This window comes from Equus quagga, chromosome 2 (assembly GCF_021613505.1).
Source record: "Equus quagga isolate Etosha38 chromosome 2, UCLA_HA_Equagga_1.0, whole genome shotgun sequence".
In the NCBI taxonomy this organism is placed as follows: Eukaryota; Metazoa; Chordata; class Mammalia; order Perissodactyla; family Equidae; genus Equus; species Equus quagga.
The window spans coordinates 165,676,198-165,747,603 of record NC_060268.1 but is presented as its reverse complement, the minus strand read 5'-3'; the positions used below and the strand labels follow the sequence as shown (position 1 = coordinate 165,747,603).

At 42.4% G+C, this 71,406-nt stretch overlaps 1 protein-coding gene and 1 long non-coding RNA gene across 6 annotated transcripts in view; both read left to right on the top strand.

Moving 5' to 3' along the window:
• Nucleotides 1–1,582, top strand: part of LOC124234858 (uncharacterized) — a 5,591-nt gene extending 4,009 nt beyond the window's left edge. The window contains exons 2-3 of the long non-coding RNA XR_006887427.1: nt 104–278; nt 1,478–1,582. This is a non-coding gene — a long non-coding RNA (uncharacterized LOC124234858). The remainder of the gene's footprint in view (nt 1–103; nt 279–1,477) is intronic.
• A 23,044-nt stretch (nt 1,583–24,626) lies between these two features.
• On the top strand, nt 24,627–62,791 carry GPAM (glycerol-3-phosphate acyltransferase, mitochondrial). 5 transcript variants are annotated; one of them, XM_046654369.1, is made up of 21 exons: nt 24,627–24,651; nt 32,496–32,626; nt 33,807–33,929; nt 36,034–36,107; nt 38,366–38,479; nt 40,192–40,338; nt 40,947–41,043; nt 41,656–41,792; nt 44,643–44,742; nt 45,064–45,276; nt 47,009–47,122; nt 48,519–48,604; nt 49,309–49,424; nt 51,342–51,412; nt 52,200–52,464; nt 53,049–53,191; nt 54,634–54,711; nt 55,322–55,462; nt 56,826–57,015; nt 58,269–58,327; nt 58,996–62,791. In XM_046654369.1, the coding sequence occupies exons 1-21, from the start codon at nt 24,642–24,644 to the stop codon at nt 59,110–59,112; spliced, it is 2,526 nt and encodes an 841-aa protein (XP_046510325.1). In that variant the 5' UTR covers nt 24,627–24,641; the 3' UTR covers nt 59,113–62,791. The 5 variants fall into 5 exon arrangements, with proteins under 5 accessions (XP_046510325.1, XP_046510328.1, XP_046510326.1 ...); XM_046654370.1 differs by lacking the exon at nt 24,627–24,651 and adding an exon at nt 30,698–30,839; XM_046654371.1 differs by lacking the exon at nt 24,627–24,651 and adding an exon at nt 31,145–31,168.
• Nucleotides 62,792–71,406: the final 8,615 nt, after the last annotated feature.

The window sequence follows — 71,406 nt, the reverse complement described above, 5'->3', positions numbered from 1 at the left end:
CCAGAAGTGGATCTTGTAGATGGCTCAGAGATCTGAGGGGCCTGGAATTAGCTTGGGATGGCTTCCTACCCTTAGAGAGCTTTGCTAACTGACTTTCTCACAGTGATTTGCCTGGTATGTGCTGGATTTTGCAAGTAATGGGTCCAATGGGAACCAAATGAAGATGGCGTGATCTTGGTGCAATGAGTCAAGATCCAGGAACCACGAGATGCCTGGCTGGTTCCAGACCTCCAGTACTCCCACATCCCTGCTGCCCATTCTGTGATCCCTACTCCCAGGTGAGAAGCACTTTGTGCTGGAATCTCCACCTCAGAGGTGAGCTGTGGCCATGCCCATCACCTGTGCTCACCTGGCCTGCTTGGCCTCATCCCTCCCCATGGAGAGCTTTGCCTTCCTGCTTCCAGGAGGCTCTCCCTCAGGTGGTGCTCCACCAGGGCTGTGCTCTTAGGTTGGGGCTGGACAGGTGATGAGAAGCTGGGTGGACTCTCTAGCTCTGTCACCACACTTGCTATCCCCTGTTGATGTTTTTCCCACACCATTCCACCCAGAACATCTGTTCGTATTGTTTATCAAGTGACCTCAAGGGTCTGGATGAAACATTCCTGGCCATGGGACAAACTGGGAACTTGGCCAGCCTTTTGACCTGACTCTCCCCACGTTCTCTGTTTTCTCTCCTTCCCTTGTTCTCTTCAGAGCCATCTTTTCTCTGCATCTTCAGACTTTCGCATTCCCTAATCCCCTTGCATGCCCTCTGGCTATGGATGGCATCTTCCTTGCCCTGGCCTACCCTTACCTGCAGAGCCCCCTCCAAAGCTTCCTTTCCTCCCACCTGAACAACCAAGACCTCTGCTGCCCTCAGTTAAAGGTTAGGAAGAAAGCAAGCTGATCTGGTCTGAGTTTGGGAATCACGTATTTGCCCTTATGTTGTCAATGGCTGGTTTACTTGCTCTGTGCCTTTAGGTAAGATGCTTAATCTTTCTAAGCCTTCTCCCTGCAAATTTTCAAAATCCAGATAATGACAATTATTAGATGGCCTAATTGCCATTTTCTTCACAAATAATGATGGAGCTCCTTTTTACTTCTTTCTTCTTTTTTCTCCTTGAACTACACATCCTAGAAGCCAAGACTGAGCATGTACGAGAAGAATAAAGACCTGTTTTGTGTGTACACAGCTGAAGTAGAAAGAACATAGGACTTAATTCTGGCTTCAATTCTTGGCTGGGTGATTTTTGGCGAGTTACTCAAACTTTCGTATTCTTTATGATCTCATCTTTAAAATGGCAATAAAAATAATACCTCCCTCACGCCTAGGGCTGTGGGGAGGATTGTGATGAGAGGGAATGTGTGATGGTGCTCTATGCATCGTGAAAATCTGTGCAAATACCAGCCTCAGCCACTGCCATGAGAGTCTAATTTCTGGCTGGAGAGAAGCTCTTCAAAAGCCAGTTCTCTCACCTGCTTTGTTTCTCTGCTACAGGGCTGTGAATTTGTGGAAAAAAGGGAGTGGAGATTTGTACATGAATGTCCATAGCAGCTTTATTTGTAACAGCAAAGATGTGGAAACAGTCCAAACGTCCATCAATGGATGAATGGGTAAACAAATTGTGGTACATTCTTACAGTGGAATATTATTCAGCCACAAAGGGGAATGAAGTGACCCCTGGAAGCATTGTGCTAAGTTAAAGAAGTCAGTCACAAAGGCCTCATAGTATAGGATGCCATTTATACGAAATGTCCAGAAAAGGCAAGTCCATGGGAGACACAAAGTAGATTGGTGGTTGCCAGGGGCCGGCAGAGGTAGAGATAGGGAGAAGGATGCGGGATGACAGCTCATGGGAAGGGATTTCTTTTTGGGGTGATGAAATGTTTTAAAATTGATTTCACTAATGGTTGAATAACTGTGAATATGTACTAGAAATCATTGAATTATACACTTAAATGGGTGAACTGTATGATATGTGAATTATATCTTAATGAGGCTGTTACATATTTTTAAAAAGGAGTGGAGTGGAGATATAACTTTGCTTTCCTCTTTTTGCCCCTAGCAGGAGCCCTTCGGGGAGTTCCCTTGCAAAAGCTTTGGCTACACTTGGCCCTCTGACCTGAGTCCACTTCCGTCCACGTGTGCTGGTTTTCTCTTGTTCCCTTTGGACTGGACCAAACCCTCTGTGACAAGCCCCCTGCACTGGCCCCTGCCATTGACTCCACTCTACCAAGGACCTCTTTAATAAACTGTTTCCTGTGCTACAACATCATTTCACGAGGGCAGGAAACTCACCTTGGTGTCTTCCAGTGATTAATGCACTCTCTAATAGAGCAGATGAAAAATAACTATTTGTTGAATGGATGGATGGTTGTTGGGGGAGGTTAGGGTAGGGGTAAGGGGGAATGACTGCTAATGGGAAGGGGTTTCTTTTTGGGATGATAAAATGTCCCAAAGTTGATTCTGCTGATGGCCAAGTGTTATTCACATAATGAAGGGGTTCCCCTCAAGTTCCTTTAAATATTGAGCTCTAATATATTAACACCATTTGAGGGTTTGTTTACATCTCCTCAGGGCCCATAGAACCTTGTAGGGACCTGGCAGAGTTTTTCCATTTAATACTTGCAGCAACTTGGTGAGGAAGGGGCTGAGTGGCATGTTCAAAGTCATAGGTCTAGAAAGATGTAGGGCCATTATTCACTCCCAGGCCTGCTTAGCCCCCAGAACCCCCCACCCCGCTTCATGATACCTCTGTGGTCTAACAGAGCACTGATAGCCTTGCAAGGGGAGGGCAGCTGGGAGGGATGAAAAACACAGAGAAACTCAGTCACTGCCAATTAAGGACCCACAGGGAATGCGTGTAAAGCATCTCCAACACATGAGAGCAAGTCACTAGGGTCTCCACGACCTCTTCAGGGTCACAGTCAACGAGTTGCACATCTGGTGTCAAATATGCTCACCCCTTGGTGACCCAGCCCTGCTCAGCTCCACTCAAGCCTGGCTTCCCAGCAGCAGGGAGAACCTCTTGGTAATGTGGAAGCATCCAGGCTGAGAGCTGGATACCCCATGTGATCACTCAGGATACTCAGCTGCAGGCTCTGGGCCAGGTGCCTCCACTGAGAGTGAGATTCCTGAGCTCAGAGCTTCACTCCCTAGTTAGAAAATCCCCACCAGGCAAAGCCAAGAAGGCACCACCGGCAGCACCATTAAATTATAACAAGCCCTGAAACTCACTCCAGAAGCCTGGGTCTGTTTGTCCTTGAGATCGGAAGGAAGCACGTGATTGGCTGGCCGAACTCGGCCCTGCAGGCCTTATCTCTGGCTGGTTATTATTTGATTAAAGAGGCTTCCTCCTGTGGTGTTTCAAAACTGTGCTGGGAGACTTTGCTGCTGCCTGGGGACTGTTTCTGAGGTTACTATCAGGCACCCAAAGTCCTTCAGTCTCTGGCCATAGAAACGGGCACCCTGAGGAGCTTTTTATTCACCCCACACACAGGCTGGGGCTGTCTTCTCCAGAGTCCTGATCAGCTTTGCTAATCAACTGGTTGGAAATAATTCCTCAAACAACAGACTCAAGGACACAGGTATTAATTATTCTGTATGTGTGTGTCTAATTTCTTAGGATGTCATAACATTAGAATTGGGGTTTGGGTGGGGTGATGGGGCAGCAAAAGTGAAAAACAGAAGAGGCAGAGAAGGTAGAGTAAGGAAGTGGAAGGAAACAGAACTCAGAATCTTGTGATTCTATGAGAAGGCAAAGCCAAGGTGTGAGTTGTTTGCGGCAGAGAGAAGTGTGAGCATGATCCTGATGAAACTTTCACGTCTGCACGCTTTTGCTCCCCATGAAATCCTTCGTGAGGTCTAGCTACTCTCTTGGCCTCCTTGTTAATCTTCCCCCTGGCTCAGAACTCCACAGCCCTGAGACGGTTTTGGATATTTTATGAGAAGTCCAGTTGCTTTAGCTTGAAATATCATTAAATCTGATTTGCAAATGCTCTGCTTGATGACACCCATCCTTGTGATGTTGGCTATAGAGAAGGAAGAGTGGGGCCTAGCACCTCACTTATGAGAATTTGTCTCCCACTCTGTCTTAGGTCTGTGTTTGATGTGCATTGTCCGTTCTCATCCCCATCATATTCCCAATTCAGCAGTGTTTCCGAGCTCTGGTTGGGCTTTATAATGTCAAAGGACGGCCTCACTATGGATAAAGGCTGGGCTCCTTGTGGTGCTAGCAGGAATGAGAATAAAAGAATAGCCTCTATCTTCTCTAGTTGTTTGGTTTGGCTGAAAGTGGATGAAGTGGGGAGGATCTGATGCAAAAACAAGGAAAACGTTTTATTTTGGCACTAAGTGGAAAGAATGCGTTTATGGTAAAGTGGTATTAAAACTGATTTTTTTTTCACCTATGCATTTTAGATTAAGAAAGAACCGAGGCAACTGTATTTCCTTTTTCTAGTCTTGGTGGTTATCTTAATTCCCAAATGTTTCCATCTGTGTTGTCTGAATTCTCAAGTGTTTGCATCTGGGGCCTCCTTGCTTTGTTAGCCGCAGCGGGATGGTATCATGGCTTTGTCCCACAAACATTCCACAGGATGGAGGATGCTTTTTTCTTCTATTTTGTGGTTCCCTGGGAAGTTTTCTCTGCTGAGGCCCCATTGGATCTCCTGAGACTCTTCAGAATAATTGGTCTGAGAAGTTCCTCAAAATGAATCCTGCTTCCCCCTCGTAATTTTAAGGGAAATGCCAAGATGTGCCGGACAAGCCCAGAGCAGGGAGTTAGACTGCCTGGATCTGATTCTTCCGTGTTCTTTCAGGAGCATTTCCTCCCTTTACCATCCTCTGGATGGTCTGGGTCCTGCTTGCCTCTCTGGCCTCCTCCCTCGCCATTCTCCATCTCTGTCCTGCCACATAGACACTCGTCCTTTGCACGTCCCGTGGTCGACCTTATTGCTTCTTATCCTCTCTGCCTGGAGCACTCTCCACCCTGCCCTGCCCCCCATCTGGCCAAGTGAACAGATTGGTTTCTGGGTAAAGTTCCTCTGGTACTAGGTGAGGTCCCCTGGACTTCACCTTACCGGACCACTAAGCATATTGTTTTATGATTACTGATTTCCTCATTCATTGCATCCACTTGACCAGCAGCTCTCTTAAGGCGAGGACCTTGCTCCCAGCCAGGCCCCCAGAGCCTTGCGGTCTCTGACACCCAGTAGACTCTTACTAGTAATAACGGCTGACGTTGTGATGGAGTGCCTGCCACCTGCCCAGCACTGTTCTAAGTGCTTTACCTTCTTAACTTAATCCTTGCAACAAGCCTATGAGTGTCAACCCATTTAGCAGAGGAGGAAACTGTAGGTTAAGAAACAAGTTAACACACTAGATGGTGGACTTCAGAGTCCACGCTTTCTCTCCCATGCCACGTGGGGTGCCACTCTGGTGCTCAATGTGTTGATCAAAACCAAATGAATATCAAGCTAATGGTTGGAATGTGGCAGCTAGCTCTCCCACCTGCTCTGTTGGACCTGTTCACTCAGCTGAGGCTGCTGCACATGAACCGCAGTGCAGGTTGTGGACGAGGCTTTGAGGATACGGCGGTAAGCGGGCATGGACCCGGACCTGAGATGTTTGGGTTCTGAGCTCTGTCCTCTCTATAAAGATCTGCTTTCCCTGTCAGCCTCTTGCCTTACCTTTGTAGCCAGGTTTAACCACTGATGGACTCCCATCTAAAGACAGAGAGGGGTTCCAAATCGGGAATTTGGTCCAGCCTGGAAGGAAGTGTTTAAGGAGACTGACATCAGCTGGATGTTCGCCGTAGATCAGGCACTGTGCTAAGTGCTTTCCCTGGCATATCTCACTTATCCTCCTTGTGAGGTAAGGGGGTCAGCACCATCCTATGTTTCAGAGGAGCAAACTGAGGCTAAGAGAATATAACTAACCTGCCCAAGCTGGTAAGTGCAAGAGCGGAGACAATTTCCGACGTGTCCAGCCTCAAAGCCTGTGCCCTTCCCACTTGCCAGAGGCTTTTGCAGACCCTTAGCTTTGGGCTCACTGCCTCCTGGTGATTGGTCCCCTCTAACACTCCTGTCAGGCAGATATTCCTGTTTGCCTCCGCAGTTGCTGAGTGGGGCCCCTCACTGCTGTGTGGTCCTCAGCCTCATCTTCCCTGCCTGGTCCCTTGACCTAGAATGTGGCCTGGCAAGATGGAGCGCCTGCCTGGGCACTCGGGCTTTAAGCTGCCTCCAGTCTGGAGTGACCCCTAGCCTCTTCTGCTCTCTCAGGGAGTGGTCTTGGGGCATTTGGTTCTAGAACATCACAGCTGGAAAAGCCTAAACCAAGGCCCCCAGCTTAAGGGAATCCGCCAAGTCTGATAATCTTTGTTAGAAAAGAGTGCAGCCTGGGGACAGGCTCATCCAGGTCCACTGCTGCATTTGGCTTTCCCATTTGTTATTTAAATGGTCTGAACCCCACTTTTCTTGTCTGTAAAATGGGTGTTATACTTCTCTCATGGGGTTACTTTGAGAATAGAGATTCTGCATTCAGTAAATATTGGTATGTGCCTGCTGTGCGTGAATCACTGGGATGCAGTGGAGAATGAGGCAGAGAAAGTTCCCTGTCCCGTGGAAGTTACCGCAGAATGGGGCAAGGTGAAAGGCATTAAAAAAAAAAATAATAATCGCACAAATAAATGGGTCATTCCCATCTGTGATGAGAACAAGAATAAAGGACCCAATTTAGATGGGGAGCTAGTCAAGAAAGGCCTCTCTGATGAACCAACAGCACGTGAGCACCTAACACGCCACCTTGACCAGGACACAGTAGCTGCTTGGTACATGCCACCCTGGCCAAGTGCCTGCAACCCTCTGGGACCCAGAGTCTGTGAGTATAAAGTGAGCAGGTGGATGGAAAGATTCCTAAGACTGAGTTGCCTGTCTCTGGTGTTTATGGTTCTCTTGACTCATAGCAAGGTAGAGCCAGATTAAATGAAGGCCTCCTGACTCCCTGTCCAGTACTCTTCTTCCCCAGCTGTCTCTGCTGATGGGGAGAGGCTGGGCCCAAACTCAAGAAAGGCAACAGGAAGAACTGGCTGATTCTGTCTCTTAGAATCTCCATTCTCTAGCACCTCCTTCCTACTCCCCCAGCTGGATCCCAGCATCTTCCATCTCCTGGGGTCACTCCTTTCAGAGAAAGTCCCTGAGCCTCTTCCCAGGGATTGGGGACAGAAAACAAGTTCTATTCTGTGTCCTTTCCCCCCAAGTTCCTACATGTCCAGCCTGGATGATTAACCCACCTGCGGTGGTCATCTCTGGTGGTGAAATATTCTAAGCAAGGCAGGCTGGGTGGGGAGCAGGGAGCTGAGGAATTGGGGATGGGCTCGTCATCTTCCTTGGCTGCCCATGAGTACTCCCAAGGCTGCCCCCTTCCCACCCACTCGGCCTCCTCTCAGGAGCACCATGTTCCTTTTGCACTGCACACAGGGTCTTTTAGTAAGCTCTCTGGCCAGGCCATTAGTGACAGCTCCTGTAAAGAGCTGGTTAGCATTTTTTCCAGACAAAGCCAGAAGCTCTGGGAGGTGATGGGAAGCCTAAGCCTGCAGAGAGTGGTGAAAGGAAATGATCAGTCCCAGGCTCCTGAAAGAATGGTGATGTCAGCATCTTTAATTCTTTCCCACCTTCCCCGTGGGGGACCCTGCTCCCTTGACCTCTGGAGGCATATCAATTCTCTCTCCATCTCTTCTTCCCAACCTGGGGCTCACTCTTGCCTTGCTTTCAGCTATCTATTAGCCAATCCCCACCTATTGCTTGCTGGCCACAGGGCTTAGTGGGACCTCTCAGGGACATCAGTGTTTTAGCCAGTGACTCCTGAAGGGAGCAATCATGGTAGGAAGGTAGGCAGCAGGGTTGATACTTCAAGGCACACAACTGTCTTCACCTGAATTCAGGATTTGAAAACCCCTGTTTGGTGGGAGAGTCATGGAGGATTGGATGTTGAGACAGGAACAGAGAGGCCATTCAGTAAACAATATGCTAGACCAAGAGCAATTCCAACGAGACTTTGAATAACAAGTTGTACCCCAAGGCAAATTCCCCCTAATAGGTCATACGAGGAAAATGGCAGGATATTTGCAATGGGAAGCCCATCTTGACCATTCACTTCCCAGAACCCACAGCCTTGCTAATCCCACCAAGGTGGAGCCCGGTTCTCCAGCCATGAGCAGCATTTCAGATATATAATGGGGCTCCTAGTTGTCATGCTGAGCCAGCGCTAATGAAAACACCCCATCATTGCTCCTGGGCTCTCAAGCAGCAGGGGACAGGAGCGCTGCATGTCTCCCCCTCCCCCCCACCACCTCAGTGCACTTAGTGAGCTTTGCATTTGGCATTCACCCAGTGCCCCATGGGGCTGGTGGGAACTTTAGCTGAGGCTGGCTCTGTGTATTGGGCTTCAACATGCTGCCAGGAATCAAGCTGGCTAAAAAACCACCCAACATGAGTCTTGAAAGAAAGCAACATCCATTTTCCTGTGGGCTGGACTTTCTCTGCAGGGAAGGGGTGGTTGCTGTGGAGCTCAACCCTGGGGGCTGCTTGTGACAATGTGGCTGACCTTTTCTTTGAGTTAATTCCTAAAAGTGACTATAAGGAACAAGGGCCTGGGAAAGTTGAAAACCTTGGGACTGAGAGCTCTTCTGGGACTGGGCAATGGGAAATCCAGGGGCACGAAGCAGCAAGCAGGCAGGAGGCTGGCTGCTCTCCACCCAACCTTGCTCCTGTTCAGACAGCCACAGGGACAATGGGAGAGGAGATGGGCCTTTGCTTAGCAGTCCCCTGGCACCTCCCTGGGGAAGCAGCAGTCCTGACCCCCATCACGTAGGATGGAGGTGGAGCCCCCTCTACTATACCAGCCAGAAATGGCACACATGATTGGGTAACAGAAAATGTGCCTTCTAATCCTCAGATTGTTTGGGTCCATGAGGCAGCACTGTGTGTCCCTGGTGCTTTGCCATTGTTCCTTTGAATGCCCCCTTGCTATGCCACCAGCCCTCCCCCACATCTAATTAGCTCTGTGACTCAGGGCAACAAGGCACAGTTACTGCTCTCAAGGAACTCAAAGCCCAGTGGAAGAGACGGATAATTAAACAGGCAAGTTAGTGTAGCATTACAGCATAGAGAGTGCCACCAGAGAGCAGAGTGGCTGATTCTAAGGGCAACTCCTATCCCCCTAATTTTACCCCCTCACCCCTCCCTGTCCTTGCCCAAGAATACCTTCTCCATTCAAGCTGGGTCTCAAACCTAATTCTCCAGCTAACTCCAGTGGCTACTCATAGCACCCACATTCCTGATTGCAGATGGGTGCTGGTTTGCGCTGTTTCCTCCAGTCTAGGGTGATGTAAAAACTAAGGACAAAGCAGCAACTCTTTAATATAGCTGCAGTATTCAATTCGAGGAACTTCCTCTTGTTCTGAGAGTTTATCCCTTCTTCCTGTTGGGATGTTAAAACATTCCTTCTTTTATCAAATGATGGTGTTTGTAGATTTCCAATTTATGTTGAGTTTTACATTATGATTAGGCAGAATAAAAAAAAGTTAGCATTCCTTTGTTTACTGCACTGTCATAACTCAAAGCCTGGGAAGCATTGCCCCACAATCTGCTCATCACTGAGGTTAACACCCATGTCCAAATGCAAGAAGGAGGCCCTGGAGTGTCTTTCTTAGTGTCTGATTTCCCAGTCTGGAGCAGAGTGGCAGAGCTGATGTATTCAAATTCTACTCACTTCCCCAAGACACTTAGCTGGCTGTGGCAGCCAAACCGTTAAGTAGACACTACTGTTTTCTTGGCGTCCCAGGCTCCTGTATGTTTAATGCCTTGAGTATCCAGTTTCTGGGCCAAACTCATGAAAATCTAAAGGGGAATTATCCATCTCAAAAAGCAGTTGCAATGGAAATAAAAGCCCTTAGTACTCAGTGTTATCAAGATGTTTAATTTTTCATTGAAATTTCAAGATAAAAGTTGATCTTCAGTGTTGTGTTAACCCAGATCTCCAGCTTCCGCTGAGATCCAGTTTAGAGCCTGCTAGAAAAGATGCCAGTACCCTGGTTTGGGGTAACCTTTTAGGGGCTCTTCATCCACTTAAGTTAGGGGATTTTGGGGTTAAAGGATCTACTCTGGTTGAATGAAGTCCCATACTGCATCTGGTTATCCCGTCATTTTAGATATGGTCCAGAGCATTGGAAGTCCCCCATGTAGCTTGATGGATAGAAGAAAATGTCCATCAGGCAAACTAAGTCCCAAAATGTAAATGGTAAAGTCCAAGTTCTTGGTCTGTAGTTGAACGTTTCTGTGTTAAAAGTTGTTTAAAATAGTGAGTCACGCTAGGCTTAGATATTTAGCTGTAAGGAGAGCTTTGTTTTATCCATTTTGCAGTGTTGGCCTTGCTCTACGATGGCAATTGCAAAGGAGACTCTGTTTGGACTGAGTGTTTATCGAGGTCAAGGATATGCCTTGTGCATGACATTGGTGGACACACTCTTCTCCTTCTGCCCGTCTCTCCCCTGAGACCCAACACATCTCTTGGCACATAGGAGGCCAAAAAGTTGTCATTGGTGACAATGATAATGCAAATGACTAATATGTTTTGAAGAGAATAAATTTCTGTCGATTTCTACCTTGACCCAATATGACCACTTAATCATTAATATTTTTAACTTGCCTATTTAATTATTAAAAGAAAATTCTTTCTTTGACTTGCTAATTGCATTTTGGTTTGCAACCCTAAAAAAATGAAGGAGTGGGAGTGTGAAGCTGGTGGGCAGCAACGGCCTCCGAGGGAGCACTCTGTGTTCCAAGTCTGAGTCTCTTTGTTCTCTGGAACCTTCCCTGGCTGCTTATTCAGGGGATGATTCAGACTGAGGAGCAACTGGCTTGGTCCACTTGAACTTACATAACTATGTTTGGCTTGCCTGGGCTATTGGGCCAACACAGTCTTTCCCAATGAACCCATACCTCTCATAGCAGACAGCCCTCTGGCTGGTTAGCAGCTGGAGGTCTGGCAAGAACATTGTAGGAGGCTTCAGGGGATATTTCTCATCACAGCTTTGCCATCAACTGGTTATATGACCCTGGCCAAGTCTCTCAGTCTCACTGGGTCATGGTTTCCTCATCTGTAAAACATGTTGGATTGGATCAGAATTTCTCAACCTTGGCACTATTGACATTAAGGGTCAGATAATATTTTTTTGTGGTGGGGTTGTCCTGTGCATTGTAGGATGTTTAGCAACATCCTGGTCTCTACCCACTAGATGCCAGTAGTATTTCTCCCTTCTTTTTTGACAACCAAAAATATCTCCAGACATTTCCAAATGTCTTCCAGGGGGCAAAATCACTCCTAGTTGAGAACTACTGGATCAAACGATATTTACCTCAGTTTGAGAAACCACATTCAGAGTTGTTAATTCATCCTGTTTTATTTGAGTTCCTACTATATGCTAGGCACTATATTAGGTTTTGCAGCCTAAATATTTTTTACAGATATTCTTTTGAGAAAGTGTCATCTACTTCATGAAAATCTGAATTAGAAGTAGGATGGTGTCTACATAGGCATTGAAGTAGAGTGGAAAAAAGAAATGGAATCCCTGTTTAGATTCTTACTAGCCTCGTCTGTAAAACATCAACTTTACATCTTGACAAGACCTAATGCTCATTGTATATAAAAGCACCCACACCCTAGTAGACATTCAATAGTTAAACTCCCTCCCTTTTTCTCTTCCAACCCGGGAGGGTATCAGATATGTACAAACCATTAACTTTATGCCTTGCCCTGCTATCTCCAGGAGTCTACCCTTCTCCCACCATGTGTCCCCACTCTCCTCCCTGGTCAGGCCAGCACTGATATGTCCTCTTAAAAATCTCCAATTGTTTGTTTCAAGGAGAACCTTCAGACCTCTTGTATCACCAGATTGTTGACTTGGTGCATCCTTGAATGGGTTGCCTCTCGCTAGGAAAGAAAAAGATTCTTCAGTGACCAGAGATTTGCAGACACCATTTTTTCAAGTTTCCTTGTGCATGGAAATGACAATAACGGATGGAGGACAAGGGAATTCCTGCTATGTGAGTTATCAGCACTGGTCCTCCTGATTGGGCCATGGGTTTTATCAGCTCTCCAGGGTCCTAAGTGTCTCAAGGGCAAAGACTGCGCACTGGACATGCAAGGCAGCTCCTGCACCATCTCCTTCAGGGAAGACATCTTGGTATTTAGTAGCCTGACTTGGCGAGTGGCACCACGGTGCTGTAATAAGGAATTCAGGGCAAGGGAGTTTAAATCTGCATTTTCCTCTCAAGTCAGACCCTGACCAGGGGCTATAGGGCACATGAAGACAGTGCAGTTCTTGAAAAAAAAAAAGTAGCTTCAGGCTCAAATCCCAGCTTTGCCACTTACCCTCCCACCCTCTGTTTGGCCTTGGGAAATTATGTCACCTCCCTGAACCTCAGTTGTCATATCTATGAACTCTGTGATCATAAGGCTCCCTTCTCATAGGGAGGTTGGTGAGAATTAAGTAATAGAATGCATGGAAAGCATATGGCACAATCCTGGTAAATACAAAGTGCTCAATAGGGACTTTTTTTTTTTTTGCTGAGGAAGGTTAGCCCTGAGCTAACATCTGTGCTAGTCTTCCTCTACTTTATATGTGGGTAGCTGCCACAGCATGGCTGATGAGTGGTGTAGGTCCATGCCCAGGATCCCGGCCCATGAACCAGGCTGCCGAAGTAGAGTGCGCTGAACTTAACCATTAGGCCATGGGGCTGGCCCCAGAACTCACTTTTATTAATAATATGAATCATCTTTAATAGAAACTATAAACAATAATAAATAAACAGATATTAAACAGACAACAAAAAGATGGACATTGGGGTGGATGAAAAGTATGAGATTGACTTATCCTGTTATTGATAAGAAAACAGGCTCAGGAAGGGGACTCGAGGGGAAGGGGTGCCCAGGACCTCATTGCTGGTGAATGGCTGAGCTGGGATAGATCTGGCATCTCTAGATTCCCCTTCAGATGTTGCTTCTACCACGCTGGGATGCTTTCCTGTGTTAGAGGAAAAAAATATTCAACAACACTCGTTAAACAGGGTAAGGCAGACTTTATTCAGGACCACTGTGATAGCAATAGGGACCATCGCAATGTGGTTTTGCAGTGGAGGAGAGAGATTGGGCTCAACTCCGAATACAGCGTGGGCGAGTGGGAATTTCTATCCAGGGAGCAGGGTGAGGTGGGGGTCAGTGGATGATGGAAGATTACTAAGAGGAAACATCAGGAGTAAGGGAGATTCTGGCTAAGCTGACCTAACAAGATTCTTTGCTGAAGAAAGACTAGGGTCGTCAGATGTCACCTGGGAGATGGGTGGAGGATGAGGGACCCAATCAGATATGAAAGGTGGGGGTGCAGTTAAACTGATTTAGCAGAGTTCTTGCGCAAACTGGATTTTACAAGGAAGTGCACAGATCGGCCGAGGGGAAAGTTCAGGAGCCTGACAAAAGTTTGAATCTTTGTCACCTGCTCAAACATTGAAAGCCCTTGTTTAGAAAATTGCATACAAGTTGAGGAAAATGAGTCTATCGGTTTAAGAACCTCGTGCTGTTTACAAAGGGAATCTTTCCTGGAGGCTGTTTCCAGAGGGATTCTTTCTCCAGGGTACGAGAGAAATGAATATTTTGTCTAATGTGTTTCTGATGACCTAGGGCTGCCGAGTGCCTAGAGGAGGCCTCCCCGCTGGGCTCTGGCCCACACCAGCCTGCCGCTCATGCACAGACAAGCACTACAGAAGCCAGCGCCTTTGTCCCTCCATCTCCCACCTGCTTAAAGTTCAGTCCTTGCCTCCCCGCCCAGACCCCGGGGACTGGTGAGTTGGTCGTTTGTTTTAGTGCTGATACTCAGTCCCAAGAGCCACACGGAATGACTGAACGGCTGAGCACAAATAATGTTCATCTTCCCAGGGAGGCTGCGAGAGACTTCTCTGGGCTGGTTCAGACCTGAGATTCATATCTTGTCTTTCACCTCTTGCCAAGAACTCATATGTTTGCTGGAGAAGGAAAGACTAAAGTTTTCAGGCTCAACAGTTGAAAGAGGAAGAATTCTAACAGTCAGAGTGACTCAGTACGCTTTGTCCTTCGATTAGTTGGGGCCTGCTTGGGATGGAAGTTTATGTGGGTCTGTTCAGGTGTTGGCAGGTGAAACAGTGTATAATTACAATACGAATCGAACTTTGGTTAAATGGAATAAATTATTCGAATTAAACTTGACTGTAGTCTTAAGTGATGGTCATAATTCAGTCAATTTGCCTATTTTCCTTTTAACAACTGTTTATCCACCTGCTGTCTTATTCAAACAGAGCTCACTATGCACAAGCACACATTTTAATGCTTTTCTTTTACTCCCTTCCTCATTTTTTAACCTCCTTCTAGCATAGCATATATGGAATGATGATTTAAAGGAGGGATCTGCAAATTATGGCCCCTGAGCCAAATCCTGCCTAAGACTTGTTTTGTAAATAAAGTTTTATGGGCACACTGCCTCATCCATTTGTTTATGTATTATCTAGGGCCACTTTCAAACTACTACAATGATGAGTAGTTGCCACGGAGACCATATGGCCTGCAAAGGCTTAAATATTTACTATCTGGTCCTTCATGGAAAAAGTGTGCTGACCTGTGGATTTAGTGTGAGTGTGGGAGTCAAACATGCCTAGGTACAAATCAGGTCTCCATTACTTGCTAGCTTTGATGTTGGAAAAGCTGCATAACCTCTCTGAAACCTACTGTGGACCATGGGGATAATAGATAAATACCTCACTTGGAGGGTTGCTGTGAAAACTCTGAGACAGTATTTGTAAAAAACCTACAGCCCTGTGCCTGGCATGGAGTAAGTGCTCAATAAATGGTAGCTATTAGGATGATGGTTCATTCCTTTAGCCAACAAATGTTTATCTAGTGCTTTCTCTGTGCTAAGCCTGGGGGCTCCAACAGTGATCAAGACAGGTCCCCCGCTGTCATGGAGCTCACTTTCTAATGGGGAAGACAGACAATATAAAGAAAACAAGTCAACAGATTATTTTCAGATAGTGGTAAGTGCTCTAAAGAAACTAGGATGATATAAAAGAAAGTGACAAGGCAGGGGACAGAAGCTTGCTAATGGGCTAAGACCAAAACGTTAAGAATGAGTCAGCCATGCAGATACCTAGAGAGGGAATGTTCCTGGCAGAGGGGACAATGAATACAGAGGCCTTGAGCCAGGGAAGAGCTTGAGATGATCCAAGAACAGAGAGATGGCCTTGGGGACTGGGGCAGAGGGCAGGAGGGAGGGGGAGATGATAAAGGACAAGAGTGCAGAGGTCAGCAGGGGTAAGAGCTTGTCAACATTTGCAGACCCTGAGAAGGTGTTTGGCTTTTAGAGCCAGGGGTACAATATGAGACCATAATGGGGCAGAAGTGTAAGCGGGTCCTTGGTCTCATTCTATGACCTCTGTTGTAAACATATTATTCTTTCTCTCTGGCATTTGTACTATTGGAAGCAGGAGATGAGTAAGGACCTAATCGAAGTGGCAGCTTTTGGTTGTGGCAAGCCCATCACACCACCCCAGCTGGACACAGCCACCTCACTCAGGCTTTTCTCCTCAGAGTACCCCTGACTCACCCGAAAGATCTTGTCGCAGATGACATTACTTCTTGGAAATCGTTCCTTCTCAGGAGCCTTTAATGCTTCCCCAGGTGGAGCACTTAAGGTGAAAATCAGTTAACGTAATCTTAAAACCCTCTAATAAATTTCCAGCAACATAAGACCACCAGATAATCATTTTGTCCCCCGGGGTCACTCAGAATTCACAGCTTAGTTCCCATAATTAGCATTTCTTTTGTGTCTGAATCATTGAATGGGCGTGAAAAGACCCAGTGAAAATATTTTACCTCTTTGAGGCTTCAAAGAAAGCTTTGGATACAATCAGTTACTCAAACTGCCTCCAGAGGTCCTAATAATAACAGCCCCACAGGACTGCCCAGTTTCCAAGCTCTGCTGCATAGTCGGCTCAGCCAAAGGTAAAAGTATACTTTTAGTCTATCTACCTTTATCCATTTTGGAGGATGACTCCTCCTCCTCCTCTTGTCCTCCACTTCATCATCATCTCCATCTTCATCAAAACCCTTTATTGGAAAGTACTTAGCTGGCCAAAGTAATGCATACTTCCTTTACAATGTACAAATGTGTGTTTCTGTCTTCTCTTGCTTTAGACATTGTTAAAAGAACAAGATCCAAATGTGGCTATCTTCCAAGTCATGCTTTCAAACACTGATTCTTAATCTGGGGTCCGTGAATGACCTTGGAGGGAATTACGGACCCTCTGAAATTGAATACGAACTTCAACATGTACAGTTTTTCTTGGGAGAGTGTCTGGAGTTTCATCAGATTCTCAAAGTCTTCCCTGACTCCAAAAAGTTAGGAACTACTGCTTTAAAGACTTTACTGACTCAATCCATAGTGTAATTATCAAAGGAAAACACTACACAAATTTGTAACTGGAAAAAGAAAACTTGTTGGGATTGGAGCTAGGAAAGATTGTGATTCCCAAAGATCACATTTTTCAGGTGCAACCTCTGAAAGCAGGTGGGATCGATACCTGGGTCAAATGAGGCCTTCTTTTAGAGGATTAGTCATTTTCCTAGGAACTCTTAGGATAACTGCAAACATTACGTAGTGCCCACTATGTGCCGTGCACTGTCCCAGTGCTTTACATATTTTAACTCTTAATCCTCATGACAACTCTATAAAGTAGGAACTATTATTAGCCTTGTTTTACAGATGGGGAAAATGAGGCACAGATTAAAACCATAGATTGAGTTTACATTCAACATTCCAAGACCTTTCACAGTTCTGGATAATTTAGTTTGTCAAACTGTAATTAAGGACTCAGAATAATGATCATTTTGGATGTGTCTGAATGGCAGCCATGTTGTAATCTTAAAGCACATGCCTAATTGATAACATGATTTCTATAGGCACCACCTCTGGTTCTGTGAGCAAGAGCAGATTGCAGATCACACACAAAGGAGAGCCAGCTGACTATTCTGCTTAATTAGAATTTGGCAAAGAGTCGCTGTGGTTTATAAAATGGGGTTATGGACCAAGTAGATAATTTTATTATTGTAACTATTATCACCACTAAAAAATTCATGTTGTGTACATAAGGCATGCCATACTCTGTAGAGCTTAAAGTTAACTAAACCTTATCTCTGGGAGGTTAACATTTCATTCATTCCAGGATTTGATCAATTGATGAGACTTTAGATACAATTCCCCCTCTACCAAGATTATATTCATTCAACAGTTAATGAGCACGTGACCTGGGAATTTAGATGGACTACCGCCTAAGACCATTACTTATAAATAACCTAGAGAAAAACCAACATTATGGATGTGAAGGTTTGTTTACTCCTATCTATATCCGATGATGGTTACTAGGAATCCTACACTTGCATGTATGCTAAATTTACATATGTGTTCCAGTGATTTATGGAAGTGAAGTTGGAACCATGGACCAGCATTGAGAGCCTTTGAAAAAAAGTTAACTATAAAATAATTTGATAAAGGGGGAAAATGTTTTACTATTTTCTAAGCAGAACTGATTGTGCAACAGAAAGAGGCGAGGTATAAATCACCCTAAATGAGTGAAGGGTTGGACTTGATGACCTGCCTAGTCAGCAGTGTAACAAAGTGGGGCTAGAAGAGGGGACTGCATCCCATGACCCTGGATTATGAAAAGACTCTTCTCTAACATCTTACTTTCATGTGGGAGATCAGCATTGTAATAAATTCCAAATATTTTATGGAATAATATGGCAATGATTGTCAGTTAAGAAAGATTTGGTGAAAACCACAGTCAATTGTATTATGCTTATTCAGACTCTGCTTTATACCATGTAATTTAGATAACTGGAAACTGGGTTGAAAACACTCTTCGGAAAGGTTTTCTTTTGGGAAATCTGCAAATGAAGAGCTAAAGACAGTTCCCAGGAGTATGCTTAGAATACCCAAGAGAAGAAATTTTCCAAAAGAAAATCTTAGTGCTTCTATGTCCCCAAAAGGAATAAAACTAAATTTCTTTAGAAGTATTCTGAAAATGAGCCTTAGCTGAACTTAGATTGATCTTCCTCCCAATTCGACTTCAATGAGGTTCTAGCTTATTTTGGACTCATTAGAAAAAGAATAATCTAAATGCAAAGCAGTTCTGCTCCCCCTTGCTGTCTTCGTGAAATTTTTTTTCTGTTTTTGACAGAGACTGATTCTGAGGGAGATAAAAATAAGTATGTCTCCAGCCATTCCTAGCTTTCCCTTTCAACTATTTTCAAATTCCTTCCTCCAAGTGTACTGGGGACGTGTGTTTGCCTGCTAGCCTCTGCTTTGCCTTGTTCTCAATTGTGGCTTCTCTTCCATGGTGGGCCACCGCCCACTGTGTTGCCAGTTAACACTGGAGATCTGGGTCCCTATTCTCCCATGTAGTTATATTGTTCCCTCTACTCTGGCCCAAGGAGTGGCCTGAGGGGAGTAATGGAAAATCTGCTTTTTACCTCCCTATTAAGCTTGAATACACGCCTTCTCCAAGACCTGTAAAGTCCTGAGCCCACAAAACTATGGTTCATGGATCCCTCCTTGAATACTTCTATTCCTAGAGCTGTTGTTGTCCAGGACTGTTGACAATTCACACTCTCCCTTATTAATTCTAAGTTAATCGTGCCTTCTATTTAGACATTCAACAAATAGACTGTGAACATCTGTTTTGTGCAAGGCACTGTTAGGTGCTAGAAATACAGAGGAAGGGAATGGGAGAAGTCAAGAATGGCAATTAAGAGGGAGAAGCAGACATTAAATGACTAATTCTACAATTAAGCATTCAATGATAATTGTGATAAGTCCCATGGGGGGAAGCATATGACAAGGGGCCTGACTTAGTCTGAGGATCGATAAAGGTTTTTATGAGGAGTTGAGATTTGAGGCATGAGAAAAAGAGAAAATGGGGATTATGGGAAAGACCACTCCTGGCAGAGGAAGCAGTTTGTGCAAGGGAAGAGCTGAGCCTTTTGTAAGGAACTGAAATAAAGCCAGGGTGGCCAAAGTTGGAGAGAGAAAGGGCGAGTGGGGGGAGAAGAGGGTGGAGACATTAGCAAGGGGGGACCGTGCCAGGCATTAGAGGCTGTGTTAAAGACTTTAGTCTTTGTCCTAAAAACTATAAGGAATAATTGAAAAGATTTGAAGCAGGTGGAGTGGGGATCAGGAAGAGAAATGGGGGTGTTTCACATGGTCAGTGTTGCATTTTCAAATGTTCATTCTGGCTCACATGTGGGATGTTTGGGGGCGGGGGGATTGGTGAGTGGGAAGCAGACATGAAGTCCAGGTAGTAAGGTGTTATGTCTCCCAGGGAAGAAGGTGGTGGCCTGGATTAGGCCAGTGCAGGTAGAGAGGGAGGTAAATGGATGATGGGTTTAAAGCTATTTAGAGGGTCAAATTGCTAGAAGTTAAAGTTGGATTGGATGTGAGAAGTTAAGAATGACTCCTAGGTTCCTAGTCTGCTAAGGAGAGAGATAGGGTAAGAATGAAAGAGGGCTTTGAGCCAGCAAAAGATGCCAAGGAAAAACATTCAGGTGGGTGGAAAGAAATCCAGGAGAGCATGGGGTTGTGAAAGCCGAGAAAAGGTTTTGCTCCTTACACCAAGAGCTTGAAATTGCTCAACAAGCCGTCAGTACCCAACAATCTGACATCAGGTTATACAACAGTAGAAAAGTTCTAGGTAAGTCTGGGCAGGTAATATCTAGTCTGCTTTAGGATCCCTCTTCCAGAAGACAAGATGCTTTGTTTCCAGCCAGCTTCTCAGCTCCACAAACCACCTTAGACAGGATCTTCCAAGAACCAACAGTGATTTTCAGGGGAGAGATCTTAAGCAATATTTAGGAACAACAGTTTTTCCTAAAAGACATGTTGTCTTCAGAGATGCAACTCTGGGCATGACAAAAACAAACTTTCATGATATCACGTAGGGTAGTCTGGCCTGTTAGAAGGTCCTAAATGTCTTCATTCCGGATTGGGACCTTTGCTTTATCCAGCCCACCAGAAGGTTCACTGAGGTTGTTCTGATAGTCACTGGGGCTGTTCATAAATGTTTAGTTACCTTGTTTGTAATGGTAGGATTACAATTCTTCATCTACCTTGTCTATATGATACTTTGACTAATGAAATGGGAACAGAGGTAATGTGTGAATTCAGAGCCAGTGCATGGTTCCCCACACTCTTTCCCAGCCTCAGCAACCAAGGAAACAAGCTGGAGCCTTCCTCAGTGACCTTTATGAACAGAGCCTCTATAATACCCTGCAGTTTACATGTAGCACAGGCAAGAAAGACACCTTGTTGTCTTAAGACTATGAGACATTTGCTACTGTATCATAACCCAGCCCATCCTGACTGATACAGGGACACTCTGCCCAGAACAAAGTAACCTTAAGGGTTCATATGATTTCCAAAGATTTTAGGACAAATTCTTTGCTAGGATTCAAGCTCAAAAGAACAGGATCATTCTTTTGTCCCCAGAGTCTTTGCAAGAAGAGACTAATATCTATATGTATATAAGAAGAGACTAACATATACATAGCAACTATAATAATAGCTACCATTTAGTAAATCTTACCATGTGTCAGGCACCGTGCTAATTATCTTGTATACATTATTCGATTTTACCTCAAAATAATGCAATAAGTGGACATTAGCAAATCTACACCAAAGTGAGAGAAGTGGGGCTCAGAGAGGTTAAATAACTTGCCCAGTGTCACACAGCTAGTAAGTGGCAGAACCAAGACTGGAACCCAGGTTGTTTGGCTCCAAGGTCCTTGCAGAACTCTCAGACATCCTGCTAGAAGGACTCAGGGTTAGTCCACTGATGTCCCAATGAGCAGCTGAGTTCTTAAGCCAGCCCCATCTGAGTATCTTCATAGAGTGGGGTTTAACATTAAGGTATGCTTTCGGACCTGGGATCTGACTACCCTAACTACCAGCTTTCGCCTAAGCTGGCTGACAGATACATCAGTTACATTTTTGGGCGCTAGAATTAAGTAGATCTGAATTCAAATCAGGGTTCTGCCATGTACCAGATTCACCTAACTTCTCCCTATGCCTCAGTTTCCCCATATGAAAAATGGGGGGTAATAATAGTTCCTAGCTCATGGGCTATGGGGAGGATAGGCCCCTCTATTTGTATGTTTGCCCTCAGACCCACTCCCCATCCTTCCCAAGGACACTCTGCCTCTTGGCGGAGGCGGGGCGGGGGGTGGTGCCTGCAAACTCATTCCTTAGGCTCCCTTGCAGTTTGCTTCAGCCAATGGGAGAGCTTGGCAGGAGATGGGAGGGCAGAAAGAGGGAAAGGCCAGGGAGGGTGGCATCTCCAGCAGTGGCAGCTCTGTGGTTTTGGCTCCTCCTAGGCACCCTCTCTCTCCTTGGTCCCAGCTGTTGTCTAGGTGGCTCTGGCTCCTGGCTCTGTGTACACCTTGCTTTGTCACTCCTGCCCTAGGGAGGGTAGTGATCTTCCATTGTTGCTAATCTCTGGCCTGCCTCACTGTCCCTTTTCACCCTTTCAGCTCTTCCAAGTCTCTTCTAGGAAAAATTCTGTATGAAGTCCCACTCCAGGCTGTCTGGCATGGGCTCTGTTTTCCAGACAGTGCCATGACTGATACAGAGGATTGTTTGCGATATGAAGTACTTAGAACAGTGCTTGGCACATATTAAGTAGTCAATAAATGATATCTTACAACATGTACTAACTTTCCTTGTACCCAGATTCTCTGCTGCCAGTTTGCCCCAGGCAGGTCCCTGCCTACATTATAGCTCCTGAGTCCCTGGCCATTTCTCCTCCTTCCAGGTTGTCCGAGTCCATAGACCTGGACTTCTGTTTTGATTCATCCTTCTCTAATCTTTACCAAGTAATGGGTATGTGAATTCCTCCATGACACTGATGACCCATGTCACAATTTTATTTTTAATTTTCCAAACTTCTTACTATGGCTTAAAGAGCCCTGCTTTACCTGGCCCCTCTGGCTTCCCAACCCCTCCCTCTGCCACTTTTCCCCTTTGTCCACTCCAGCCCATACTGGCCCTTGATCAGTTCTCTCGGCCAAGCTCTGTCCTCCCTCTGGGCTTTGGCTGGTATCGTTACCTCTTCTTGGAAAGGTCTTTTCTGGGCTCCCTTCATGGCCAGGTCCTTCTCACACCCAGCCTCAGTGTAGCTGCCCCTCCCTTAGAGAGGCCCTCCATGACCCCCTTATCTAATGTCACTCACCTCGGATATTCTCTGTGACAGATGCTATATAGATCTTCATGGCACTCTTCACAATTGGTTGTGATCTTTATGCATTTACTTGTTTATTACTTTCTCCCTACTGTCTGCCTCCCAATGTGCCATAGGCCATTAGACTACTAATTCTACATGGAGAGGATCTAAGTGTGACATCCTCACCTGTGTATCCTCTGTGCCTAAAAAAGATGCTTGGCACAAAATGGGCTCTCAGTCACTGTGTTATGGATGAATGGATGTTGAATTAATCTTTCTCTAACTGCTCATACCAAGGGTCCCTAGAAGTCCAACGGTGATCATTTTTGGGATTGTCCTGCTCTCCCTCACCCTGGCACTTGCATTGGGCAGAAAGCCTGAAAGCAGAGGCCCTGGCTCGGTTCAGCCTGGTCTCCTTCACCATTGTTCCCTGCCCAGGCCCTGCGTGGTGCCTAAAGCTCCATTCTCTCCACAACACCCTCAGCCACTGGGACCTTCACTGAGCCTCCCAAGACGCTAGACGCACTCTTCACAGTCCTCCCACCTGCACCCTCCTTCTGAAGACTTGCCGCCTCAGATCTGAACCACAATCAGAACCCTAACCCTTAGCCCTGTCTCAGTACCTGGGCCATCCTAGCTTCTATCCCCTTCTCAGACAACCTCTCCTTCTCACATAACCCAGCTTGATTCTACAGGAAAAACAAAGGCCCGTTTAAGTTTTGTCTTCTTGGTGACCAACCCCAGTCAATAGTTTCTCATTTTTTGATTCTCTGTAACAAAAAGGCTGTTAATTGTAATTACTCAGCCTCCCTCGAAAGCTTAGGGAATGTCAGGATTTAAAGAGCCTGGCTATACTCCTGGGAGAAGGAAAAAAAATACCTTTCATTTCTTAAGAATGAACTAACAGTTGGGGGAAAAACCTGACTTAGGAGTTAGTTTCTTAATTACCCTGCTCTGCTAGTTATCCTATCCAGCGCCCCAGTTCTCTAGCACCGGTGCCCTGCCCTGAGGCACAGCTCGTGGCTGGAAGGCTGGAATCCAACCTAGTTCCTGCTGCCCTTCCCTCCTGAGGTGTGTGGGGCGTGGAACCTCCTCGTGTAGCCCATCAGGTAGGAGATGCCAGGAGGGATCTCCCAGAAGCCTGACTGCCTTTTGTTTGGCTTATTTGAAATTTTTAGCTTGATCTACTGATGAAGCAGTTTTCATTTTCAGTCAAGTCCTTATTTTGCCACGGATATGGTGAAAGTGAGTGAGAGGGGTTCCATTCTCTTCTGGCCTACTGGACTTTCTACATGGCTGGCTCTAAGGTCACTTCCATTGCCATCCCCCAGCGTGATTCACTGGCGGGGACTATTTCTCAACTCTCTCTCACTTTTCCCCCCATATGTTGAGTTATTCCAGCAGCCAGAACTGTGCTAAAAATTAAATATGAGTCAGGAATGCATTTGTCTGCAAGTAACTGAAAACAAGATTATGGTAGCTTAAACAGATTCAACAAAATCCAGACGTGTGCGATTGGTGGTGTTGGGTTTGGACATTAAGTTACGGAGAAAATGGGGGCGGGGGGAGTGAAAAAGCAGCAGTGCCAACTGTGTCTGTTCCCTTTTACTTGGAAAGAAAAGCCTCTCCAGAAATCCTCAATTTTGACTTTCTCTTAGGTCTCATTGCCCAGAACTGGGTCACGTGACCATCTTGCCTGCAGGGACAGTTAGAATATTAGAGGACAAGATGACAGCAATGAGCTTGGATCCCTTGATTCATTCTTTTCTCAGACCTGGGCAAGAGATCACCCTGAACAAAATCGGGCTTCTGACAGCCAGGATGTGGGAAAGAAGAAATAATGGGTAGGCAGGTGTCAGTACCTGCTCCAACTCAATTAGGCAAATTCTAGAAGCCAAAGGCTAATGAACTTGATGCCGATGTTTTGAAACTTTTTGGAAACAATTGTTAAAAAGGAGTTGTTTAAGTCTCCTAGACTGGAAGCTCTAAAAGAGGAGGTACTGAGCCATCTTGTTCATTGCTGTAACTACAAGAGGCGCATACAGTAGGTGTTTTATGAGTATTTACTGGATAAGTGAGCAAAAGGAATCTGGAGAAAAGTAGATGATGAGAGCAGCGTGGATTCCGTAAGGATAAGTTAGGCCAAACTTACTTTATTTCCTTTATTGATAGAATAATTGTTATCTTTGAGATTGGGGCACGTCATAGATATTTTATCATTAGATTTTGGCAATTCAGTTGACAATCTTCCTCATAGTAGTCTTTCAGAGAAATTCTTCTATACATAAGGGGATCCGTAGCAACTTGAACAAATGTACCCAGGTAAGTTTTGATCAGTGAATCTGGGTCAGTCTGGAGGGAAGCCTGTTGAACAGGGAGTAGTAGGAAGGTGGCAGGAGTTATTAGCAAGAAAATGAGTTTTAGTAAGAGAAAGGCTTAGGTTCAAATCTATTCTCTGCTACCTTCCATCTGGATGATTTTGGCAACTTCTTTAATTTCTCTGAGCTTCATTTTTCTTTTCTGTAAATTGAAGATTATAACACTTTGCAGAATCATTAGGGGAATGAGTCATGTTAAGACATTTGCAGGTATGCCAATGGGTAGGATGACAAAAAAAAAAAGTAAAACTATCTTGAAAGACTGAAAAGCGAAAAATGGACAAAACAAAATATAATGCAATGTGCACACAGATAGACCAGCATCACTTTTACAAATGCAGGATGGGGAAAGCCTGGCTTTTCTGAAGCTTCTTTGCTAGTACAATTGATGGAACCAGCTTTTTACAGAATCTAACCAGACACCCTCTATGGAGGCATGGACTCGAACATCTTGAAATACCACCCTGAAAACAAAAGGCAACTAGTCGGGTAATGGAAAGGCTGGATTACTGCATATGTAGAATCTGCAGTGATGTTACTTTTCTCATCCCAGATATCAATAATGTGTGTCGTCTTTTTCTTTTTTCCTTATCAATCTGCCTAGAGGCTTATCAATTTTATTGATCTCCACGAACCAACTTTCGGTTTCAATGATTTTCTCCATCATTTTTCTGTTTTCTATTTCATTGAGTTTTGTCCTTTATTATTTCTTGTTTTTTCTTTTTGTTGCTTACTTTGGGTTTAATTTGCTCTTTTTAAGGTTGAAGCTGAGATCAAGGATTTGAGACCTTTCTTCTTTTCCAATATAGATGTTTTACTGCTATAAATTTCTCACTAAGTACTGCTTTAGCTACATCCCTCAAATTATGACATATTGTTTTCATCATCATTCAGTTCAAAGTACTTTCTAATTTGCTTTCTTATTTCTCTTTTAAACCGTGTTTTTTTTCTTAGAAGTGTGTTAGTTTCCAAATATTTGGGGATTTTCCAGATTCTTTCAAGTTACTGATTTCTAGTTTCCATGGTCCTCAGAGTATGTATAATGTTGTTTATGATTTGAATACTTATAAATCTATTGGGACTTGATTTATGGCTCAGAATATGTTCTTTTTTGGTAATTGTTCTATATGCACTTGAAAAGAATTGATATTCTCCTGTTGCTGGGTGTAGCGTTCTTTAAGTAGTTAGGCCAAGTTGCTTGTGGTATTGTACAAGCCTTGTATTTCTTTACTGATTTTCTGCCTACTTGCTCTGACAGTTATTGAGAGGGGGGTGTTGAAATTGCTGTTTATAGTTGTGGATTTTTCTATTTCTCCTTGTAATTTTATCAATTTTTGATTGATATATTTGGAAACTCTGTATTAGATGCATCAATGTTTAGAATTGTTTTTCCTTTTGATAGATCGACTCCTTTATCATTATGAAATGATTGTCTTTATTTCTGGTAATATTTTTTGTATTGAAAATTACTTTGATATTAATATAATCACCTATATTTCTTTTGGTTAACTTTAGCATTACGTATATTGTTTTTCAATCTTTGACTTTTAACTTATTTAGCTTTACATTTAAAGTGTTTTTTTTTTTAAGAGGTGGCATATAGTTAGTTCTTGCTTTTTTCTCTAGTCTGACTCTCCTTGCCTTTTAATTGGGGTGATTACTTACATGCTCAGATTTAAATCGACCATCTTGCTCTGTGTTTTCTGTTTATCCTATGTCTTTTTTGTTTCCTTTCTCCTCAGTTACTGCTGCCTTTTGGATTCAGTGAGTGTTTTTTTTTTTTAATAATTCTACTTTATTTTCTTTTTTGCTGTCTTAGCTATAGTTCTTTGTTTTGCTTTTATAGTAGTTGCTTTGGGACTTAGCATAAACTTCTTTAACTTGTTACAGTTTACCTTCAAGTATATTAGACTATTTTATTGTTTGTATAAGAATATTACCACAGAAAACTTTCCCCTTTCTAGACATTGTGCTGTTGTTGTCATACATTTTATTTCTACATATGTAATACCCTCCCAAAATATTATTTTTATTTTTGCATTAAGCGATTATCTTTTAAAAGAGTTTTAAAAACAAGAAAAACTTTTATTTACCTACATATGATTTCTTGAGCTCTTAATTCCTTTGAGTAGATTGATTTCCATCTGATTATATTTTCTTTCTACCTCAAGGACTTTGTTTTAACATTTCTTGTCACAAGTAGTCTGCTGGTGATGAATTCTTTCAGCTTTACATGTCAGATCATGTCTTTATTTTATCTTCTTTTTGAAATATATATATTTGGGGGAGGAAGTCTAGATTGACAATTTTTTCTTTCAGTACTGCTGAAAGATGCTGCTTCACTGTCTTCTTGTTTGCAAATTTCTGATGCAAAGTCTGCTGCCAGTCTTATCTTTTTTTTTTGCTAAGGTAACATCTATTGCCAATCTCCCTCTTTTTTTTTTTTTCTTTTTGCTGGAGGACGATTAGCCCTGAGTTAACATCTGTGCCAGTCTTCCTCTATTTTGTATGTGGGTCATTGCTACAGCGTGGCTGACAAGTGGTGTAAGTCTGCATCTGGGATCCGAACCCATGAACCTGGGCTGCTGAAGTGAAGCATGCTGAACTAAACCGCTACTCCATCTTTGTTACTCTGCACACTAACGTCTTCTTTTTCTCTGATTAATTTTAAGATTTTCACTTTATCACTGGTTTTAAGCAATGTAACTGTGCTGTTCCTTGGTAAAGTTTCTTTCATGTTTCTACTTACAGTTGGTTGAGCTTCTGGGATTTGTGAATTTCTAGTTTTTATCAAATTTGGAAAGTTTTCAGCCAATATTTCTTCAAATATTTTTTTCTGTCCTCTCTGACCCCTCCTGACTCTCATGTTTCTCCTTTCCTTCAGGGACTTCAATTGCATGAATATTAAGGTCATCGATACTCTGTCCATTTTCATTCTCAGTCTTTCTATTCCCTCTGTTTCATTTTGGATAGTTTCTATTGCAATATTTTCAGTTTCTTTAACCTACTTTTTTAGTAATGTTTAATCCAATGTTAGTCCCATACAAGTGGGGTTTGTGTGTGTTAAAAACCTCAGACAATGGTTTTATAATCTCTGGATGTTTGGTTTGGGTCTGTTTAAGGATTTTCCATGTCTCTACTTAATATGTTCAATCTGTCTTCTATTTTCTTGAATATATACAATGCAGTTATAATTGTTTTTTAATATCCTTCTTTACTAATTCTATCATTTTGCAACTTTCAATTGATTGATTTTTCTCCTTATTATGAGTCATTCTTTCCTCCTTTTTTGCATGCCTGATAATTTTTGATTGGATGCTAGAAATTGTGAATTTCACCATGGGTGATGGATATTTTTGATTTCCTATAAGTATTCTTGTGCTTTGTTTTGGGACACTTGTTCTTAGAAACAGTTTGATCCTTTTGGGGCTGGCTTTTAAGACTTGTTAGGTAGGACCAGAGCAGCATTTACTCTAGAGTTAATTTTACCCCACTACTGAGGCAAGACCTTTTGAGGCATGAATTATGAGGTTTTCCAGTCTGGGTGCCAGGATCAGACCCTACTCCTGGTCCAGTATGATCACTCTGCACTTCCACTCTGTCTTATGTTTTCCTCTCTGGGTTGCGGAAACAGGAACAGTTCCCTGCTCTGTAAAAGCTTTGGTGTTTGTTCTCTCTGTGTAGGTAGTTCTTTCCCTGGGGTTGGGTGGCATTCTCTCACTGTGCTAATCAGCTGAAGACTGGAGCAAGACCTTCTGCAGGTCTCCAGAGCTCCCTCTTTCTCCACATAGGTCTCTCTTCTCCAGTTCTCTACTCCTGGCTCAAGCTGCTTTGGCCTTCCTGGTCTCCCAGTTCTGTCTCCTCAACTCAAGGAGTCTGCCTAGCTCCTCCTGGATTCCCCCTCTCTGCACTGCATCCTGGCAACCCTCTTTAGGCAGTAAGCTTAGGCAATCATAGCGCTCATTTCGTTTGTTTCCTCTCCCTTATGGACCACTGTCCTGCACTACTGTCTGTTTTATATATTTTGCCTGTTTTACTTACTTTTAGTTGTCTTAGCAGCAGAGTAAATTCAGTCCTTGTTGCTCTATCTCGGCTGGCTAGACTTGATTATCACAAATTATTGTGATTCTGTTGATAACATAGATTGCCAAGGGTTTCACTTGTTTCCAAAACAATTCCCATTAAGTAACCTGAAACAACTCACATTGCAATCCTCATTTCCATGCAAGTACACTAAACTCTTGTGCAATGAGTGTTACAGAAGAGTTGCCCAATAAGTGAACTTTACTAAGACAATCTAAATTTTCCCTCTGGCTTACACTTTAATTCCTGTGATGTTCTCTTCATTTCTCATTACTTTCTCTTCAGCAGTGACTTCAAACCCTGTGACTTCATTTTCTCTCCTCTTTCTTTTTCTTTATTCTTTTTGGTGACAGACCATTAATCTGTTCACAAAATTTCATGTTTTGGGATTAGAATTCATTTTATTCTAGTCATTGTAGGCCTTGAGTACTTAGGTGTGTCTTGGAGCTAAGGTATGTGTGGGCTTGAATAAAGACAGGGTCTTTGACTTCAAGGTTTTAAAATATGAATACCTACTCCTACTGTTTCGGATTGTTTTAAAAGAGGGACACGCTTGCATTTTGGGATGGATTTATAACAGAAGTAGAAAGTTCAAGGAAAGGAGTTCTTGTTTCACTTCTTGTTCCTCAGCTTCAACAAGTATGTACTGAGTACTCACTATAACAAAGTGTAGTGGCGTTGCTTAGGAGACGGAGGCATGTCACTGACATCCACAACGAGTTTATAATCTTGAGGAAGACTGACGCAAATTGATAAAGACCCAAGGTGCAGTACCACAGTAAACCTGTGAGATTTCACATGGGGGTGTGGTTATTGAGGGCTGGAGAGATTTGGGAAGGCTTGGAGACCTAGTTCAGGAAGGAACTATAGAATTTAGGAGAGAATGGCACGAGGAATTGGGAGTACGAGTGCCCATCTCTTGGCTAGGGACAATCTGAGAGGCTGAAGTAAGGGGCTCCTGCTGGAGAATAAATAGTGGGAAAAGCAGAGGCCTACCTGTGGAGGCCTTATGTGCCAGGCTCAGGCATTTGGACTGCGGGGAGCTCTGGATGGTTTTTGATGGGTGGACATGGACGAAGATTTGTTTTGAAGAGAGAATTATGGTTAATGGGCGCAGAGACAAGGACTGGTGGTAGACGTGTGAGGACAGGGGCTATGTCTTAATCATCCTTGTATTCCCAGCTGCCTAGTTGCTTAGGTACATGCAAAAGGTCATCTTTTTCCTTTTAAATTGCTAATGCTCTTGATAATCACTGGCCTTGTCAATGGCATAACAAATATTGTGAAAGAAACTCTTTGTGTCCAGTGTTACTTTGTTTGAAGGGCTAAAGGTAGGTAAATTTGGATTCGGACTCTTTCAAGCCTTATTTGTTTCTCTTTTAATTCCTCATTTTCTTCCTTTAAAAAAAAGGCACTCAGCCACTGTTAACAGAAATTACACAACAGGGCCATTCCCAGCCCCCGCCTCCCCCATCCCTAATAAGTTCTGTCGTCTTACAACCCTCACAAAAGACAGACCACACATATACACATAAACCCAGACAGCCCGAGAGCACACTCCCAAAAGACCCTGGTGGAGATACAAACGTCCAGATGAGCAGAGTTCACACAATGCAGACGGGTACACGTACACACAGACATACACACTCATGTGACTCAGCGCCTGAGCGGAAGAACCATTCGTGTAGGCACTCACACACCACACTTGCCCACACAGACACACAGCCGTTCGCTATGCTACTCTCAGATGGGCGTGCAACGTGCACCGCCACGAGGCTCCCGGAGCGCGGCGCCGCCCCCTTCCCGGCGCCAGGCTGGCTTGCTTGCAGCTGTCGCGTCACTCGCCCGTTGCGTCATCAGGGCGCGACGTTGCAGCAGGCGCCGCAGAGACTTGAAGTGCCGGCAGCTGCGGCATCGGCGGCCGCTGGAGCCGGCGGAGCAGCCGCGAGGGCGGGAGCGGCTCCGGGAGGCTGCTCGGCCAGAGCTGGCACGGGTGTCCCCCCGCGCTCTCCGCTGGACCCCGCGCCACTCCTGCCAGGTGCCAGCGAGGTCCGTGTCTGCCTGACCCCAGTTCCCCGTGAGAGATGGGCCCCGCTCGTGCCGGGGTCCAGGTCGGGATTGTTCTCTCCCCGGGAGACCGGGCTGCGGCGTGGGTTCCCCTGCGAGGAGGGAAGTCCCTATGGACTCTGTACCCTCTGCACCTGAAGGGGAAGTGGGGGCATGGGCTTTGGCGTGGAGGCAGCAGGGGTGCTCTGAGAGCAGCTGGTGCTGCGGACAGTGCGATGACAGATGACCTTTCATTGGACTGAGCACTCACTGTGTGTCAGACACTGTGCTAGGCGCTTTATAATAACGTATTCCTCCCAGCAACCTAGAAGGTAAGATCTGTCATACTATGCCCACTTTCCAAATGGGGAAACCAAGGCATGGAAGTTAACCAACTTGTCCCAAGTCGCACACACGGTAAGCCGTGGGGGATTTCAACTCCGGTGTGTTTGGCGTCAGAGCTGGCCCTCCCGCTTCTGTCTCTTTTAGAACCCACAGTTGGCTCCCCTCAGCCCATAATCTGGCGCCTCCAGAGTTCGTTTTTACTTCTTGACCTTGGATAGACTCTGCGGGGAGGGAGGAGCAGGCGTGGACCTCCTATTGGCACAAGACTCTTTCTCCCCCTCCTTCCCCCCTCATCACTGGGGCCAGCCACGGAGTTCATTTTCTCAGGCTCCCTCTGTTGTAGCCGCATTCTGCACCTGAAACTGATAGCTGAGTTTTTTAACACCGAAGAGATTTCACGCCAGGTGCATTGCTTGACTATTCTCTCCCCTCGCCTATGATGTTAGATTGTTACAGAGTTAAATTGTTAAGGAGTATATAGTTATGCTGAGGTTAACAGTTGCCATAGCAAACCCACGTGGGGATTATGAAGAAATCAGAATATGCCCTCCAAAGAATACTGTTAACCTGGATGTGACCTTTTAAGGTTTTAAAGGACTAATTTAAGGCCAGCTGAGAAATAGCCAAAAGCTAAAATAATTTGGGAATTATATTAGACATTTTTTATATTTTAGGTTAACGTCTATCCATTTTCTTTAGCAGTTCACTGTTAGTGAACATTTTCCCTTAGGGTAGGAAAAGGCTTTAAAAGGATGAAAACTCATAAATCAGATATTTCGAGACAGTGTGGTCTTGTTTTAGAGCTTTGTAGATGTGTTAAAAGTGCAAATATTTAAGGCATCACAAGAAAATTAAGAGCTTAATTCAGTGCCTTTACCCATTTTACATTGCATAATATGTATAACCCAAAATTCCCAGCATGTAATTTTTAAAAATTGTCTACTTGTGTGCATACATGTAACATATTTAATTAAACACATGCCTTCATCCTCCCAAGAACTATTCAATTATTAACACAAATGAAATTCTTTGTCATGTGCCTGAAATGAGCTATTATTTACTCTTACAAATTCACAGCTGTTTTGTTCAGAAAGTCTGAAAATGTTGATTTTTTTTTTTTTTTAAATCAGGATAGCCTGAGTTCATATAAATACATCAGTCTGTTTTCATGCTTTGACTAAACATGGTGGAAGTCTGCTAGTAGTTCATTTGGCAGCCTGTTATGGGGCAAAATAATGCAGAAGTCAGAGTTCTGAGTTCTGGTATTTATTCTCTGGATTCCTCATTAACATGAGCGGTATATATTTTTTATAGCACATGATTTAGGAGTTACGCTTTGTGACATGGATGAATCTGCACTGACCCTTGGCACAATAGATGTTTCTTATCTGCCAAATTCATCAGAATACAGTGTTGGTCGATGTAAGCATGCAAGCGAGGAATGGGTAAGTTTAAGATACTACTGGTTAAAAGCATTCAACCTAAAGATGTTCATTTCAATGTTGTTTATGAAGGTGGAAACGCTGGAAGCACCATAATATCAAATAGAGGTTAATAGCTACAGAAACTGCCTCCAGCTGTTAGAAGGTATGTTTATGAAATCTAATATTTAAAAATTCTTACAGTATTATGTTAACTGGGAAGAAAAAATTGGGTAGGAAATTTGAGTACGGTGATTATGTTAAAAAGCAAAACACTTTTGCATGGGAAAAAAATACCTACTAACAGTTGTTTTGGTTGGTGTAGTTCTAAAGAGATTTATTTTTCTATCTATTTTCCATAATTATATTTAATAAGCATGAATTTGTAATAGAGATAAACTTTATTTAAAAAATTATAAATAGGAAATAAATTTTCATATGAATCCCAATCCAAAGGGCATGCATTTTCTTGCATTGTTTTCCTTATTTCAGCATAAAATGGCATGTTTTAAATATTGCTTGAACACTTTCTGCTTTAAATGAAAAATGATGTTGGAATTTTGGTGATTTTTTTGCTTATTTTTGAGAATGTTATATCAGTGGGGTTTGAGCGACTGATGAACTCAAAGTTAAGAGAAAAATATTTGGAACAGAAGAGTGGAGTTTGACCCTGATTGGACAGTAGGCTATAATTTAGATTCCAACCTTCAAACCCTCTTGTTAAGATAAAGGAATTTTGTATGTTTACCTTGACTTTCCTTTAAAGTGTTTTAAGCTGTATTATAACAACTTGCTTACTGTGTAAGGCCTTTGTAACTCCTGTGGGACTGTATGATTTAAGGAGGAGTAAGATTAACTGTTAGCATAGGGATCCAGGAGTCTGATTTTATTGCTCTCACAACTGTCAGAAGGCTGTTTGACCTTATAGTTTTTAAACCTTTGAATGCTGCTGTGACCATGCAGCAGTCACTGCTGGCTGTTACTATTCTTATTGCTAAACTTTTACTTATGTTCCAAGCTTTGTTCCAAGTGTTGATCATGGAAAGAGTACCTTGAACAGAATTTGCTGTGAGAAACACACACTACCAAAACAAAAATGGTCATAAGTTTCTCTTCTATCTGAAATGTATGAATTTTACAGAGCAAGTGGACAAGTATAATTCTCTTACCATTCACACACTATTTTTTCCTTAATATTTATTAGAGTGAATGTGGTTTCAGACCTACTCTCTTCAGATCTGCAACCTTAAAATGGAAAGAAAGCCTAATGGGCCGGAAAAGGCCATTTGTCGGAAGATGTTGTTATTCCTGTACTCCCCAGAGCTGGGTAAGAATGTCTCTGTTTGGTAACCTTTAATAAACAGAGTGAAATATGTGACATGGATTTCCAACTTTGCGTGAATTTTTTATTGTGTTGTCTTAGTAGACTTAATTCATTTCTAGAATTGAGACTCATGTTTATAAACCAAATATTCCAAGTAGAGATGTTGACTCAGTTTTTCTTTCCACTCATTTATTCAGTAAATATTGGTCCAATAGTTGGTGCTAGGTGATGTTTTGGTTCTTTAGTGGTTTTAGTGTGACTTTAGGAGGAGAGTTGATGTTAGTTTCAGTTAACTCTTCTGAAGAGTTGGTGGGAACCTTCACGTAACTTCTAGATGTTGAACTTCAGCACTGTGGCTTTGCTCTGCGCTTCCTTTTACTAAGTTTCTGTTTCAGGGGGTGCTGGGGGAGGGTGTCTGTTGACTCCGATAGTGAAGAGTGGTCACTAAAAGGTTTGGATGAAGGCCTAAGAAAGAGTGTATATGGGTTTGTTGTTTGTGTTTTGGTGAAAAAACACAAGCCACGCAAAATCTTCCACGTTACAGTGTAATATTTGGGAAGAGTGGGTTGGATGAGAGGTGTGCTTCTGATGGTGGTCTGCCAGCGGGATAAGTTAGCACAGGAACGTGGAATCTAATGAGGCTGTGTTCTAAGGCAATAGGGTTACCTATTAAAACGTACACTCGCATGTTAAGCTCTCTCTGGGCTGTGCCAGTTATTAGGACATAGAAATTCTGCCATTTAAGTGCCTGTCATTTATAGAGATTGCTTTTAACCTGTGTGCATAGCTAACTGCACTGCGTGAATTTTCTACTCAGAGTTGATTTGGCGAGAAGTAGAATTCTGAGTCTGGTATAAAGGAATTTACTAACTTCAGAGAGATTTGAGTAGGACACAAGCAGTTTATGTTAAATACTCAGGGCTGCTCAAGAATGTCTTGAGGTAAATATTGTTCCTTTTGAATCACAAGCACTTTGTTGGAAGAATTTGGTAGAATTGAAGGATCATCGGAATTTCTAGTCTAGGAGTAAGGCCAGTTCAGATTAACAGGCCAGTAGAAATAAAGATTTAAATAGAAGATCATGTGGCTTTTCCTTTTGGAGCTGACATCTCATCTAATTCTAATTTTGAATGTTTAGAAGAGCAAAACATTACCTTAACTCTAATGTGTTCTTAAGTCAGGAGAGAGTATAGGAAATTATTTGGTGGTGATGGTTTGGAGTGGGGATAGGTGAGTAATATAACAGATAAATGTTTTTTGCTTAAGTACCTGATAGAGCTGGATTTGATCTTAAAATTCTTCCATGGCATGATTATTTAAAATAATTTTTGATGATATTTTTATAGTAAGTTTTTGATATTTGCCACTCTTACTCTGAAATCCTCTTTTCCTTTTCTCTAAAGAGATTTCTGTTAAATATTTTATATCTTTTGTTGAAGGTATGTTATGCCATCTCCAAATTTATTTGTGGAAAGTTTACCTTTTTGCCCACATTGATAAAGCTGTAGGCTTTCCCTTTTTAGCAGAGCTATTTCTGGATTGTCTTTTAAGGTTTCCTGTAAAGAGGGTGACCTTTAGCCATACTTTTTCTCATTAAGTGGGACAGTCGTTTTAGAATAGAAAGACCATACTCTTTGGAGCAAAATGTAGGGTTGAGTGTGAAACCTCTGTCAGCCTCAATTTTCCTTTCTGTGAAATGGGGATAGTAAGTCTTATGTGACAGGATTACTGGGGGATTTAGTAATCTAACAGTAACTACGCAGTACTTAGCATGATTTTTTTTTGTATTTTTGGAACACTGAAGTCTCCAGTATTCTTGTCAATGACTTAAGCTGTCTGTATCTTCAACTTGTTTGGGTTGGAGGTGGGGAGTAAGGCAGAAGAGAGAGGCATTGCAAGGTGTTAAGGACTAATTTTGAGTTTGTGACCATCTTTGAAGGCTAAAAAGTATTTTTCAATAAAACGTAATTTGTCTTCATCACTTAGATTTTTGAAGCAATGCATAACTTTATGCTTGAAGTATAAAAGTCATCAAGAACTAGTAATGTGAGCTCTTCACCAGCAATCCAGTGTATATCTATGTCTACGTTTATTTTGTTTTATGTAGGATAAATTTTTCAACTCCAGTATCCCGTCTTTGGGTTTGCGGAATGTTATTTATATCAATGAAACTCACACAAGGTAAAAAGAAATTTCTTATATTTCTAATATACCTCAAAAGAAAAACTCCATAATAATCAATTAACATACTTTAAAATGAATCTCTTTATGTTTTTGAGTTAATAGAATATGAGCTTCTGACACAAGAGGCTTTCTCTAAAAATTGGAACCAGTGTAGCCACCTGAGAGACCTGCTACTATTTCTACCAGGATAATTATATAATAGATATTTTCATGAGAGTGTAGGTATCACTTAGAGCTTTCTCTAACTTATTCATATATTGACTTTGCATCTGAAGTGTGCCAAAGTGTGATAAAGATCTGTCTGAGAAGAGGTATAGATTTGAATGTCTTCTGATCTATTATGGTTATTTTATATTTTAAAAAAAGTATAGCCTGTTGAAATCTACCTAATCTATAGAGTTTTAGAAAATATTTTCCTCTATTGAGCAAATGTTCTTTGATTTATTATTAGCGTAAGAGTTTTCTTAGAATTCTTACTTCCAAATTCCAGGCATATGGGATGGGCTATTAGGCCCCAGAGTGAGAGAAAAGAGGCTTTGTTTTATGTGAATCTAGGCTAGGGAATGAGAAGGAGGCTGGGAAGGTCGTGTGAATGTCTGTGAGGCGAACGAGTAACGGCAGCCGAAAATGCGAACAGTCCTTGTAATTCTAAGAGTAAATGCCTGGAATAGGAAAGCGGTAGGCTCAGGTGATGATAAATATGTGAAATTCTAGGAAAAATTGACCCAAGAAGTCAAATACTTACTTTTGAAGCCTTGTTGATGTTACTGCTTATATTTTGATGATGAGATCATAAACAAGCATGATAATGCTTGTGTATAAATTAAAGTTTTTTTTTAATAGAACTAAAGTCAAAGAACATATTTTTTCCCATTTCCATGCTTCCCTTCTCTCTCTCTCAAAGGAAGGAAGAGAAATTCTGGTCCACTGATTTTTTTTTTTTTTTACCCCCCTTGGTTGACATGATTAAGATCCTAAGAAAAGGGATCTCATAGAGTCTCTTTTTCTTTATGTGAGTAGACATTTTTTTGTATAAAGTCAAAAGGTTCATTTGTTGCTTTCAATTGGAGGCAGTTAGGAAAAAAAAGCATATGCTCTATTGACTAGGTGATATGAAACTAGTCAGTATAATACACTGTGCAGTTGAGTTGGCTGTTTAGATCTTCCATGTGTTACAGGAAGCAAAGCCTAAACATTTTTGCACCTGCATGCCCACACACATACAGCTTTCAGTCAATTGCAAAAGGATTTCTTGGAAAACTTGGGCTTTGTGCATTCTAATAATAATTCTGAAAATGTTCACTCAAGGAAGAATTTAGAATTAAACGTATTGGGCCAAGTTTGCAGAGAATTGAGACAGACAAAGGAAAGGAGGTAGATGTCAGGAAGGAGAGATGAAGGAACAAGTGATTCATAAATAGTTCTCCCTCACATTACTTTTCCTCAATTGAGGGCTTTTTGGAATTAGTGAATTTATATTTGAAATCTTCTGTCCATATGAATGTTATGGAGGAAACAATAATGAGGCGTTATGTAATCATTGCAAATCAGTGCATGTTGAAGTTTTGTAGCATTCTTCTTCTGAGGTCCTGTCCCCAACCCCCCCATCCAAACAACACATAGTCACTGACACTGATGGGAATATGTCCTATCCCTTAGAGATGTTGAATGTGTACAAAAAAAAAAAATTTCTGGTTTTGTGAGCCCATGGTACACATATTCAAGTGATACTCTAGTTATTGTTACTTCTGTCAACTGATCAGCCTTGTCAATTTGAGAGTCAGTGATTACCTTAGAAGAATTACTATAATAAAGAAAATTAGCCCTTCATGGTAGGAAAAGACTTCCAAATTATCTTTTTGTAGCCCATAACTATAGTTAAAAGCTATATAGCTTGTATATATAGCATTCAACATATTTACTTTTTTGTGGTATTAATAACGTTAAGTTGGTTTTATTTCTTTTGTTTTTATATTTAGGTTATTATTTGGCAAAGTAACATTATTCAAGCATTAGTATGCATATTCCAAGTTTAAATTTTAGGTGAGAGTAGATGAAAGAAATTAGGAGTGAAATTGTCTGCATAGCATCCTGAACTACTAAGGAGAATTTGCTATAAGAGAACTCCAAATCTCAGGAGTAGATGAAATGAAGCTTCACTTCATTTTTACAGGAGGGAAACCACTGTATAATTTAAGCAACCTGTTTTAGGTGTTCCCAGAGTACTTCTCTGCTAAGTCATTTTCACGTTGCAGGCACCGAGGATGGCTGGCAAGACGTCTTTCTTACGTGCTGTTTGTTCAAGAGCGAGATGTCCATAGAGGCATGTTTGCCACCAATGTGACTGAAAATGTACTAAACAGCAGTAGGTAAGGGGAGGGGGTTCTGCTGTAAAGGGGAGAGGCAAGGGTGGCTGCTAGGAGTGGGAGTGGGAAGAAATTTCCTTTATTAACCTTTAGTTTCTCTGGGAATCTGTCTCGAGGTATTTGCATTTCTAAACGTTAAATGTTAGCTTCCAAAGGAAACCAGGGAACAGCAGGAAAACAGATGATTTTGGTGAGCATTGCCAAGTGGGAATAGCAGTCTTGTTTCATGCATTAACAATTGAATGGGTTTCTAATACATGAAAGGCAAGTTGGAGTTCAGAGATGCACATATTTCCAGAGTTCTCTGTGAAGTTTTCTGTAGTATGGATGTTTGGGACATCACATTTCCTATTTTATAGCCAAAAGAGAAGCAAGTTTGATATTTCTGTCAAACAATTAATGAGTATCTAAGCACAAATTCTTGTACTAGAAAGTCATCAGTAGAAATTTTGAGTGAATAAGATACTGTCCTTGCTCTTAGAAGAGCTTGCTCACGAATGGGAGAGACTGGTTGGAACTTGGGTGGAGTGGGGAAATATGAAGTGGATCATTCTGAAGTTTAGGCATTGGAATTTGGGAATTTGGGTGAATGCTGGTCTCTGTTCTACCTCATTGGTGTGGCCCATGTTAGACATCCATCTGGATTTGGGGGGCCGGAGACCAGGTGGACTGAAAGATGCTTAGAAATGCAGTCCCTCTGGGATGATTGTTAAGACCTGAACAGGGTGTCACATAGTAGGTACTCAAGAAATATTTGTTGAATGAACCAGTGAATGGTTGATAAAGAAGATGTAATAACCATGTCAATTACTTGTGAAAACCTTCCTGGCCAGATTGAAATAAATGCTATTCAGAGTCCATCAGTGTCCTGTGGAATTGACCTTTTGTTATTAATGAATTATGGGCTACGCGTAGTTGTGCTGTACACTAGTCTAAAATCAGTGGCAGCAATGAGAGAAAGCACAATTGTTTGAAACTCCCTTAGATTATTACATTTTCTATTTTCTAGGTAAAAACCTTCAAGTATGTTTCATTCCATCCAGATATTTTGACTTGTAACTAGGATGTTAAAAGTGATTTGAGGCAGTTTAAGCTTGTGTATTCTTCCTATGTCACATGGAAAATTTACAAAACTGGATCAAATCTTCCCTTTTACCTCACTGCTTATTGCTCTGTGCCACTCTAATATTGAGCTATGCCTTTCGTAAGTTACTGGTTTGATTTGGAAAACACTTGTAAATATTTATCTTTGATCTTTCCTGGAGACTTCTACAGAGTTCCACTAAGAGAGAGACAATATAAATGAATAATAAATTAGATCTTCAAAAGAAAAATCACACATTACTTTGGCAGTGACTTTTTGGATACCTCTGACTTTTATGCCCTTTTCTTCCTTCTGCTAGAGTGCAACTTTGTATCCCTCACGGCATAACTGGAACATTCAAATTCACGTTGTTACCCAGTGAATTTGAATTAAATTCTTAACTCTACCTTCCAGATTCCTCAGGGATTTGTTGATTTAGGAATATAATATTCTTAATATTTAATAGACAGCCAAAGAAAGCACTTCTAACTTGAACTTATTCTCTCATATTATCACATATTGAAGAGAAGGTGCATTTTGTTTGGTCATTTATAGCTAGGTTTAGAAAATACTGAATACAGATTGTAGCATAGAACCTGTTACATTGTCTGTCTTTCCATTTTGAAATCAGAGTACAAGAAGCAATTGCAGAAGTGGCTGCTGAATTAAACCCTGATGGTTCTGCACAGCAGCAATCAAAAGCCATCAGTAAAGTGAAGAAGAAAGCCAAAAAGATCCTTCAAGAAATGGTTGCCACTGTCTCCCCGACAATGATCAGGTATTAAAAGGCAAGGCAAAAGGTTTCAGGGAGAGCCATCCTGTTCTGAGCACACAGGACTGAACCATTGTACTTTCCTCAGCAAATGCTCTTGGTCCAAAAGATTCTTTATGTATTTGGATGTTAAACCCAACTCCTCTTTATATTCTTACTCCGCTTCCATGGGCAGTGGCAATGTGGTGGGCTTTAAGCTGCCCTCATCTCTGCTAACTGATGGCAGCCATTGTTTCCCTGCTGACGTCTACTCTCTAGACTAGTCACGAGCAGGGTGCACAGACTCATGTCTTAAAGGGAGTGGTTTGTGTGCAACAGAGGGATCCCTCTGCTCACCTAAATCTTTGTTTGGTGATTTACTTCTGAAATATAAAGTGTGCAATTAGAGTGAAACGTAAGACTTTAGTACATAATAAGCAAATACTTCCATAAATAGTATATATGTAAAGTCAGCTCTTTAATTCCACAATTCAGATAAACCCATACAAACACATGCACATATGTGAAGCCATTTACAGTTGCTCTTAGCTGGTAGGTTCTGAAATTTAAATAGACAAAAGTCAACTATATTTATATAAATATATGTATACACATTAGAATTTTTTTACTTTCAGACTGACTGGATGGGTGCTGCTAAAACTGTTCAACAGCTTCTTCTGGAATATTCAAATTCACAAGGGTCAACTTGAGATGGTTAAAGCTGCAGCTGAGGCAAGAATTATGTGAATCTGTCGTTTTGTTTTCTCCATGTTTGTAGAGTGATTTTGGAAATGTTCTCTTGTATACTGTTGTGCTTTCCAACCCATTTGGAAGATTTCCCCCATGTGAGGTAGCTACAGGAGCTGTGTATTTGGGGAGGAGCAGTGGGGTAAGGGAGGACCTCCCAGCAATCTGGAGGACCCCCTTTTGTAAGTTACCTTGCAACTACTCTGAAAATCAGGTAGAACAATCTCTATTTTATAAATGAGGAAATAAAGGCACAGAGAGATTAAGAAATTGTCCCAAGTCATGGCTAATAAGTGACTTGCCCAGGATTTCAAACCAAACCAAGCTTGACTCCAAAACCTATGCTCTTACGTGATCAGGCTGCCTCTCAGAAGATATATAGAGTCAGCTTGAACTCGTGATTGCCTCTTCTCTTTCTCTGATTCTTTGTTGTTGTTTTTAGCTGTTAAATTGAAAGAAGTTCATATTACTGGAAAATGTTTTAAAAGAATGAGTCACTGATTAGCCTGTGTTTGAGTGACTAACCAAATGTGAAGTTGGGAAGTGTGACTGAGCTTTACATTTGAATTTTAAATTTGGCGTTTTTCCCTTTACTAGATGAATTTGCCACTTATATTTCTACCAGTTCATAGATCACATATTGACTATCTACTGCTCACTTTCATTCTCTTCTGCTATAACATCAAAGCACCATACATTGCTTCAGGCAATAATCTCAACCTCCCTATCTTCAGGTAAGATCAACTTTTGAAATTTAAGTTAAGAAAAAGATTATATTTTGACTTTTGTGTTTTTCATTGTGCCTTTTGATACATATTATACATGTTATTGTAAAGATGACATTAGCTTTTTTACTTTTATTATAGAAGTAATGCATGCTTATTGTGGAAAATATGGAAAGTACAAAAAAACATTAAAAGACTATTACCAGTGAACTGTGAACTGTGAATAACCTTTATGGGCAGTATTTATCAAGTAGATAGGCAATTAGAAAAACAAGATAGTAAATTGCTGTATCAGTCTTGGCAGTGGGGAGCTGGGGTGGTGGTGATGGTGTAAAGAAAGAAAGAATTGTACCTTTTACTTTGGCCTCATAGTTTAGTAGAGTTAGGAACATGTAATAATTATAATATAATGTCAAAGGTGTATCTCGTTGCTTTTTAGCAGAACGCAGTGCATGCCATTCAGAGGAAATAGAACGTGAAAAGGCAGAGAGGTTCAGCAGCACGGTCTGGTTGGGAACTGCAGATGGGTCAGCAGGATTAGGACGTAGGGTGCATTGGGAAGGGGCAGAGGCTGCAGGTGGGGACTGCACAGGTGGTGAGGGCTAGATCAAACAATTTCTAAGCCAAGAGTTTAGAGTGTATCTTGTACTTGAGAAATGGCATGTTCAGATTTGCCTTTTGAATAGTCATTCTGGTTGAGGGAGTTGGAACAATTCTGCCTCTGTTGTGATAGTTCAGGCAGAAGATAATGAAAGCTTAAATTAAAAGTGTAGTAGTGTTCTTGGAGAGGAGGGCATCGATTTGAAAAATATTTAGTAAGTTGAATTTACAAGACCAGTTCCTAGTCCAGATGTGGGGCTCAACAGAGTAGGGGAGAGGAGGGAGGAAGACTTCCAGGTGTTTACCACCCGGGAACTGGGTGGATAGTGGGGCTGATCACCAGTTGGGGAATTGATGAGGAGTAGGTTTAGTTGGTTTGGGGAAATTGAAGTTTTAAACTTGAAAGCACAAAGCATCTCTGAGGTCAGCTCTGTGAGCAGCAGAGAGTAAGAGGAGGGTGAATTTGGAGAATGACTGGGAAGGAAGTGGGTGGGCAGGTTGTGCAGGTAGGGCCTCACAGGGTGGCAGTCAGCCTCACAGTCCAAGGAGCACCTCCCTAATTCCTTGACGCAGAGTTCTGTGGCTAACCTGACTCATGTGAACAGCTGAAGAGAAGCCATTCATTCATGCAGTCACTTGATACTTACCCAGCTGTGCTTTAGACAAGAGTGAACAAGAAACATAGTCCTTGCCTTCAAATAGCTCATAATCTATTGGGGGAAAGTAGACAAACAGCTAGCTATGATACAGTGTGATATGACCCTACAGGGCAGACGTGCTTTTCCAGGGACTAGAATATCTTCTGTTTACTCTCCTGCGCACCTCTTCCCAATATTGTGGAACCTGGGAAGCTGAATTAGAAAGTCATCAGAGTGGGCTCTGCTTCGGCAGCCTGGGTTCAGTTCCAGGTGTGGAATCACACAACTTGTCTGTCAGTAGCCATGCTGTGGTGGCAGCTTACATAGAAGAACCAGAAGAACTTAAAACTATACATAACTATGTACTGGGGCTTTGTGGGGGTGAGGGAGAAGGAAGAAAAAAAGGAGGGAGATAGGCAAGATGTTAGGGTAAATCTTCCTCTGCAAAAAGAAAAAAAGTCATCAGAAAGTTGCTGGTAGGCGTAGACGTAGAGCAAAGAGGACTGTTCCATCTGGGCTCTCAAGAAGTCTTGCCCCATAATAGTTTGCCTCTCGTAATCTGAATGACTCATGTACTCATTCCCTCCAGGTTCTCAACTTGGATCTCTTGAAAGTGTTTAATAAACACTGATAATTTCTCATAATCCACCTTTCCTTTTCATGAACTCTATGCCAGTCATTGCTCACTTGTCCTTCTTTCAGACGTGACAGACTGCGATAAGCTGGACTATTTATTTGCAGTTTTCTTTTCTACACCTTCACAAATCACTTTTCAGGATGGGTTACTTTTGTGGGCGGTCCATCTCATTCATTATGAGCTTATGCTGCAGAGTTTTACTCTCAAAGATTGATATTAAGCTCTGGGGACATCTTGCTGTTGCCTCCTTATACTGACTATAGAAGATACTGAAAATATGTTAATATTTATATCAATATCACTATTTGAAAAGAATAGGAGGAGGTTCTGAGTTTGGAAAGGTTGACTTAAGTATTAGAAAATTTAAACTTCATGTCAGAATCCATGAGTATTATAGAAAGAGACATGGAGGTGTGAAAAGATTTGTTTTATTCCTATGTATGTATAAATGAAGCAGATGTTTGTTGCATGGTTTGGAAAGATGGTTATGCTTAGTTTCAGTTTGATAGAATTATCCTTGCCTCACAGAGACACTATAGCAATACTTATTTCAGAAAATTTCTCCAAAGGAGCTTTTGTAGCATTACATTCATTTTGTAGTAAATGTGCTGTAGGCAGATTTTGGGATGTCTAATCGTCAGTGTCTTGAGACTCTGGACAGGGTTTTAAAACTTAGCAGTATTTCATAATCCTCTTACCATCTATATCTTCGCCTTTGTGGGGTAATATACCTACTTCTTTTGGGTTGGAACAGATGTAATAGAGCTTTAGCGTGCGAAGTGATATTCTAAAGGGTGATGAATAATGTAAATGATTGAAACGTCAATAAAGTGGAAAATAGAAGGATGTCCGTATTTTCACTGTCAGCAGCTCGAACAACTTGTGACTTATATCCATATGGCAAATGTTTTGAAGTAACTTGGAATTTGAGTATTTGTTTTACATTTTTCTTTGTAAATAATTAATGCATTCTTGAATTTATAGTACTTTAATCCATAAGCTTGGGGGCTTTTTCATACGACGGAGGCTAGATGAAACACCAGATGGACGGAAAGATACTCTCTATAGAGCTTTGCTCCATGGGGTACGTCTGATCTCTAACTATCCCTAAAGCTGTTATGGTAGTTATCACAGTAGAAGGAAAAAGAGACTTGATAGAGATTTTATAAAAAACTGTTGTCTGAGTAATTATTTGAGTGATTATTGCTTGGGTATGGGTTTGATGATGAGCTTTTGTTATCGTCAAAATATAGTATTGGAGGAGCTGTCTTACTATTATTTGTGTGAGTAAAATATTTTGTCAGTAGTGAAGTTATAGGGTTTTTTTTTTAAGACTTGACTTTGCTAAGCTTATTCTAAGTTGAGTAGTCTTGAATTCGTGTTTTTCTTTCTCCTTATATCCCAGCATATAGTTGAACTACTTCGACAGCAGCAGTTCTTGGAGATTTTTCTGGAAGGCACACGCTCTAGGAGTGGAAAAACCTCCTGTGCTCGGGCAGGACTTTTGTCAGTTGTGGTAGATACTATGTCTACCAAAACCATCCCAGACATCTTGATAATACCTGTTGGAATCTCCTATGATCGTATTATTGAAGGTCACTACAATGGCGAACAGTTGGTAAGAGGACTGCCTGCCTGAAGGTCTGCTTTGCTTTCAAGTCTTTTGCTTTTAGACAATTGCTTTTAGAATTAATTAGGAACTTTTTTTGGTACTCTCTAGTTTTCAAGCATTGTAAAAACATGGTAGAGTGGGCGTGGCCAGTAGCTCTCATCTCCTATGTCAACCTGATGGTAGTGCTAATGTGGTTCCTTCCTGCCCTGGAAGGAGGTGACGTGATGAGATTTATCAGTGCCCGCTTTGGTCATGGGACTGGGAAATGGAAGAATGCTTGGTATTGAGTTGCCGTCTCGACCATGGGGGTTACATGTGGTTTGTTCTCCCCAGAGCTTACTGTTTATGTGCAGATTTTAAGCTAAGGCTGAAGAATTGGTGGAATCATGTTGACAAAACAATTATAAATTAATTTGAGGAGTGGCAATAATTTTTTTAGTAAACTTTTTATTGAAGTAAGTATAATAGTTACAGAAGAATGCACAAATCGTAAACGTGTGGCTTGAATTATCATAAAGTGAACACATCCCTGCAGCCAGCATCCAGATCAAGGAACAATGTTATCAGGACCCTAGAAACTCCCTTTGTGCCCCTCTCTTACTGTCCCCTCAAGGGAACCACTTATCTTGACTTCTTGTAGGATAGATTAGTTTTGCCTGTTTTTGAACTCAGTGTAAATGGAATGACATAGTGTGTAGTCTTTTTACATCTGGTTTCCTTTGCTCAAGCAGGTGTTTGGGAGATTCATCTGTTGTTTCCTATAGTTAGAGTTTGTTCATTCTCATAGCTGCGTAGTATTCCAATGTATGAATATACCACAATCCATCCATTCTGTTGAAAAACAGTTTGGTTTCTAGTTTTTGACTATGGCCATTCTTGTACACTTCTCTTGATGACCATATGTATGCATTTTGTCCTTGGGTATGTACCTAGGTGTGGAATTGTTGGTTATAAAGTATACATGTGTTCAGCGTTAGTAGATACTGCCAAACAGTTTTCCAAAATGCTTTTACCAACTTACTATTCCTACCAACATTGTGAGAGTTCCAGAGAAAGTTAGTTTGGTTCTTACTCAGTGTGGAAGTCTTGGGCAAGGTATGTGTTTCAAGCTTACTGCCCAAAACATGTCAGAAGTCAAGGACACTTGCTAATTGGAGGCTTTAAAAATTGTGATGGACCTGGATTATTACTTGTGTCTCTCTTATGAGACTCCTCCTTGTGTTGTATGTGTCTGTCCTGAATGTGGACTCCACTCACCCTCACTGTGTCTCATGAGGTCACATGTGAGTCCTGTGTGTGATATATGGCCGTCCTTGTGCACATTAAGTATTCAGTAAATGCTTACTAAAGTAATCGTCAGCTTAAAGACTGCTGTGGGGCTGGATTTGGCATTCAGTTGTCTAACCTTAGGTATTTGGACGCTGGAGACCATCAGACCTCAGATATTTTTATCTGAGGACCACAGAACAGTTTTTCAGGCTGTTGTGTCATTTTTATTCTTCATGAGTTTTTAGTTGTATTTTTGTGAGTGATATAAACAGAGCATCAAATGAATTAGTGTTAAATGTTTTGTTTTTTGTTGACCAAATTGTCTCTCCCAATGACATGATTACTTAGTGTCTTTAAATGCTAACCGTTTCTGACAACTCTCAGTCAATGAATACTTATTTTCCTTATTCATTCATTGATGTGTTAGCTTTATTTCTTACCATGTGATTATTTCAAAATTGGAATTTAGGGAAAACCTAAGAAGAATGAGAGCCTTTGGAGCGTAGCTAGAGGCGTTATCAGAATGTTACGAAAAAACTATGGGTGTGTCAGAGTGGATTTTGCCCAGCCGTTTTCCTTAAAGGTGAGTGTCCGTTGGGATGAGGCTGTGTTAAAGCACTGGTGTAGCTCAGTGTCAGAAGATTCGGGCTCCAGGACTGCCTCCATCGCCTCTTCTCCACGTGACTAGGGCCTCAGGCTCTTCTCTTGTAAAGTGAAGACTATGTCAAGAATGGCATTTCCTAAATTTTTCCACCAAGGCATGCCTGTTGACAAAGGACAGTAAATGTCTGTCTTTCGGAGATACTGGGTTCATCATTTATTGCTATTTTTTTTACTTCATGAAAATTTTGCATGTTACTTTATAGTATATTATGTTTTGAAATTGCCTTTAGGGGAAACTTTTCAAGACACGACCCCTAAAAGCTGGGTAAAATTGACAGTCCAGGATGATGCTCCGTCCTACTAAGTGGAATCTAGTACCCACATATGCCAAAGGATAGTGGCATCATCCAGGAGAAGCCTGGGACTGGTGGGTCCCCGAGGTCTTGGCAGTTTTAAATTCCTAAGATTCTCAGATTGGAAAAGGAGAAAGAGTAGATGTGTAAGGGAGTCGGGACTCCGAGGATAAGGAGCAGAGGTCCTGCTTCTCTTTCTGTCTTGCTTTTTGGTTTTACTTTAAGAGTCTGACTGCCATGCTAATGTTTTCTGGCCTTAAATCCTTTCTGCTTTTGGGGACCTCATCATTTCTTACCACTTTTTTTTGAGGAAGATTAGCCCTGAGCTAACATCTGCTGCCAGTCCTCCTCTTTTTGCTGAGGAAGACTGGCCCTGAGCTAACATCCGTGCCCATCTTCCTCTACTTTATATGTGGGACGCCTGCCACAGCATGGCTTGCCAAGCAGTGCCATGTCTGCACCCAGGATCCGAACCGGTGAACCCCGGGCCACCGAAGTGGAACATGCAAACTTAACTGCTGCGCCACTGGGCTGGCCCCAACCTCTTTTTTTTTTAAACTATATTGCATTTCTCTATCTTGTTATGACTTGCTTTTGGATTGAGGTTCTTTTGAATATCATGTGACCCTCAGATTGTCGCATTTCCTTTAAAAAATGTGGTTGTGTCAATTATCTCTATTAATAATGTTGGGAATGTCAAATAATTTCATGAAGATGTCAAATAATTTCATGAAGATGTGAGAAAAGTTAAATTTTCTCCGTTAATTTTTAAATGATTTTGCTTAAGCATCATCCTGTTCTTTGTATCTTCAGTTCTTAGATTTCATGTTTAATAGTATTCTATGAGTCGTTCTGGACTTCTGAAGATAGTTTAGGATGTGGAAAGGACTTCTCATGCTCTGTAGCATGGCTCATTTTATAAACAACTCCCTTTTTACTTTTCAAAGGTCAAATTATATTTTATATGTGTTTGTGAAAGTGAGACAATGACAGTCAGTGATTGTATTGTATTTTTTTTTCCAGGAATATTTAGAAAGCCAAAGTCAGAAACCTGTGTCTGCTCCACTTTCCCTGGAGCAAGCATTGTTACCAGCTATGCTTCCTTCAAGGCAAGATTTAAGGAGATTGTTTATACTAACTACACTCTCAAATATCTATTATTTCTCATATTGCATAGAAAATAGGTTAACTTCATTAAGAACATGCATGTTCTTGTTTTTACTTCCTCACTTGAGTAACTTTTCCATTGGTTTGATAAAGGATCTTGAAATGATGTGTTTTCATATTAGTTTGCAGGTTTTTGATTATTTGCATTATAAAATCTTTTTGATTTTGTGAATCATGTAGGAGTTCTTATTTACGCTTTGAATGTTTGAAATGAATTATTTTTGGTAGAAGCTTAGGTTATGCATCTTGTACCTAAGTGCAACGTATAAAAGAGGTTTCCTATGTGAATTTTCCAGAATTCAAATTGAATTGTAACTTAGAGAAACTGAACATTAAGCTTTTCCTTCAGTATGTTCAAGGGTCAACTTTTCAAAAATGTTTTTGGGTTCTTTCTGCCAGTGAATTTTAGAAGTGATGTACCAACAGACTATTTAGTCATAACTAAGTCACGTGTTTTGGTCAGGAGAGTGTAACATAATAAAGGATATTGTGGAGGAACACAGCCCAGAGAAATAATCTGTTTGTGGTTTAAATTTAGAATATGTAGTAATTTAAAGTATCTAATACATTTGTATCTTAGGCTCATATAGTTTGCTTTGTGAAAGAGTGGGGTTGTAGGAGTCTAATTTGTAAAAATACTTTTCAGACCCAGTGATGCTGCTGATGAAGGTACAGACATGTCCATTAATGAGTCCAGAAATGCAACAGATGAACCCTTCCGAAGAAGATTGATTGCAAATCTGGCTGAGCACATTCTCTTCAGTAAGTAGAATACCAAACTCTTTATTTCTGCAATTCAGATTCAGCACGGTGCAGTGCAAACCATGTAGGTTCTGGAATCTGCTGAAGGGAGGTTCCACTTGTGGTTCTATTACCTGATGAACAGGTGGTGATAGGTAAGTTGTGAGAAAGAAGCTGACGCTGTGGGGATTTGCGGGAACTGAGTAAACCTCTCACATAGCGCCTGAGGTAGCTGCTCATGTGGTAGTTCTTACGCTTTTTAAAAATAGCATTGCCAAATGGTTTGTCGCCTATTTTGCTCATGAATTTGTTTCTTTGAACTAACTTGTGGTACAGCAGCATCTAGGTTTATGCATGTCCCTTCCCACTCTCACCCCATGATCATTTTTATTCAGCAAATATTGAGCATCTGTTAAGGTAGAGCTTTGTTTTAGCCGTGGGGACCACAACTTGAATAATTCACGGTTCTACTCTTAAAAAGCTCATGCTCTTCTCGGAGAGAGTACAAATAATTCAAGTGGGAGTGACCCAGAGCCGAGTGAGTGGAGTGCAGGAGTAGCCTTCCGTAAGTTCCAGGTTGTGGTGGTGTGTCACGTCCAAGAGCCTACTTTAGAGTCCCTATGGCAGTGGCAGCAACGTAGTCCCTTAGTGAGCCCTCGCCATTCCCTGTACCTCATCCCCATCAGGTCAGACACTCGGCTCTTCCTGCTGATGTTCTTGTGGAGGATTCCTCACCTCGTCTTGCTCCTTCTGCTCTGGCTGCTCCTGCCCCTGCTTTGTGCTGGGCCAGAGTCTTCTTTCTTAAGTGCATCTGATTATGTCTCTTCCTTGCTTAAATTCTGGATGCTGAAAATAGTACAGCCTTAATGTTGAAAACTTGGAAAATAAAGATAAAACCTACACCCAAATAACCAAGAGTGTTGCTGTCTAGTCTTTAAAATGTTTTTTACAGTTTTGTACTGTGCTTTTTTCAATTTATAACACAAATATTTATTCATGTTTTAAAAAAACTCTTTATTCTTTTTCATGGCTTTAAATATGGTACTGGGTACTTTTTTGTTTTTTAAACACTGGAGACAACAATTGTGAGTAAAGTATTCATGAATTCATTATCATCTCAGAAAACTCACAAATGATGTCTTTGCTTCAGATTATTTCATAGATGTTCTCATATTTGATTTATATCAATTTTCTACAAATTCAGAGTATTGGGTTGTGAACTATAATCATTCTCAAATGTATTTCTGTCACCTTTCTCCCTACTTCTGAGCTACCTTTTGGTAAAAAAAAAAGGAAATTAAAATATATCGAACAAGCATTACAATGGCTTCTGTGCCAGGCCAGTCATTTCATTCTTACCTTGCCCAGTGAATAAGGTAGTATTCTCATTTTACCAATGAGGAAGCTGAAGCTTGGGAATTGAAGTAATTTCCCCCAAGTTATGAAATTGGTCAGTGTAAAAGTCAGGATTTAAGCCCAAATTTTCTGACTTAAAGTCCACTTCTCCCTCCCACTACACCTTTGTTTTAATGTGGAGTGAAGTAGAAAGGGAGTTACGGCAGATTGCCCCCAGGAACAAGTCAGGAAATACAAAAATGGGGTATGCTGTGGAGCTCCTAGAACAGGCTCATACCTTGGGTCTTGGTATTTCTGTAAAGGTGCCTCTTGGTCATCCAGTAACTAACTTCCATTGGCCTGGTTTGAAGGTGGACCTATCTTAGACTGAATTCTGTTACAGGATGAGTAGTGACCTCTAATGAGGTTCCATGGGCCTAGAACATGGTATAATGTTGTAACTGCCCTTTGGTAAGTCATAGTTATGGGAAATATGGTAGAGGACTTTTATTGTCTTAAATAGATTAAGATTTAGGTACTTTTTAAAAGTTTCAGCTATATTAAAAAAAAAAATGCAACTAAAGCTTTGTGTTTGCCTTCCAGCTGCTAGCAAATCCTGTGCTATTATGTCCACGCACATCGTGGCCTGCCTGCTCCTCTACAGACACAGGCAGGTATGTCTGCAGGGTCACCTGGAGTTTTGTAGGAAGCATGAGAATGCTTCGTTAGCTGTTCACCTACTTATTCACTGACGGATTGGCCCGCTCCTGGCCAGTGCCGTGAGATAAACAGTAAAATAAGCTAAGGACCCTGCCCACAGGAACTTACAAACCTGATGGGGGAAGAAATCTACTTGAAAAAAACTCAGAGACTGCTTAATGTAAAAATAGTAAGACATTCTTTGAGTAATATAGTTAACGTAAATAAGGCCTATTTCATTGACATGCAGTAAGTATTCTGATCACTAACGGTTAAGCTATTTGGTTTGTGTTTAGGACCACACTCCACCTTCCCACAATATAGTTGTCTAAGCGCTATGATGGGAGAGACTGTCTGTCTCTCTTAGAGTCATGTTCTCAACACCAAACATAGTGCCAATATGTATAGTCACCTAATAAATATTTGCCACATAAATAGTTAAAATGAGGGAAATTCTTACTAAAAAATGAGCACTTCTTACACTCAGCAGCTTCCTCCCTTTGTGATCTTTTGTGCTCATAACATGTGCTGTGGCTAGAGTGTTCCCTGCATGTGGAATATCTGGACATTCCTGGAGGATGAGCTTTTTAACCAGTTTTCTGACTTTCTCTGCATTGGTGTTCTGTGCCTTTTTCTGTATATGCCAACAGCCTGCTGCAGGAAAACCAAGTCAAAAAAAAAAAAAAACCCTTGGAACAGCCTCTTGGCCTCTTGGCAAGTAGGTTTTCCACTGTCATGCTACATTTCTGTCTGTTTCTCTAGGGAATCGATCTCTCCACATTGGTGGAGGACTTCTTTGTGATGAAGGAGGAAGTCCTGGCTCGTGATTTTGACCTGGGGTTCTCGGGAAATTCAGAAGATGTAGTCATGCATGCCATACAGCTGCTGGGAAATTGCGTCACAATCACCCACACCAGCAGGAATGATGAGTTTTTTATTACTCCCAGCACAACTGTCCCCTCAGTCTTTGAACTCAACTTCTACAGCAATGGGGTACTCCATGTCTTTATCATGGAGTCCATTATAGGTATGTCAAGCCCTGAAATATTTTCATGGAAAAGAGAGGGCCCTGAAACACATAGTGGTGTTTACTTCAGTTTGGAGGATAGCCCCTTACTTGAGAGAGTGTGTTGCTATATTTTTAGTTTTCAAATACAAATGTAATCTACATTACTATTTATAGCTTATTTTTACATTTATTCTTCAATAAGTAGTTACTGAATTACTGTAGCGTATGCACAGTATTCCACTTATTACTGAGGAGCAGAGGTAAGGGGTCTGGCTATCCAGGAGCTGAAAAGCTAGGTGAGAGGAGACACATGCATGGCAGTGAAGTGAGTGGAGGGGGCTCATTTGTGATTAAGAGGGAGCAGAGAAGGAGGAGAGCAGAGGGGACTGAAGCCCCTGAGGAAGGTGTTTGATGGATTTGGGATCATGTGTAATCATGAGAAGTGAATCCTAAGGGGATTTACTGAAATTTTTCCAGTGAATGCAGGTAATTATTTTGATATATTAACAATCTGTTGAGGGTAATCAAAGTTGTCTGAGCCAGTTGAAGTTTTTCTTGCAGATGTAAGGCTGCTGGCTTCACTGATGCTTTCCTTTCCTCAGCCTGCAGCCTTTACGCAGTTCTGAACAAGAGAGGCTGTGGAGGGTCTGCCAGCGCATCCCCCAGCTTGATCAGCCAGGAGCAGCTGGTGCGGAAGGCCGCCAGTCTGTGCTACCTGCTCTCTAACGAAGGCACCATCTCTCTCGTAAGTGAAGACTCTTTAGTGTTGCCTGTTCTCTTTTTCTTGAGCATTTTTATGAAAACAGCAACCACCTTTGTTTTTCTCTTAGAGAATTTTTGATCCATTTTTTAAGCTTTAAATTCTACTCCTGGGTCTCAATGACTGCCAAACCAATATGTCGTTTACTATCTCAGTTTGCTGTGAGGTCACTGCTCCAGTGAGTCCTTCATGCAGCTCTGAGGCAGGATAGGACAGATTGCTTGACGTCCTGCATCAGTCGGATCAAAGTTACTGAGCTCTGATTGTGCCAAAGGCACTGGGTCAGAGGTTTGTAAATAATTAACGCACCCACTTGTGGATGATAGAACCACAGAAGGTAAGAGCCAGAAACAGTCTAAAAATCACCTACTCGGGGCCAGCCCCATGGCCAAGTGGTTAAGTTGGCGCATTCTGCTTTGGTGGCTTGGGGTTCGCCGGTTCGAATCCTGGGCGTGGACCTACACACTGCTCATCGGGCTGTGCTGTGGCAGCAACTCACACAGAAGAACTAGAATGTCCTACAACTAGGATTTACAACTATGTACTGGGGCTTTGGGGAGAAAAAGAAAAAAACATTGGCAACAGATGTCAGCTCAGGGCCAATCATCCTCACCAAAAAAATGCATACTTTAAAATTGTTTAAAAAAAAAATCATCTGCTCAACCCTTTCTCACTTTACAAATGGGGAAACTAAGGTGCAGTAGCACTAATGAGCAGTTATGTTATATCCAAGCCCTTTTAGACATTTATAATGAAGCACGTGTGAAGTAGTAGAGAGATTTTTTTCCTCAGAATCATCAACAAATAGAATTCCTATTATTTAAAGTCTAATCTCCCCTTCTACCTATTTGGACGTGTCCTGGGACATTTTTGAGTACACGTGTTAGGACTGCAACCTTCCTCCCCAGCATTCTTTGTATATTGGTGGCCCTCTTGGGGAATCTGTTTTACGTGAACCTTGGGGAGACAGGATGGGAGGGGATAGAGTAGATAAGATCCCCAAGATTGACCTTGTCCTTTTCCTGGGTCTTTTGTGAGTTATTTGAATATTGTGTTTCCTCGTCCACCACTGTTGTGTACAATATTTACTGTCAGATAGCTTCTCAGAGAAATTGTCTGGTAAAGAGAAAGAAACAGATGGTAGAGGCCTGACAGGCAGCCCCCCTGGGGGTGAGACTGAGCCCAGCAACCCTCCGCAGGTGGTCCGCACTGGGGCCTCTGCCAGTCAGGCCACACGTCTCTTCTCAGGCTTTGCTCGGGACCATGGCATTCATCAAGAGGGTGGGCATCGCAAGTCTTAGGACGTGCCTGGTGGAGTGAGGGAGGTGATGTCATGGGAGTATTTGGCAGCTACTTTGTACAGTGTCATCTGTCTTTAAAAAAAGAAGTATAGGACAGTGACGTTTACATTAAATTCTTCTTGTCAGCCCTGCCAGACATTTTACCAAGTTTGCCATGAAACAGTAGGAAAGCTCATCCAGTATGGCATTCTTATTGTGGCTGAGGTAAGAAAAGTAGCTTTCCTTTATTTAGTTTGTTCTTTGTTTCCTTATCTTTTCTACCAATTATTTTAACTGATAAATACATTCAATATATAGTCAAGTACAGATGAAAAGAAAAAAATAAGAATGAGGAGAATAAATGTCTTTTGGGATTGTTTAATATTTTGGTTCCTTTTGTGTAACTGGTATTGTCTAAAATGTGTCTTGACTTGATTCTGTGACATTCAGAAGTTTTCAGTCCAAGATGAGATGTTTATGTGTCACTGTGCTTGTAGCTCACACACATGCATTTTTCTCTGTTGAGGTTTTGTTTTAATTTTGGTAGATTTAGTATAGAGACTATGGCCTGGGAAAGCAGATGTCAATTTAGAAGAGGTGAGGTTATCTTTATTTGATCTGTCTGATAGCTTCCCCGCCCCCAACTCTTTTTTTCATTCCCTGCTGTCTCCCAAATGATTTTGAGTTTGGAAAGGGAAGTGGGTTGACTCTGAATGGCTAAACAGTGAAGAGTAGGGAAGGGAGAGAGAGAAGACTGCTCTTTCCGGGGTCCAGTGGGGCAGGTGTTTATGTGGCCATGCATATTTATTTACTGTTGGTCATCTCCTTGGCATAGCAAGATGATCAGGAAGATGTTAGTCCTGGACTTACTGAGCAGCAGTGGGACAAGAAGCTCCCAGAAGCTTTGTCTTGGAGAAGCGATGAAGAAGATGAAGACAGTGATTTTGGTGAGGAGCAGCGAGATTGCTACCTGAAGGTACTTTGGTGAAGAATTCGATTGGACATTACAGTGATGAGTTGAGGTCGATGTTGCCACTGGTTAATGAGGTTCTTATAAACTGGGCCTCTGGTGTTGTATTCATATCTCATGCACCCACAAACCAGCTATGGTACTTTCCACCTAGTAAAGACACTCAAACTGTTTGAGTTGAATTAACACCTGGAATTGTTCAGTTTGGGGATAGGTAAATGGAAAAGGAAAGAGGAGTCTGAAAATTCAGGAAGGTGAACGCCATAGATGATACCTTTCATGAGCCTCTCATGAGCGTGCACAGGTGCAGAGCTGGTTACCCACAGCTGCACTCACTCCTAAAGAGGCAGTATTTTCGTTCAGACCTCACCAAAGCGAGGAAATACCACACCAGGTGTGGGCGAGAAATCAATATTTAGCTGTCCTTGGCCTCATTGCCCTTTTTGAGTCATTCTCAGTCTTGCCATCTCTCCCCAAATTTCATATGTTGAGCTATTTGCTTTCAATTAAAGTAAATGCTATCACAGGAGAAAATTTGGATTTTTAAAAGATTATCTCTGATCTACAAAAGTCAGTGTTGTCTAATTTGCAATTTTAGAAACTAGTAATAATGACCCATCTTTTCTGAATACCCTAAGTGGATTGCTCCATCTCCAGTGGGATAACACCCCTAGTTTGCATGCACACGCACAGGCACACAGTTAGAAGGTATAGCTTCTGGAGATTCCAAAAGACATTTGGAAGTTTTTCCATTTTGGGTATTATTAGTTTCAGGAAGGGGCAATGATCTTGCTTCCACACTCTGGAGGGGCTCATCTGAACGTGCGTGTTTTGGGTGGGTACAGGGAGAACCCCCCCTACCCCCCACAAAGCACCTTCTCACCACCACGGTCACTCCCCACTGTGCTGGACTGTGGACCTAAGGCTGTGTGGGGGTGGCAGGAAGTGAGGGCTTGGAAAGACTGAGATGACCTGGGTGGACTTGCCAGGTAGCCTTTTTGCACACTTGAGTGACTGCCGAGCCAGGCTTCAAACCCTGGAGGGTCCAGCCTTTGAATCAGCTATTTTCAGTGATGACAACATGTCATAATTATGTCATTCAAGTATGGCAGTTTCCTCTAGGCAGCTGTTCAGTGAATGCAAACCTCAAATACTGTAAAAGTCAATGATTATAATAAAGAATGCATTTCAAAACCAGCCATTGTTTCCAACTGAGATTCTGTGCACGTGGAGCAATAGGCCGCTTCTGTGTAGTGACAGTGAGAAGTTGTCTTCTCAAGTTACTTTTTCTCCAAGGATGTTTCTCTGTGAGTGGCCTTGTTTCTTCTGTCCCTTCTCCATGACTTCATCTCCCATCTTGCACTCCTAGGTGAGCCAGTCCAAGGAGCACCAGCAGTTCCTCAGCTTCCTGCAGAGGCTCCTTGGGCCTTTGCTGGAGGCCTATAGCTCCGCTGCCATCTTCATTCACAACTTCAGTGGTCCTGTTCCAGAGCCTGAATATCTGCAGAAGCTGCACAAATACCTAATCACCAGAACGGAAAGAAATGTTGCAGTATATGGTATGTGTGTCACAGTTTTGGCTTCTTTTAAAAGCTATGCCTTTTTTGATTACAGAGATCTGCTAATTATAGACACTTGGGGACAAAAAAATGCAAAATTATCCTGACCTGGAATGCATAGATTTCTACTGTAATCTGTCTTGATATGTTATATAAATTATATGACACAGTTATATAACCTCATGTCTGACTTTTTTCACTTAACATTATAAGTGAAATTTGCACATGTTGTTACATGTAGTTATTTTTGCTGCTTTGTAGGATTTCACGGTGTAAATAATTATCACGTTTTGTTTATTCATATCCATCATTGGTGGATATTTGGGTTTGAAGTTCAGAGCTACTATGAATAGTACTGCTCTGAAGGTGTTTGAATATGTCTTCGAGTGAACATTTGTACGCACTTATCTTGGGATGGATCTAGGAGGAGAGTTCCCTCGTCACAGGGGTGAGGCGTGTGCAGCTTTAGTGGGTGCTGCCCAGCGCCACCTAAGGGGTGCACCAGTTTGCATCCCCAGCTGCAGTGTGCGTATCAGCGCTCCCCATCCTGGCCAGCACTTGGCGTATTGTCTCTTATGTGAGACATGTGACTCGGGTGGGAGGAGCATTTTATACAGTTATGGTTTAGGACTGAAACTACTTCGAATCACTAATTTTTAGAAGCAAAGTGTTCTAAAGATAGTCCATCTCTAGGTATATATGTGGCGATCTCTTTCTCTCTGTAGAGATAGATATTTCGTCACCTCACTTAGAGTCGAGGAAACTCTCCCAGATCACAGAGTAGCGAGGGGCAAACCTGGGTTTAGGGCTGTTGTTTTCCCACCTCTAGATTTGTGCTCTGCCTGCTTCCACGGGTGCAGGAATCGTCTGTACATCACTGTGCAGTTTAAAGAATTTCTACTCTGTCTTGTTTCATTCTCACAAAAAGCCTTCAGGATGGATGTTTTAGGTATTTCTCCTTGCCTTCTTTCCTCTCTCTCTTTCCTTCCTTCCTTCTCTTCAGGTTTTTCTTTCTCTCTCTCTCTCTCAACTTCTCTCTCTTTTTTCCTTAAAAGATGACAAAGTAGGAGTAAAGAAATGGCAAATCATTTGGGACCTCACAGGTCACCACTTGCAGAAATGGATCTTGACCCCAATCCACTGACTTGCTCTAATCCTCTTCAGAGCCTCCCACACTTCCTTACTGTGGAAATGGGGGTTTTCGTGTTTTGCTGACCCTAAACATTTGACAGGGTCTTATTCTTTCTCTACAGCTGAGAGTGCCACATATTGTCTTGTGAAGAATGCTGTGAAAATGTTTAAGGATGTTGGGGTAAGTGTCCACTGCTGGTGGTATAAGAGCGTGTGTTACCTTCTGTTCTCTTTCCATTAGATCTGGTCTATTTGAGCCCCCTTTGTGTGGGGGTGGACCCCGAGAGTTCCTGCTGGGTTTATCATGAAGGCATTTCTGGGCATTATGGGGGAAGGGGCATGCTGAAGGTGAGGCGCATCAGCACAGATTTATTTGAATGTTCCAGAATTTTCCTGGTTTTCATTTTCATTCCAGAACTGTTTATATATAATAAGGTTCAATGAGTTTCAAGACGGCAGTACAATTTGGCAGGGATATTAATTATACCATATGATTTTCAGTTATTTTCTTGTGTTTTTACCTGTATTTCTAGAAGTATCCTCAGGTCACCTGCACATATCATGTGAGACATGAGTTTCGTGGAGGTGCTAGTGGCCTTTGTAAGGGACTCTTTGTGACTTTATTCTAACATAGTACGCTGGTTGAACTCTACTCACAGAAACACCATACCTGCACCCCTAGCCCCCCCACCCCATACTTGCACGCACCCACACGTACATCTACTTAAAGCCAGGCTATGGATTTATGTGTCTTACTGCCTTTTGGGGTCTAGGACACAAGTCAGTGTTGGTGACAGAAACGTCTCTTTTTTGTTGTTGTCTTTAATTTAATCTAAACTTTCTCTCTAGGTTTTCAAAGAGACCAAACAAAAGAGAGTGTCTGTGTTAGAACTCAGCAGCACTTTTCTACCTCACTGTAACCGGCAAAAACTCCTAGAATACATCCTGAGTTTTGTGGTGCTGTAGGTAACTCCTGCACCGCCGGCAGGTGAAAGGCGTGGGACGAGTCCCTCGTGGGCTCCAGCCTCGGGCTCAAGAGTGGAAGGTGCCGTCATGTGGTCAGGCCTGACCTGTCCTGATGTGACCTCCTGGAAGACAAGTGCCTTCTCCCCTCTGTGGATCTGTGATCATCCCAACCCTGCGATGACACAGCAGCCTACAGCTGACACTTTGGGGGGCCCTCAGCCTCCATTTGCAATTCATAATCAGTAGATTACAAAATGAATCTCAAAAAATTATTTTGGAGCTTATTAAAGATTTACATTTTAAGTACAACTGTTAAGGACTAATTACTGTGATGGACACAAAAATGTAGTTGTATTTTAGAACTGAATCTTGTGTAGTATACTTAATGCTGTTGGGTAGTTTGTTGGTATATTTTCTGATTTTCCTTTAAAAATAGTTGTTATCCAGTGACTGTTTTTTTCAGTTTCATCTTTGTCAATAGTAGCTAAATTTTAAATGGGAACACGTTTCATTCCAAAGTGCTTTACGAATGGCTGGGCTGATGTATGTCGCACCCAGAGGTCACTGTGCTGCCCTTTGCAGTCAGATTTAGAAAGCATTTTAAGGGCTACATGAAAACGCAAGTAGTTTAGGTCAGGAAGAGAGATCATGTGATGAAATAGCTAACATCAGGGAGAAAATTTGGCTGGCAAATTCAGGGTAAATTTAGCCAGAAAACTGACTTTGAAAACTTTTGCTCGTATAAAAAAGTGCCGTTGAGTTTTAAATGACCAGAAAGTATTTAGGAACAGCTCCTGTTCTATGTCTGTACCCCTCCCACCCCTCAGGTGGTACCTGCCTCTCACAGGTACTGCTGTTTCTTGGAGATCCTCCAACCAAATAGCAACTGTCCCTACTTGATTAGCTTGACCTGATAGGCTGTGTCAACATAAAGTGCTGCCACTACAGGCTGCTGACCCAGGGCTCTCATGCACTGCATGCAGGTTGTGCACTGCACATAGTCTGGGTCACTGATAGCCACTTGAACCGTGCAGTGGACAACCCGTGCAATATGTGTGGGGGCCCTACTGACTGATAAATGGGCGGAGGCATTTATGGATTTTTAGCTTTGAGGAAAAATGATGGAAATTAAAAAATGTATATGTGTTATATGCTTAGACTCTGATGCCACATAGTGGTAACTAATTATGAAAAATTGTTTATAATGGGTAGGTGCCTTTTTGTGAGCAGGGAGTGTAGTTGTTAGTTAATTGTGGTAATAATGGTGATTTCTTAAAGATCATGTGATATTAAAATGTTTTCTAATAGCTTATTCTTCCCGCTCTCCATGGTGTTATGGAATTAGGAGTTTTTCCTGATGAATATTGCATAGCGTCTTTGAATTTAAGATTTAAGTTTGCACTTTCATGAGCTTGGATCTAAACACTAACAGATCTTGAGTCGCCTGTGTGTCGGGAGAGGGAAGGATGCCGATCGGTATTGCACGTTGTGTGGAGTATTGCGTGTGACGTTCATAGCAATAATGCTGCGCTGCTGTCATCTTCTTCCATTGTTCCCAAACTCAGCATTTAAGATGTGTTTTTTCTTTACGGGCACTCATGTACCATTAAGCCCTTGTCAGTGTTGTGGCAGCTCGGCTGTGGAGGCCCTTGGTGTGCAACATTCCATTTTACCAGTGAGCAGAGAAGAACACTTCTTCTGTAGGCCGCAGGGAGGCTTACTTATCCCCTTGAGTGTTCCTTAATGGGGCAGATAAACACTTCACTTGTCCCATTTATTTGTCCCCTAGATTACAGATCAAGGATTCCTCAAACTCTCTCTTAGCTGGAAAGTCATGGTTGGGACTGACTTCCTAGTGAATATTGCTGCCCTGCCTGTCCCTTGTGCTAAGAGCTGCTGCCGCACCAGCCTGAGCAGGACACAGTGGCTTCTCTGGCTTTATCTTCCCTTTCAGTTGGTTTGTGTTCTGGAAATCTAATCAGATGCTTTGGGGAATGCAATGTATATATGATTTGCTAGCTCGCTCGCCACTTAACTCACTGTGAGAATAAATATGCATGCTTTTTGTAATTAACTGGTGCTTTGAAAACCTTTTTTAAGGAAGAAAAATCTCAACCAAAGTTATGCTCATCCAGACAAGCTGACCCTTGAGTTTATTTTAGCACAACTCATCCTTCAGTGCCTCATTACTGAAAAAACATGCATCTTCACAATAAGGCTTCCAGATAGCACTATCTCGCTAAAAGATCATTCTCATTGTTTTCCAAAAGCAAATGGCTTCCATGTAAGATTAAACAAATTAGGTGCTTGTAAATAATTTATGACAGTTTACTCTATTGCATTTCTATAAAACTGAAATGCATGCTCTCCAGGGGAAGGCTGTGAGTTAAGTTAAAAAAACAAACAAAAACATCCAATAATAAGCAATATGAAACTGCACTCTCTCAAAATAAGAATGTCCTAAGTAATTCAGAAGAGGGGAAGGACTCTTTGCTCTCTTAAATTTTAAGAAAAAGGGCAAGAACTAGTGTGAAGTGCATAGAACTAGTAACAGAGAAAGTGCCCTGACTCTTCCTTCTCAGATCTCTTGAGTCTCCCAAAGTCCTGAGGGTGAGTGGAGAAAATATGTTGGGAATTGCAATGAGTGTAACTCAGATTGTGAGATTTCCAGTCACCTGAAGGGGAAAACATTCCCCGTAGAGCTCCATGTCATGTGAGTGTGCTGCGAGATGTTCACAGGTGTCTTGTAGCAAAAGCATTGCCTGGTAAAATAAATTTGCATGCAGATCCTCTTTCCTAGAAACTCACAATGCACTTTAGGTCAGTGAGGGCTCAGGGTCCGGCAGAACCAAGAAGTGTTTAACCTCACTTCTCCAAACTGTTGAAACCCCAGGTCCGTATTTCCCTATGGGACACCTGTGAACCTCTCACTAGGACCCACGGAAAATATTTGGGGAAATACTATGTTAGGTAGTTGTTTAAGGGGGCAAAACAGTAACATGTGGCACTGAGGCAGAATTTGCATGCACTTGGTACAATCAAATGTCGCATTTAATAGATGTATATTTCCTCCCCTGGAGACAACAAGCACAGAAAACTGTAATATAAGTAGTTAGAGCAGAGCTCTTTCCTTTGATGGAAGTATCAGCCATCAATGATCCTGGGTTTGTCACCGAAAGTAGCAGAATTAACACAGGGACTCACTGGGGTAAATAAGATTTTAATTCAGATCTAGAAGAAATTAATTGCACAACTGAATGCAGATTTTTATCCACAGATAGTCCTATTGTTTAGAAATGATAGGACCTATCATTGACATTTATGAGACTTAATTTGGATGTGAATCTTTTTTAAAGCACTCTTTTTAGGAACTTAAGACTTGACATCTGGCATTTTAGTTTAATACAAGCTAATGATTGCATTTGAAAGAGACTTTTGACTTTATTTCTAAACATCTAAAGCTCTGAAATGCCTTGATGGAAGGTGTTAAACTATTTACCTGTTGTACAAAGAAACGTTAGATTGTTGTAAAGAGAATTACCATAAGGTACTGTAAAATAACACTGTGTGATTTTGTGGGCGACACTTATTTGGAAACATTGATTTTTATGCCTGTTTAATGTATTGTAAGAAGCACAGAAATGTAGTTTTATTTTAATAAAGCAAAAAAATGAATGTATTCCTGATGTCTTGTATTTGTAGTTAAAAGTTCCCTACGTCATTCATTATACAATTGTTGTGACATTTGACTTTACATAGAACTTTATTAAAATGCTTATAAGAAACAATTTTACATACATTTATGAACCTACGGTGCATGATTTTATTATTGACTCAGAGCTCTTTCAATTTGATCAAGCATTTGGAGATGTACATATCTACATCTTAGCTATTGTTCTCCTTAGTTAAATACATCACAGGTATTTATTGGGTTTCTGTAAGGATTCCTTTAAACTTGGTGCTTCTGTCACATTTATATATAAAGTTTATAAAAGTATGCACTGAACTGTTAGGTTTTTTCCTACTAGTTCATACTAATTGCTCAAAAGATATTCGTTTACTTTTTTGACAAATAAGACAAGTATTAGAGCACTATTTTCTGTGTGCCCAAATGCAGCCTTTTCTCAAGAGTGTGCCTCCAGGAAAGGGTGGTAACCATATGCCTGGCGATGCCGTCCATGCCCTTTGGGTGCATGACGTGGCTGGGAACTTGACTGACACACTCAAGAGCATCCCCTCCATTCTCCGCCAGCACCTCTATCTGAACTTGTCCTTTCGCCCCTCTGATTTCCTCTGGGGTGTTGTTGCTATGACTATGCCTTTGCCCCTTGGTGCACTCATTCTTTCCTTTGCATTAGCAATTCTCTTGCTGCTGCCAAACATATCTTTATCGTAGCAAAATTCTAACTTTTACAACCACTCACTCTCTTTAAGTGGATATTAATTTTGAAGCCTAATCTCTTGCTGTTTAGTCCTGTCCTGACTAATTGTAGTCCTGTCCGCTCCCCTTTTTAACACCTTGCAGTCCATCTTCTACACATTTAGTAAAATTTTAACGAACCTCCTTGACAAGTACAAAGGCATTTTCTTAATTGTTGCCCACAGCACCCTGATGCCCAGCTACAGCCTGGGCTCTCCCTGGGGGCTGCTTTCGCTCCTTTAGTCCCCGTGGCCTTCTTGTCTCCTCTTCTAGCTCCTTCATGACTCTGCTCTTCTCCAGCTCTTCCTTGCCTCCCATCCCTTACCAGATGGTCCTGGTGTTGTCACCGGATTCTCTGATTTTTTTTAAAAAAGTCAATTTTGTCTGGAATTTGTATTTTTTTATATGAAAACACTCAATTTTTACATGGTGGTACAAGAAACTATGTGGTTCCTATAAACTGCCTCGTTGGCCATTTCTGTCTTGTCAGCTGCCAGTTCATGTCTTCTGGCCTAGGAAAAAGAGAGATGAAAAGACCAGATGAAGGTACCCCTTCCAGGAGCCGGAAGGGAATCCATCGTTGGGAGAGGATTGATCTTGCTCATCTGAGTTAAGCAGGGATGAAGATTTGAAGAAAGTCTTTGATGAAGACCACTGGGTGATGCTTAGCCAGGCAGTGGGCATCTGAGCCTCCCTCTGATGTCATTGCCATGCCCATAGCGAGTAAAGCATATGTCAAAACCAGCCAGTGTTGGCCACTGTCAGTGGGCTTGGTACCAGAGTAAAAGCCAGTTATGACATGAAGTGATTAGAATAGATGAGTGAACAAACTCAAATTCCAGCCTTCTGGAAAAACACCTTGCCGCCTTCATATCGCAGGTCAGCTGAAAATTAGAAGGCAAAGAACACATATAAGACACACCCTCACACACCTGCTGAAAGTCCGCAACTGACAAAGCCAAGATGCAGAACTTAGTAGAAGTGAGGTGGCTACATAAGGTCAGTTAGAGCCCTTTTCCTTGCTTCTTTCTAGGTTCCTTGGTGGGCGGATTCTATACCTGGATCTCGTTTGCCTGCAACAGTCCCTCCACAATTATTAATAATGCACCCTTTGACTCTCTGAAGAGCCCAGATTTGTATGGTCACTGTATCTATGGGACACGCAGCTGCCAGTGACAGGGTGGGTCCTGCTGGAGTTGAGAAAGAAGCTACCTTTTTATTTTTCAATATACTCAGGTGTTTATTACTTGAAAACTTTAACCATCTTTGAATTTACTTGTAAGGAAATGTTTGTAGACATCTAACTGCTGCTTCTTGAACAAATCTTAGGACTTACGGGGAGACAGCAGAGAAACAGCCCAGATGTTCCCCAAGTAATCTCTCTCAGCTTTTCAGAATCTCACAAACCCCTCTCCTCTACTACTTTTGGAGGGTTGGAAGCCAAATTCACATGCGTCATTATTGTTGTTGAAATGGCAAGCAAAACATTGCCGCTTCTATGTCATGATTCTAGGTGTTCATGGTGGGAAGAGAGCCGCTTGTGTCCCTTCACCTAATAAGGAAACAGTAGAACACGTGGACCCATGATGGGGATTTCAAGGAAGGATTGAATATGGCTGCTCTCTGTAGACCAGTGGTGGTCAAGTGTGGTCGCCAGACCAGCAGTGTCAGCACCACCTGGGAACTTGTTGGGAATGCAAAGACTTTGGGCCTCACCCCAGCACTCAGCAATCTGTTTTAACAAGCCCCTGGTGATTTTAATGCACGTAAAGTTTGAGAATCCCTGCTCTAGACACTTTGCCTTGGCAAAAATCGGGCTTGCACAGTTCTGCACAGTGTACTCAGAAAGTGTACACAAGGCAGGGGGATCGGTAATAAACGCCCTTTCCAAAATGGCTGCTTCTCAGGGAAGTATGAAAGCCATCAAGTTAACTTGACAGAACTAGGCTTTAAGGTAATGGTATGTGGATCTTCTCTGTGTGTCGAGAGGCTTCTATACTGGGAAACAGTGGCCTTGAGTCTTGTCACTGCTTAGCTATCTCTATAGATGCCAGCCTAGCTCCTGTGCTGTGGGACTTGTACCACAAAGCTTGGCATCTGGGTGCTTCTCAGCCCTCAGTCTATGAAAAGGAAGGCTTGCCAAGTTTTGTTCTGTGTGTGAGTTTTTCATGACCTTTCAAATCAGTTTTTGTTATTTTTAATAAGAGGAATATAGCAGAAGGAGTATGGGGTTTGAGGAGCAGTAAACCTAGAACTGACTCCGGCTCTCGTGTGCACTTGGAGGAAGACTTTGAGCCAGCTGCAGCATCCCAGTGAACATGGTTGTCCTCTGCATTGTAAGGGAACAACCTCACAATGCATTTTTGAAGATGGAATTGTAACTTAACTCTGGGTCTGTCTCTTGGCAAGTGCAGAGCCAAAAAGCACAACCAAGGCTGAAGTGGGTGAAGAAAAAGGTTTATTGCTTGTACAAGCAATGGAGAACGCTGGGGATAGCTCCCAAAGCAGTGTCCCCCCGAACTTAGTGCTGATGAAGACTTTTTACACCAAAGTGCAGAGGATATGTTACAATTGTGTAACAACTGGGCCCAGTCAGGACACATGTGCAGGTCATTACATAATGAGTTCAATGTAACATGCCATTACATAACAAAGTCAAGATACCATTACGTAATGAGTTCAGTGTAACCTGCCATTACATAACAAGGTCAAGGTACCATTACATGACAGGTTCAATGCAACATGCCATTATATAATGAGCTCAGGGAACATATCACTACATAATGGGTCCATGGTAACTTTTGGACTCTTAGAGCTGGAGCAATTTGCAGGGGTCTTGCTGCAAACATGTTAGTTTCACTGTAGGATGGCAGCATCTGCAAAAACAGGGACATCCACCTCTGAAAAATAGTGCATTTAGTTTTCTCCTTGTCTGGAAAATACTTGACAGACCATGTTGGTTATCGATCAGATTTTTAGTAACCCTTTCCTTGCCTGGTTCTGGGTCACAAAATTAGGTGGAATGAATATGGAAGTGTTTTGTAAGCCTGAGAGTGTTGTGGCTGTGTGGTATTTGGTTTTCTCGATTTCCTGTTTAGGATAGAAAATTAGCTCTGAAAGGGAAATTTGGAGTCACCTAGCATTCAGCCTCCAAGTTTTACAGAAGAGAAAATCTCCTGTGCTCACACAGTAAGTTGATAATTGGATCTGGAACAGAAGCAACATCGTTTGACTTTCAATCCCATGACCATCAGCCAAGGGAATGTGAACAAATAAGCAAAATGATGAAGCTCCCATCCAGTGAAGCAGGGATAATCCATGGGTTTGGGGTGGAACTTGGCAAGTTGCATAGTGATGTGAAACTGGAAGAAAGGGAATTGGCTCCAACAAAACAATGTGCTAGACATGCTCGTAGCCAGGACTTATTTGTGTGTCTATAGTTAGGCACTTTCTATGTGTCATCTTGATCCTCTAGGGTGGGTACTGTTAGCCCCATATCACCACTGATGAAACTGAGGCTCAAGGGTGCAGTAGTCTGCTGAAGACTTCTGCCAAGGCGGAGTTCAAATTTGCTCTTCATCATGGTGACACGTTTCTTCCTGGGGGTTGCAAACTCTGCCTTCATCCTGTACAACTGATGGAGGCATGGAGGAGTAGGACAGAAAGCCGTAGGTCTCATCAAGACAGGCGGAAAATAATCTAAGGATTCTTTCCATCGTTCCGCAGAGTTTCTTCTTCAACAATCCATTGTGAGGTTGTCCCTGTACACTATAGAAGACAGCCATGTTCACTGAGGCGCTATGACTAGCTCAAAGGATTTCACAGAAGCCCTCTTAGACCATGCTCTTGGCACAAACAGAGCTGAGCAAGAGAAGAGCTTTTGAGATTGAAGATGGCGAGAATTTGCTGCCATTTATTGCCTATTTGTTATGGTGCAGAGCCAAAACTCAGCAATAATTAGCATATGTGTTGGAGGAGGTCATCAGGAGGACGTGTCTGCTGGTTGACCCACAAGCTGGACCCAGGCCATCGGAGGCCCCTCACCCCAACCCCTGTCCTTGGAACGTATGTTCTGCCTACTATTCTCCCGCTAGCAGCTGTTTCAAGGACGCAGCCTTGAGAGAGTAAGGTGTTGTTCAGACCATCTGGACTGAATATGTAAAGCCTCTACATAAACCTTTAAGATTCTGGTGAGGCATGTGAAGATCTGCTTGTCTTGTGGCCACCCAAGACAAGCCTTGTAAGTTAGTTCCCTTGCTTGTTAAGACTGTCACCTACCAGTCTGGAGTGGTCTGCCTCCTTCTTTCATTTCTCCCTGCCCTCTGTGTCCGGGGCCCAGTTTGTGAACTATGATAGTGTTTTCACTATCATGTGTTCCTGGCACCATGCTGATCACTTGGTGGTGGTCCTAAAGACCCTAAGAGGAAACTGAATGTAAGCAATTACTCAAGGTCATGCTGCTGGCAGGCGGTGGGGCTGGTTTTCAAACTGGATCTTCAACAGTGTGTTTTACAAGTGCTCAGTGGAGGCGCTCAGCATCCCTGGTGAGTCCGTGTCTGGAAGAGAGAACAAATAACACTGAAACAGAATCTGCAGATGGCATTTCTTTGGGATGCGTTTTGAGCACAGGGCAAGCTTTGGTTGGGTTCGCTTTGAAGTCTTCACTGTGTTCGCTGAGGTGGAAAAGTCACTGTCTCTGGTTCCACCGTGTCCTCCCACACTGCCGGCTGTGGTCCGGCTGCTCTGTCTGAGGTCAGGAGATATCCCTTCCCTCCAGGGTACTGAATAAATCACTTCTAAATCTGCAATCCTGGGACAGCAATGGTATTAATAGGGCCACAGCTACAATGCCTTAGAGGTCTAAACTGCAAGGCATTTTTTGCAGAAAGTTTGTTTCCACCTCTGGATTGGGAATTTTTACAGAATCTGCTTTGTTGGGGCCTTCCAGCCTCATTAACTTTTCCCCACAGAAGTCCCTTCTGACTGCAGACACAAAGCAGGCACATTAATTTGGAAAATATGTCTAAAACAGGCAATGGAACACAGCCATTGTCTTTGATCAGGATGAAACCATTTTTATTGGCAACAACCTTGCATTTAGGTCATTTTTGATGAAAATTCATTGTGCTTCTCTAATCTACTGAACAAGGAAGGTCAGCTTAAATGGTGTGTCCATGGTTTCTGTTTTAACTTAATTTTATAACAATAATGTCAGTGTCCAGAAAATAATTTTACATAAATAAAAGTGAAGTGTAGAGGTTGCAAGAGTAAGTGTCAGAAAGGGCATTTGGGTCTCATGACACTGTGAGGGGACAGAATATGGCAGACACTGAATATGGCATTACTATAGCAGAGCCGACCACACAACCACAGAAGGACAGACAACACCAAACACAAGATGAACTCCCGAAAAGCTGTACGGAAATCAACTTTAAAAGTTTCAAAATAATTTTAAAGGAGTAAATGCTTTGCTATTTAAAGTAACTCCCTGTTACTTTAGTAAAATGTTTAGTTACCCTCTGTTTAGTAACATGAATTTCATCAAACCTACAAATTGGAGTTTGTAACCGCTTATATGACTTTGGGCAAACACTTGATTTCCCCATTTGTAAATTAGGGCAAATAATAATGACCCCATGTCTGTCACAGGAGTGTTGGAAATCCCCACTGAGCCAGCGGCCTGTGCTTTGAAAGTGTAATTTATCCTCTAAGAGTCAAGATGGGCTTCTGTCGGGGTATTGGGTTTTCTAGAGGCAGTATTCTTGCAGTAGATTCTGTAGGATCCTATTTATATCCCCTTGGCCACTTGGGGGTCACTGAGGACGTTCCTGCATCTCGTCTGCTTGCATCTCCCTGCTGAGGGTGTTCTGTGACCCTGGAGCACGTGGGGCCCACAGAGCACGCCGGGAGTGCCGGGAGCTAACACCCCAGGAGTCACCCTCAGCCAACGAGGGGTGGGAAATAGGAGATAAATAGCCCAGCTTCTTTGCCCCTCAGTGGGACAAAGCGCCATTTGGCTATGGCAGTGACCCACTCACTGAACCCTTTTCTTGGCTCTCCCCTTCCCTGCCTCCCTTCGTTCATCCTTTGCTGGTGTTTCCTGGCACCAGCTCACACGTAAATAATTTGCAGCCAAATTCTTGTCTCAGGAGCTGCTTTTAGGGCAACCCAAACTAAGACCGTCCTCATGGCTACTCATTGACCAGATATAGAGCTACAAAGCGATGTCAAGAGCTAGTGTTTCCAAAGGCTGTTAGGTTGGACTTACCAACGCATTGTCATACCAGGTGGCAGAACAATTAGAGAGAGAACCCGGCATTTCTAATTCCCAGTTTGAGATCCATGTTCGAAGATGGTGTTGAGGCATGATATGTAAACGCGGTCCTGCCTCCTTTGCTGGTTGCCAGTGAGAAAGATCAACAGGGTGTCTAAAGAGATTAGCATTCAGGGCGGTGAGTGTTCTGGGCTGTTACTGTTATCAATAACCAACAAGGATGGAGTCTCGAGTTAGGCAGGGGGAGGATACAAAGAGCAGAGCATGGAGCCAATCTGGAGCAGCTCACTGTCTCCTGAGGGACACAGGACTTTACCCAAGAAAAGTCACCTCACAGTACTGTAGTTGGTGGAGGCAAATACAGAACCTGCTGTGGGAGACCCAGGTGGCCACCGAGGGGGCGTGTGGCAGAGTCAGTCTTTAATGGGGGTGGAAGGAAGGGCGAGAACCAGACAGTGGGAACAGGAAGGTCTTTAAAGTCTCCCCTGATAATTAAATTTGACTAAACCATAAAAGTGCTCACAGGAAAGACCTGTGCACACTGGCGACTTGTATGCTTCATTCAGCCCACAGACCCGCCTAGTTTGGTAACACTGAATTGGCAAAGAAATGGAGTCAATGCTTAAGATATCAAAAGATTTTTCTTTCTCTCTCTCTCTTTTTTTAAAGATGGTTAATCAGGGAAACTTAACCATCAGGACTTTTTTTTTTTTAAGATTGGCACCTGAGCTAACATCTGTTGCCAATCTTCTTTTTTCCTTCTTCTTCTTCTTCTCCCCAAAGCCCCCCAGTACATAATTGTATATTCTAGCTGTAGGTCCTTCTGGCTGTGCTATGTAGGACGCTGCCTCAGCATGGCCTCATGAGTGGTGCTAGGTCTGTGCCCAAGATCCAAAGTAGCGAAACCCTGGGCTGCCAAAGCAGAGTGTGCGAACCAGTTGGCCATGGTGCCAGCCCCAGAAGATTTTTCTAAAATCAAAAATTCTAGTAAAATTCTGGCGTTTGTGAAAACAATTAGAAGATCTGGCAGCACCTGGTCTGCGTCCCACATGGGACCATGGGTTAGAGGTCATTTTGATGGGGGGGTGTGCGTTTTCGTTTGCTGCAGTTCACCTGCCCCATTGTCCCCTGGCACTGAGACCAAGGGTCAGGGGTCATTGAATCATTGGGCTTGCACAGTTGTATTTTGTTTTTTTCCAAAACAGAGAGCAATGTCTCTAAATGCATGTCTTGGTTTAAAATGGAAAAAAGAAAGCCATTTGAGTCGGCAGAATGGCAGTCTGTTTTTTCAGGGGAGAATAAAGGAATACATATGGAGCATGAAATAATTGCCAGTCGCCGAGCCACTCCTATGATACAGACGAGGAAGTGGAGGCGCCAATGTCTCCAGAAACCCAAGCTTCTTAAGGGGAGAATGGCCAGCCTGGCCCTCAAACTCCTGCGCTTTTCACCAAAGCCGGGGGTTTCCTGAACCTTGAGCTTCTTCCTGAGTGTTTGGATTTCACCATCTGGGTGTGGAAAGTCCCCCCTGTCACCACATCTGGGGTGGGACAGGGATGAGGGTAGAGGGAGGGGGATGGAGGCATGCACTAGGAAGCTG

Coding starts and splice junctions, on each gene's coding strand:
- GPAM (XM_046654369.1), top strand. Junction 41,793..44,642: donor CTCAACCTCCCTATCTTCAG/GTAAGATCAACT, acceptor TTGAATTTATAG/TACTTTAATCCATAAGCTTG. Junction 45,277..47,008: donor ACTACAATGGCGAACAGTTG/GTAAGAGGACTG, acceptor ATTGGAATTTAG/GGAAAACCTAAGAAGAATGA.